Source organism: Trachypithecus francoisi, unplaced genomic scaffold, assembly GCF_009764315.1.
Source record: "Trachypithecus francoisi isolate TF-2019V2 unplaced genomic scaffold, Tfra_2.0 Lachesis_group11, whole genome shotgun sequence".
Taxonomy (NCBI): Eukaryota; Metazoa; Chordata; class Mammalia; order Primates; family Cercopithecidae; genus Trachypithecus; species Trachypithecus francoisi.
This window is the reverse complement of record NW_022681456.1, coordinates 104,086,087-104,158,175: the sequence shown is the minus strand read 5'-3', so window position 1 is coordinate 104,158,175 and position 72,089 is coordinate 104,086,087. Positions and strand designations below refer to the sequence as shown.

Here is a 72,089-nt window from a genome sequence, read left to right as displayed (position 1 = left end):
ATGTATTTAAACTTTTTTTGTGGTTTCTTGCCATTAGAATGTATGCACCATCAGAGCAACAACTTTTTACTTTTTTTCCTTTTCTATTTTCTTTCTTTTCTTTTTCTTCATTACTTTTCAAATTCAATTTAAAAAGAAAATTGAGTTACCAGCTTCATCATTTAGAATAGTGCCTGATATACAGTAGGTACTCAATAAATATTGTGTAATCAATGGGCGAATGAGAGAAGTGTCTGTGCACTTTCAGGAGGTTGTAGGATAAAGTAGGTTAGGGAAGGGGCTGGAAACATTTTCCGCAAAGAGCCAGATAGTAAATATTTTAGGCTTCGTGAGTTATAACTACTCAACTTTGCTGTTGTGGCATGAAAGCTACCATACGTAAACAAATGAATGTGACTGTGTTCCAAAGAAACTTTATAAAAACAGGCAGTGGACCAGATTTGACCATAGGTCATAGTTGGCCAACTCATGGGTTGAGGAATAATTTTTGGCCTTACTTTCCTCCTTCTCATTACTCCTCCCTTCAGCCAGCAATTAGTGCTACTCACTCAGAACTGAAATATAAATAACTTGAAAAGCATTACATTACCCCTTACCATTTGGCTCGGTATTCACTAATTGTACAAATTTTCCATATGTCTCTTAATATTGTAATTGGAAATAAGATTAAGATTATATTTTGAACTTTCCAGCTGTACAGTTTCAGGGCTCTGGTTTTCATTTCTCTTCTCCAGCAGCCTAAAACTGGTGATTCTGTCCAGGAGCACGTATACTATAAAGGAACAAGTAGCGTTGGCATTCCTCTTACTGTATGGCCGAGAGTGTAACTGACACCCGGTTGGAATAGAAACCAACAGAAATTACCTGCAAGACAAACTGTTTAATTTATAAGATTATTTATAAAAACTTATTCCTCCACAAAACTGTTTCCTAGCCCACAGTTTTTACCAGTCTTCCCAATCAATTTTATATGCTCACAAGTTTCTTCCAGCTTTTTAATACAGTGAGTTTTGGCCATGTGACAAACTGAAACTTTGACACAAAATATGTAGCTTTTATTGGTATAATTAAAGCAGATCAGGAATTATACTCATTTTGCTGATAAGATGCATTATAATTAGACGAATACGCCATCCAACTATGTGACTGCAACTGATGTAAATTTTATGCAAACATAAATGGTTTCTGTGTCACCTCTTCTGAATGTAGCAGTACATCCTTATTGTCAGTGCTAACAGTTTTCCACTTGCCGTTTAATTATCTTCATCATTTTATATGTGTGGAAAGAGAACAAACCTGGACCATACTCCCCATTTGTTGGGGTTTTCTTGCTCCCTGTGTTGCTCCTTTTTTTTTTTTTTTTTTTAAGTCGGAGTCTCCCTCTGTCGCCCAGGCTGGAGTGCAGTGGCGCGATCTCAGCTCACTCTAAGCTCCGCCTCCTGGGTTCACGCCATTCTCCTGCCTCAGCCTCCCGAGTAGCTGGGACTATAGGCGCCTGCCACCACGCCCGGCTAATTTTTTGTATTTTTTAAATAGAGACGAGGTTTCACTGTGTTAGCCAGGATGGTCTCAATCTCCTGACCTCGTGATCTGCCCGCTTCAGCCTCCCAAAGTGCTGGGATTATAGGCGTGAGCCACCACACCGGGCCGATCTTGGCTTATTGTATGAACCTTTTCATCAACTCTTTTCTGGTTATTCCTAAGCATTAATAGCAGAGAGCCAGAAGGCTCATTTCCTTTCACCTCATCCTATTTTCCCTTGCTGCTTCATTTATTTGGTTACTTACTGGCTTTGCCTCTTTGTATTTTGTGGCGTTTCATTTTAGTGAACAAGAGAAGTAACTTTTACTAATGTATTGTCATTAATACGCCCTCTTTTATGATCTGCCTTACAATCCTCTTTGAGCGGCTGTTTCATTTTCTGGATGTGCATGTGCATGTGTGTGTTTGTATTTGTGAGGGTGGTTAAAATAACAAGTATTGTATTATTTGGTTTATAAATATTTGGTGAGCCCTTAGTATGCTTGAGGTTATGATAGAGAAATAAAATATCTAAGACAATATATCATGGTTGAAGGTGTTTGAAAATTTTATGTTTTAAATATATGGATAAAAAATGGAAATGTTTTGTTATGGAAACCTTCAAATATATAAAAATATAAATAGAATACCCAGCTGGGTGCAGTGGCTCACACTTATATTCCCAGTATTTGGGAGGCTGAGGCAAGCATATTGCTTGAGCCCAGGAGTTCAAGACCAGCCTGGGCAACATGGCGAAACCCTGTCTCTACAAAAAATACAAAAATAAGCCAAGTGTGGTAGTCCCAGCTACTTGGGAGGCTGAGATGGGGGGATTTATTGAGCCTGGAGAGGTTGAGGCTGCAGTGAGCCATGTTTGCACCACTGCACTCCAGCCTGGGTGATAGAATGAGACTCTGTTTCAAAAAATATATGTATAGATAGATAGAATAGTGTAGTATACCCTCACATACCATCATCCATTTTCAACAATTGTCAACTTATGGCTAATCTTGTTTTATCAATATCTTTACCCTTATTTTCTTCTATTTTATTTTAAAGCAAATTCCAAATGTATCATTTCATCCATGAGTATTTTGCAACTTGGCTCTACAAAATAAGGACTCAAAAAAGATAAGTATAATAGCATTATTAATAACCTTAGAATGACAGTAATTCCTTAATATCAAATACACACTGTTCAAATTTCCAGTTATACTATCCATTCTAAACTTATTTTATAGTTTTTTTTTTTTTTGAGACAGAGTCTCGCTCTGTCGCCCGGGCTGGAGTGCAGTGGCCGGATCTCAGCTCACTGCAAGCTCCGCCTCCCAGGTTTACGCCATTCTCCTGCCTCAGCCTCCCGAGTAGCTGGGACTACAGGCGCCTGCCACCTCGCCCGGCTAGTTTTTTTTTGTATTTTTTTTTTAGTAGAGACGGGGTTTCACCGTGTTAGCCAGGATGGTCTCGATCTCCTGACCTCGTGATCCGCCTGTCTCGGCCTCCCAAAGTGCTGAGATTACAGGCTTGAGCCACCGCGCCCGGCCAATATAGTTTTTTTTTTTTCTTGCTCTGTTACCCAGGCTGGAGTGCAGTGGCACTATCTTGGCTCACTGCAATCTCTGCCTTCCGGTTCAAGTGATTCTCCTGCTTCAGCGTCCTAAGTAGCTGGGACTACAGGTGCATGCAACCACGCCCGGCTAATTTTTGTTTTTTTTTGCAGAGATGAGGTTTCACTATATTGACCAGGCTGATCTTGAACTCCTGACCTCAAATGATCCGCCTGCCTTGGCCTCCCAAAGTGCTGAGATTGCAGGGGTAAGCCACTGTGCCTGGCCATATTTTACAGTTTGAAGTCTCCTGAGGAGACTGAGTTGGGAGGATCACTTGAGCCCACGAGTCTGAGGCTAGCCTGGGCAATACAGCCAAACCCCAATAAAAAAAAAATGTGTGTTGTAACATTAGATATCACCCCTGCTGCCAACACCCCGACCTTTTCCGGTTTCATCACTTCCCCTGCCCTTGTTTTGCCCTTTCCAAGTGATTCTGAATAATTTTCTAGGGATGTTAGAGCAGATTGATGGTGAGAAGGGTTTGGGCTAATGGAGTGGGGAGGAAAAAAATACGCGATGACAGATACGTAGCAGGGAACCAGAAAACAAGGAGGACTGTGTTTAAGAATCTCTAAAATGTTGCAGACATATGGACCTTTAGTGGTTGAGGTTTAAAGGGAGAGATTTTTTTGAATTAAAACCCGAATGGCTTCTTCAGAGCTTTATTTTTGGATCAAAAGTAAGAAACTGAGGCATGGGGAGAGGAATTCTGCCCTTATTTGTTACTTTGGTAGCCAATTTCCACCTCATCTGGGCAGGGCTTGTTGTCCGAGGAGGAAAGGCCTCAGTGTGTGTGTCTAGTGATTAAGTGCGCCTTGGAGCCAGTGGGAGGGCTTGGAAAAACACTGATTGCTGGGCCTGCCCCTGAAGTTTCTGATTCAGCAGACCTAGGGTGGGGTCCAGAGATTTGCATTTCTTTCTCTCTTTTTGTTTTTTGAGTTGGAGTCTCGCAATGTCTCTCAGGCTGGAGTGCAGTGGTGAGTGGTGCAATCTTAGCTCACTGCAACCTCCACCTCCCAGGTTCAAGCAATTCTCCTGCCTCAACCTCCCAAGTAGCTGGGACTACAGGTGCACATCACCACACCTGGCCAATTTTTGTATTTTTAGTAAAGACAAGATTTCACCACGTTGGCCAGGATTGTGTCAAACTCCTGACCTCAAGTGATCCACCCATCTCAGCCTCCCAGAGTGCTGTGCTTACAGGCGTGAGCCACCATGCCTGGCGGGATTTGCATTTCTTACTAGCTCACAGGTGATGCTGCTGTTTCAAAACGCAGACCTACTAGTGCCTGCTTCTCCCTTTTGATCTGTTTTGTTTTTTATTTTAAATTAATTTTTTATGAGTACATAGTAGGTGTGTGTCTTTACGGGGTACATGAAATATTTTGATACAAGTATACATCACATAATAATCACATCAGGGTAAATGGCATATCTGTCACCTCAAGCATCTATCATTTCTTTGTGTTATGGACATTCCAATTATATTATTTTCGCTATTTATAAATGTACAGTAAGTTATTGTTGACAGTTTTCACCCTGTTGTGCTACCAAATATGATCTGTTTTTAAGATAGTTTCTCTTTGCCAAGATTGTATTGCTGCACACATTGGCAATCATTGTGTAATTGATTAACCTTCTGCAGCAGCTTCTTGCTGGAAAAAAATTAAAAACTAAACTGTTGAGAAAGGTATGAGTAATTTGTATGAAAACATATTCTATTTTCATAATGACCACAGAATACTGTGGCGTTCTACCAACCTAGTGGAATGTATGTGAACATTCTCCCTTTCTCTGAAGATTTCTTCTTTTAAGTGTCAGTTTCAGTGAATTGTCTCTATCTTGGGTAAGAAGTTCAGGGTTCTCTTTCAAACCCAAGCATTTTACCTAAAGAAAGCTGAGAAAGCTAGGACAGATGTAATTCTCACAAAAGTTTGAAAGAAACTTGCTAATTTTCTTATGGCCTTTCTTTTCTTCACAGAAATTCTGGGTAGCTAGTCTGACCTAAGACATCAGTCAGCAACCCTGCAAAAATTACAGTGTCCTGCCAATGCTTTAGCCACCACACCCATCACACCTATGCTGGAACTTTCCTTGATATTTCACCCCATTCAAATCTGCTCTAAATGGTTCCTGACCAAACCTGAAATATACCCTAAACATACTAACAAACTTCTTTTGGGTCTTTTTTTTTTTTTGGTCTTTTACTGTAATATTTGACTCTTATCTCCAAGAGCTTGCTTATCTAAAACTTTCCCAAATTTATTTTTATTAAGCCGTTGGAATAAGAAACCACTAGCCTGAGAACTCCTGCAAACAGAGCTCATTTCACTGTTTACATCACCCAACAAATAAGAGGCTTCTCCAGTTTGAACTATGACTTTGAACCCCCGCTTCACTCCTTTGTTGTGGTAGTGATTAATATATTTCCTGGTACCTTTTTCTTTAGCAAGTCATTCAAAGAAGCATATATTAGCCACTTAGAATCCGGAAATAAATGTGCTACTTTGTGAGAATTACTGGATGGTGAAATCTTTTGTTCTTTGGGATTTTTTTTTTCTTTTTATTGAGACAGGGTCTTTATCACCCAGGCTGGAGTGCAGTGGCACAATCACGGCTCACTGCAGCCTTGAGTTCCTGGGCTCAAGTGATCCACCCACTTCAGCCTCCTCAGCAGCTGGGACTACAGACACATGCCACCACACCCAGCTTAGTTTGTATTATTTTTTGTAGAGACAGGGTCTCACTATATGGGCTAGGCTGTTCTCAAACAGCAAATGCGGGGTCTTTTTTGGTTCCATATGAACTTTAAAGTAGTTTTTTCCAATTCTCTGTAGAAAGTCATTGGTAGCTTGATGGGGATGGCATTGAATCTATAAATTACCTTGGGCAGTATGGCCATTTTCATGATATTGATTCTTCCTATCCATGAGTATGGAATATTCTTCCATTTGCTTGTGTTCTCTTTTATTTCACTGAGCAGTGGTTTGTAGTTCTTCTTGAAGAGGTCCTTCACATTCCTTGTGAGTTGTATTCCTAGGTATTTTATTCTCTTTGTAGCAATTGTCAATGGGAGTTCACTCATGATTTGGCTGTTTATCTGTTATTGGTGTATAGGAATGCTTGTGATTTTTGCACATTGATTTCGTATCCTGAGAGTTTGCTGAAGTTGCTTATCAGCTTAAGGAGATTTTGGGCTGAGACGATGGGGTTTTCTAAATATACAATCATGTTATCTGCAAACAGGGACAATTTGACTTCTTCTTTTCCTAATTGAATATCCTTTATCTCTTTCTCTTGCCTGATTTCCCTGGCCAGAACTCCCAACACTATGTTGAATAGGAGTGGTGAGAGAGGGCATCCCTGTCTTGTGCCAGTTTTCAAAGGGAATGTTTCCAGTTTTTGCCCATTCAGTATGATATTGGCTGTGTGTTTGTCATAAATAGTCATTATTTTGAGATACGTTCCATCGATACCTAGTTTATTAAGAGGTTTAGCATGAAGCATTGTTCAATTTTATCAAAGGCCTTTTCTGCATCTATTGAAATAATCATGTGGTTTTTGTTGTTGGTTCTGTTTTTGTGATGGATTAGGTTTATTGATTTGCATATGTTGAACCAGCCTTGCATCCCAGGGATGAAGCCAACTTGATCATGGTGGATAAGCTTTTTGATGTGCTGCTGGATTCGGTTTGCCAGTATTTTATTGAGAATTTTCACATTGATGTTCATCAGATATATTGGTCTAAAATTCTCTTTCTTGTGTGTGCATCTCTGCCAGCCTTTGGTATCAGGATGATGCTGGCCTCATAAAATGAGTTAGGAAGGACTCCCTCTTTTTCTGTTGATTGGAATAGTTTCAGAAGGCATGGTACCATCTCTTCTGTGTACCTCTGGTAGAATTCAGCTGTGAATCCATCTGGTCCTGAATTTTTTGGTTGGTAGGCTCTTAATTATTGCCTCAGTTTCAGAGCCTGTTATTGGTCTATTCAGAGATTCAACTTCTTCCTGGTTTAGTCTTGGGAGGGTGAACATGTCTAGGAATTTATCTATTTGTTCTAGATTTTCTAGTTTATTTGGGTAAAGGTGTTTATAGTATTCTCTGATGGTAGTTTGTATTTCTGTGGGATCAGTGGTGATATCCCCTTTATCATTTTTTATTGCATCTATTTGATTCTTCTCTCTTTTCTTTTTTATTAGTTTTGCTAGCAGTCTATCAGTTTTGTTGATCTTTTCAAAAAACCAGCTCCTGGATTGATTGAGTTTTTGAAGGGTTTTTACGTCTTTATCTCCTTCAGTTCTGCTCTGATCTTAGTTATTTCTTGCCTTCTGCTAGCTTTTGAATGTGTTTGCTCTTTCTTCTCTAGTTCTTTTAATTCTGATGTTATGGTGTCAAGTTTAGATCTTTCCTGCTTTCTCTTGTGGGCATTTAGTGCTATAAATTTCCTTCCACACACTGCTTTAAATGTGTCTCAGAGATTCTGGTATGTTGTGTCTTTGTTCTCATTGGTTTCAAAGAATATCTTCATTTCTACCTTCATTTCATTATTTACCCAGTAGTCATTCAGGAGCCAGTTGTTCAGCTGCCTTGTAGTTGTGCAGTTTTGAGTGAGTTTCTTAATCCTGAGTTCTAATTTGATTGCATTATGGTCTGAGAGACAGTTTCTTGTGATTTCTGTTCTTTTACATTTGCTGAGCAGTACTTTACTTCCAATTATGTGATTAATTTTAGAATATGTGCAATGTGGTACTCAGAAGAATGTATATTCTGTTGATTTGGGGTGGAGAGTTCTGTAGATGTCTATTAGGTCTGCTTGGTGAAGAGCTGAGTTCAAGTCCTGGACATCCTTGTTAACCTTCTGTCTCCTTGATCTGTCTATTAAAGACAGTAGGGTGTTAAAGTCTTCCATTATTTTTGTGTGGGAGTCTAAGTCTCTTTGTAGGTCTCTAAGAACTTGCTTTATGAATCTGGGTGCTCCTGTGTTGGGTGCATATATATTTAGGATAGTTAGCTCTTCTTGTTGAGTTACTCTCTTTACCATTACATAATCACCTTCTGTGTCTCTTTTGATCTTTGATGGTTTAAAGTCTGTTTTATCAGAGACTAGGATTGCAACCCCTGCTTTTTCCATTTTCCATTTGCTTGGTATTTCTTCCACCATCCCTTTATTTTGAGTCTATGTGTGTCTGTGCACGTGAGATGGGTCTCCAGAATACAACACACTGATGGGTCTTGACTCTTCATCCAATTTGCCAGTCTATGTCTTTTAATTGGGGCATTTAGCCAATTTACATTTAAGGTTAATATTGTTATGTGTGAATTTGATCCTGTCATTATGATGTTAGCTGGTTATTTTGCCCATTAGTTGATGCAGTTTCCTCCTAGCATCGATGGTCTTTACAATTTGGCATGCTTTTGCAGTGGCTGGTACCAGTTGTTCCTTTCCATGTTTAGTGCTTCCTTCAGGAGCTCTTGTAAGGCAGGCCTGGTGGTGACAAAATCTCTCAGCATTGTCTTGTTTGTAAAGGATTTTCTTTCTCCTTCACTTATGAAGCTTAGTTTGGCTGGATATGAATTTCTGGGTTTAAAATTCTTTTCTTTTAGAATGTTGAATACTGGCCCCCACTCTCTTCTGGCTTGTAGGATTTCTGCTGAGAGATCCGCTGTTAGTCTGATGGGCTTCCCTTTGTGGGTAACCCAACCTTTCTCTCTGGCTGCCCTTAACATTTTTTCTTTCATTTCAACCTTGGTGATTCTGACAATTATGTGTCTTGGAGTTGCTCTTCTCGAGGAGTATTTTTGTGGTGTTCTCTGTATTTCCTGAACTTGAATGTTGGCCTACCTTGCTAGGTTGGGGAAGTTCTCCTGGTAATATCCTGAAGAGTGTTTTCCAACTTGGTTCCATTCTCCCCATCACTTTCAGTTACACCATTCAAATGTAGATTTGGTCTTTTTCACATAGTCCCATATTTCTTAGATGCTTTATTCATTTCATTTTACTCTTTTTTTCTCTAAACTTCTCTTCTCACTTTATTTCATTCATTTGATCTTCAATCACTGACACCCTTTCTTCCACTTGATCAGTCGGCTATTGAAGCTTGTGCATGCATCACTAAGTTCTTGTGCCATGGTTTTCAGCTGCATCATGTCTTTTAAGGTCTTCCCTACACTGTTTTTTCTAGTTAACCATTCGTCTAATCTTTTTTCAAGGTTTTTAGCTTCCTTTCAATGGGTTAGAACATGCTCCTTTAGCTCGGAGAAATATGTTATTACCGACCTTCTGAAGTCTACTTCTGTCAACTCGTCAAAGTCATTCTCCATCCAGCTCTGTTCCATTGCTGATGAGGAGCTGTGATCCTTTGGAGGAGAAAAGGCAATCCGGTTTTTAGAATTTTCAGCTTTTCTGCCCTGGTTTCTCCCCATCTTTGTGGTTTTATCTACCTTTGGTCTTTCATGTTGGTGACCTACAGATGGAGTTTGGTTTAGATGTCCTTTTTGTTGATGTTGATGCTATTCCTTTCTGTTTGTTAGTTTTCCTTCTAAGAGTCATGTCCCTCAGCTGCAGGTCTGTTGGAGTTTGCCAGAGGTCCACTCCAGACCTTGTTTGCCTGGGTATCACCAGCGGAGACTGCACAACAGTAAATGTTGCAGAACAGCAAATATTGCTGCCTGATCCTTCCTCTGGAAGCTTCATCCCAGAGGGGCATCACCTGTAAGAGGTGTCTGTCGGCCCCTGCTTGGAGGTGTCTCCCAGTTAGGCTACACAGGAGTCAGCGACCCACTTGAGGAGGCAGTCTGTCCATTCTCAGAGCTCAATCGCCATGCTGGAAGAACCCCTGCTCTCTTCAGAACTGTCAGATGGGAAGTTTAAGTCTGCAGAAGTTTCTGCTGCCTTTGTTCAGCTATGCCCTGCCCCTGGAGGTGGAGTCTATACAGGCAGTAGGCCTTGCTGTGCTGCAGTGGGCTCCACTGAGTCTGAGCTTCCTGGCCGCTTTGTTTACCTACTCAAGCCTCAGCAATGGCGGACACCCCTCCCCCAGTCAGGCTGCAGCCTTGCATGTCAATCTCAGACTGCTGCTAGCAGTGAGCAAGGCTCCGTGGGTGTGGGACCCACTAATCCAGGCACGGGAGAGAATCTCCTGGTCTGCCAGTTGCTAAGACCATGGGAAAAGCACAGTATTTGGGCAAGAGTGTCCCGTTTTTCCAGGTATAGTCTGCCACGGCTTCCCTTGACTAGGAAAAGGAAATCCCCCAACCCCTTGTGCTTTCTGGGTGAGACGATGCCCCATCCTGCTTCAGCTCACCCTCCGTGGGCTGCACCCACTGTCCAACTAGTCCTAATGAGATGAACCAGGTACCTCAGTTGGAAATGCAGAAATCACCCCTCTTCTGCATCGATCATGCTGGGAGCTGTAGACCAGAGCTGTTTCTATTTGGCCATCTTGGAATGGAGCTACAAAATACTTTTTAAATGAAAGAGAATGCAAGCCACTTAATTATGTAATTCAGCTTAAGCCCTTATGCTCTCAGTTTTCATGTTTTGAGTTTCCCATACTGGAGTGTGATTGTTAAATGTGTGTCCTATTTCTTTGCATGGTGCACTGGCTGAGTGTGTGAGTAAATTTTTTAGAATGACCTAGGTTCATAAACTAACTTGTTGATTCCTTGTTTTCTGAGTAACTGTAGATACATACCTTAAGGATTTTCATGCTGTAGTAGTTCCACAATAAATGGTGGTGATATTTTTCACCTTTGGAAGTGAGTAAAGTTCTAGAAAATCCTTAGGTGAAATGATTTTAAATCAAAATAATATTTTACAACAATTATATGGCATTATGTTAGAATGAATGTACAATTGGGAACTAGTCCAAGAAGCTTATACCAGAACTATACATATATTTGTGAAAATAAAGTGGTGAGTTTTGGCTGCTTGGAAACAGAGGGCAAAGGTTTCTGTGAAGCAGAATATGCCCTTTATTTCCCAGGTATTTGTTCTATCACAGTATATATAACATAGTAAGAGCTTTATTTAGGTGCTTAGTCTGGTACCTGAAATGCATTAGTGAATGTTGAAAATCACATTATCTTGACTTTTTTCTGTCAATGACCAAATGTTTTGCAAGCATTATCTCAATATAATTTTTAACTGGTAAACCAATGAGTAGATTGTGACACAATTTCAGCATCAGTTCATATTTACATAGGATCAGGTAAACAGAAATTATATATTATAGTGGAAGTCAGACCTAGGTTAGAAACTGAACTTGACTATATTTATTTTGCTGTGTTTCCATGCAAAAATCAAACATCTTTGATCCCCATTTATAAAGTGGAGATGAATTTACACATTTTATAGAGCTGTTGACTAAGGATTATGGATAATTTATGTAAATGTGTAGGAACCACTACAGGCACTTAGTATGTGATAGCCATGGCTCCATTACAAAAGGTTTAATATCAGGAGGGGTGTATGTGTGTGTTTGTGTGTGTGTGTATACATACTTTTAGTATATGTGTTAGTGAATCCTTTTCTTAGCCAAATCTTAAGCCCTTATACAGAAAGAAAAAAAAAATGAAATTAAGAGAACAGAGATTGGGTGAGGCTGGTAAAGGGAGAAAGGAGTGTTGTCTGGCCAGTGCTTGTCGTGGCCCTCAGCAAGCTTCCATGGCCATCCCTGTTGCCCTTTACAGAGGCCTAGAGTTCTAGAGAACAGAATGGAAACCATGCTAATGGATTTTAAACACCTAAAGTGCAAGAATGGAATCTTCTTTATTAACTGATACAGGTATCACATGTGGCCTTGCACTAAGTAGGTGATTGGCCACAGCTTACTGCTCCACTACTGAAGTTTTTGCTCCATGTTTGACTACATAACAGAGTTATCATTTGGAGGAGAATTAGGAAACCCACTAGCAAGCCTATGTCATTTAATGGATGTAATAATAACATCATATTTTTTTCCAGATCTAGGTTGGAATTTGCCCCTGACAAATAAGAAAATGAGGAGTAATGCAAGCGATATGTTGGCTGCAGCATTGGAGCAGATGGATGGTATCATAGCAGGTGATCTGCATCTTGTGAAAGACAGAATCACAACATTTACTCTGCTCACTTCACTTTTTTATTACAACTTTCATATTATCTTTTCACTTGATTTTCATTTTTTAGCCCTATGTCTTTTGCTTCCCTGTAATTTCGTTTTTGTTCCTCTTCTCCATTTTCTGCCAGCATTATTCTCAAACATTATTTTAAAATATCAAAAATTCCAGTTCCATCCTAGGTTTCTAATCAAGGATAAAGAATCTGCATCTCAGGTGGTTCTGGTGTAGGTGGTCTGTGGACCATATTTTGAGGGACACTGCTCTACCCAGTAACCATGAATGTTCTGATCTGTTTTCCTGAATTCAAAATTCACTTTCTGCCAGTGACTCTCATATCTATTTTTTTTTTTTTTAAGAGAGGGGAGGTCTTGCTCTGTTGCTCAAGCTGGAGTGCAGTGAATAACATGTGAATAACATGCATAGTGCAACCTTGAAATGCTGGGCTCAAGCAATCGTCCCACCTCAAGTACCTGCGATTACAGGCACGTGCCACTGCACCCAGCTTGGTCCATCTATTTACCTTCCCAATTCTTTGCTAAGCTTCCAGTCCCTGTCTCTAATTTCCAACCAGATATCTCTCTGGAAAAGTCCTATAGGCACATCAGCATAATCATTTAACACATTGAGCTCATTATCTTTCCTTGGAATTTACTCTAATAGCCTTTATCTGGGTTCATTTCATAACCCTTCATCCACAGTTTTTCTAAGCCAGAAATCATTTGGTCCAATATTGGTGCAGAATGAATTAGTTCTAATATTTGTATTTTCTGATCTTCCACTTTCTTATCCATGATCTCCACGATGCCAGCACATCTCACACCAAAGCCCACCAGGCTCTTTTTCTTTCTATACCCCTTGATTGGCCTCCTCGTTAGGAATTGGACCATGGATATTTACCATCAACTACATGGTTTTAATTTTTGCACCATGTAAATCTGACTTGGAGAGATTTATGTGATTGAATTCTCTTTTTTCTGTTTCTTTTGATTGTTCCTTACTGTGACTAGACTGGTTTACCACCTTCGGCTTTGGTATTTTTATCTAACATAAATCCCGTTGCTCTCTCTGTGATTTTGTTTAACTTAGGTTCTAAGGCCCTGGAATATTCCAATGGGATTTTCGATTGCCAATCTCCCACCTCTCCATTCATGGGAAGTTTGCGAGCTCTGCACCTTGTGGAAGACCTGCGTGGATTGTTAGAGATGATGGAAACAGATGAGAAAGAAGGTTTGAGATGCCAGATCCCAGATTCAACAGCAGAAACGCTTATTGAATGGCTTCAGAGTCAAATGGTAGGGTCTGCCTGTTATAAATTCTGTGTTATGAATCCTTTGTTGCTTATTCTAAAATTTAGAACATAGAATAGCTGATTAGAACAAAAAAAGTATAGGGCAACAGATGTGCTCTATTTTATTCCTTAAGATATCTTAATTTTCTTTTGACTCTAAGGATAACTTTTTAAAAAGTGCTATTAGTGTACATTTTATAAATACCAACAACAGGGCACCTGATTCTGCCCATAAAAACAGACTGGCTTTTAGATTGTGCTTGAATGACCTCCTGTGGCTTAAATCAAATAGTCCTATAAGGGAAAGAATCTTGCACGTAGTAGATGATTTCTTAGTTGTGTTGGGTTATTCATTATAAAGGACCCAATGGCAATGCTAAGTGGAAAGCATAATGAAAGACATTCAAAAAGCCACAGCGGTTTCTAGCAGTATTTGACCTGAAGTGCCATCTGGTGGTTTGTTTCAATCTTTTCAGTTCCAGTTCTCGAATTAAATTGTGGATTTGGGCCTTTAACCCATTTACGCATAGTGTTCCATTATCGGAACGCTAAGCTTGTGGGAGTTATTTATATCCTACTGCTCAAGGTCATTGCCAAGTTCTGATTTTTCACAGAAAAATTTGCAACCTTCAGCATAAATGGGTTAATAGTGTTACTCACTAAACAACAAGGCCTCTTTCTAGGCATCCTTCTCAAAAATTGATGATGTGGTAGAGCCACCCTTTGTCTGGGTACAGCGGTAAATACCAGGGTTTTAATCTGTGATGAACACATAAAATCAAAAGAGTGTCACAAAAGCAGATTCAGTGGAGGACAGAGGAAAGGAGATATTTTGTGCTTAAAGGATATTCAATTTTCAGTAAGATGCACTAATACACTTACGAGTGAACTGTGTTTATATAAAAACTAATGAGAATTGTATGAAAAATTGTGATCTACTTTTGGATCTGTGGTAGACATGAAAACTGCTTGCTTTGGGAACCTTAAGAGTACATCCTACAGCTAAAACATTTTCATATGATGTGACACAAATACTAGAGCTCCCAGCCAGTCCTGTGCTGAATACTCTGTGTTCCCACCTGGTTTACCTCTGCATTTCTGAGTGCAAATAGTAGAATCCATCCTTTAGCGGGTATGCAGCTATGCAAACTTGACCATTGGAGATATTTTACTCGTTAAAACACATAATGCCTTACTATTATACTTTATATTTCCTCTGCAAATTTTTCTTCCAGAGATTTAAAGGTCCAGGTTTGCTGATTTCTTTGGGGATTGCTTCATGCTCTGAAATTGGTGTTTCCTGGCATATTCCTTAGTCTGTTTCAATGTCGTATCTCACCCCTTCTTTACTCCATGTTCTTCCGACCATTTAGCATGCAGTAGAAAGGGACTTTACTATTGTTAGAAGTATCTATTTCTATCCCACACCCAGAGGCCACCAATGGCAATAGTAGCCTAAGCATACCTGTAGTTCAATTTTTGACATGTGTCTAAAACATTTCCATTAACATGTGCTTAATCTGTTCTGTGAAAGTATGTCCAGAAATGATAAAAAGTAATGATGATTACATCTGAATATAAGTTAGATCATGACACTCACTCCTTTTTTCAGAAACTGCCAATGGCATCACATCTTACTCAGAGTAAAAACCACAGTGCTTACTGTGGGCTGCAAGGCCTTGTAGGATTTGCTCCCCATGACTTTCTGACCTCATCTCTCATCACACATCTCCTTATTCACTCCACACCAAGCACATGGGCTGTTTCACTGATTCTTAAATATGCCAGGTACACTGGCCTCTGAGCCTTTCCACTGGCTTTTCCAGGCACTGGCTTTTCACTCTGCCTGGAAAGCTCTTTCCCCAGATATTTGTATGGCTAGCTCCGTCATATTCTTCTGGTATTTACTCAAAAGTCCTCCTCTCAGTGAGGCCTTGCATCACCACCCTAACTAAAATTATACCCATTTATTCTTTATCTTACATCTCCCTGCTTTATTTTGTTCTTAGCATTCACCACTTTCTTATGTGCAGTGTATTTGTGACGTTTATATGATTTATTTTCTGTCTTTTCAACTGGAATGTAAGCATCATGAATCTGATCTTTGCCCTTAGTTTTAAAAAGTTCCTGTATCCTTAGTGCTTAAAAGAATGCCTGGCTCAGTAGTTATATTTGTAATGAATGATGCTCCATGGATGATAAAGTGGAATGCACGTTTGAATGAATGGAAGTTGTTTTAAATGTATGCTTTGGATGGGTAATGTCTTGTTGACCAATGTTTTTAGTTGCTTTCTATCTTATTATTTGACATTTTAACCGTAAGAATCCATAAAATGACAAATATTTTATAGAACTAATGAAGATTCAGTTTTTATCCTAAAAGTAACAATAACAAAATAAACTAGATGTGGATCCAGAGAGATAAGGGACTTTTGTTGCTGTTGCTAAATTTATTTATATCCATCTAACTTATTTATAAGAATTCCTCACCTTGACCCCAACCTTTCAAATTACGTGTGTTTTCTCGCACACAGAGAATGACAGGATGAAAGAAGAAAGAGAGCAAAAGGCAAAAAGAGCAGGACTGGCTGTTTGGAACCATAAAAGCATAGGAGTGAAATTGAGTTGTCACCACACACCCACCAAAAAGCAAACTTGGGCCAGCATTGGGAATCCAACAAGTAGAAGATTATATGCTTATAATTAGTGATTGGCTGATAATATTAGATTTTTCCAATTTAATATTTCAGAAGTTAGGATGTGTTTTATGATCTTAAAATGGGGATATGTATACATTTTAGCTCAGATCCATCCTCCCTTTCTCTCTCCCTTCTTTCCTTTTTTTTTTTTATTGAGATACTTAGAATAGTCCATTTTAGAGACAGAAAGTACATTGGTGACTGCCAGGAGCTGAGGGGAGCAGGGAATGGGAAGATAATACTTATTGTACATAGAATTTCAGTTTTGCAAGATGAAAAGAGTTTATTTAGATGGATGATGGTGATGGCTGCAAAATAATGTAAATGTACTTACTACCACTGAACTATACACTTTAGAAGGGTTAAAATGCTAAATTTTCCATGTGTATTTTACAATAAAAAGTTAAAATTGATGGCATTCTAGAATTTAAGGAACACAGAATCCTAGCAAATTCCCCCTTCATATTTGAGTATGGGGAAACTGCCCAAATAAAAGAGATTGTGATGTTTAAAAAAAGGAAGCAGTGAATGATAAGGCAGGAGTGCATCTAGGCAGTTTCAAATGCAGGCTGCAGTAACAGCAGACCTGAATTTTAATGTTGGCCGTAACTCTTCAAAGCTTGTATGACCTTGTGAAAATGTCTGAAGTTCTGTGTCTTGGTTTTCTCATCTGTAAAATGGGGATGATGGTTACTGCCACTTAGGATTGTAAGGATCCTATGAACTAATGTATGCTGAGGGCTTATGAATACGCCTGGAAAAAGGCTAGTCAGAAAGGCAATACTGAAGAGTAGAGTGTGTGTAGAGAAGAGAATAGAGGGAGAATGTTTAACAGGAACCCTTTGCAGTGAGGGAAACAGTTGGGTCCAGTTGCAAGGGGATTTAGGTTACAAACCACACATACATAGTTCCCTTCTTGCGATAAAAGAGTGCAAACATTTCTCAGACTACAGAGAAGCTTCTGGAATATTTTAGAAAAACTTAAATTCAAAAATTTTTGGAAATAATTATGTATCTGTAAATAATAACAGATAAGGCCAGGCGCGGTGGCTCAAGCCTGTAATCCCAGCACTTTGGGAGGCCGAGACGGGCGGATCACGAGGTCAGGAGATCGAGACCATCCTGGCTAACACGGTGAAACCCCATCTCTACTAAAAATACAAAAACTAGCCGGGCGAGGTGGCGGGTGCCTGTAGTCCCAGCTACTCGGGAGGCTGAGGCAGGAGAATGGCGTAAACCCGGGAGGCGGAGCTTGCAGTGAGCTGAGATCTGGCCACTGCACTCCAGTCCGGGCGACAGAGTGAGACTCCGCCTCAAAAAAAAAAAAAAATAAAATAATAATAATAATAATAACAGATAAATAATTATGGTTCCTTTCATGTTTAATGATGGCCAACTTGAGAGGCCCTGTAGTTTAAGATGGATACTAACCTTTTCATTAGTGCAACTGGGCATTTGCAGTTCCAACTATCATTTTGCCTGGGCCAGGGAGATCCCTTGGTTTCTTGTAGGATGCATGTTATTTCTTTACTACTGATTGCTACTGCCTGTTTGTTTCATATGATCAGACACTGAATGTGATCAAATACCAACACTAGTAACCTGTTACAATGAAGGGACATTAAATCTGTAAGAATGAATTTACAAGTGTAGCTGTAGGCTTCTAGAAATGAACAAATTTCTTTTAAAACTCAGAAGTGTGTCTCCTTGGTTAAAAAAAACTATAGACTATGACGTATTTGTTTAGTTACTAAGGCTGAATTTTCTGTCTTGATTGTGAAATATTATAATGTGTTAACACAGATATTAATAATGGAGAATTACTTGCTTTATGAAGCTCCAGATTCAAGAAGGCAAATAGAAAAATATGTCTAATTGTTTGAGTCAAGCAAGTAGTTATTTACTTTAGGTCTAACTTGATGAGTTGCCCTGGAACATTCTTATAATTTTTTTTTTAACTGAGGATCATGACCTTGATCCATGTCAGCAGGGGATCAGGTAGTGAAATCCCAAAGATGTCTGACTATTTGGCAGTTTTAATTATGAGGCCATCTCAAAGTCAGCAGAAATTACAAAAATACAATTTTCAACAAAGAGTGAAATACTAATGGTGAATACTAATGGTAGTAACTACAAAGCAGGCATCATCACCCATGAGATAGAGTGTAAACAGGGGAAATGAGGTGTTCTGGACTGGCTTCAGACCTGTTAAATCATCATAATACACTTCTCTCTTATTTTTACATTAAAAGTTAGATAACATTAATCCCAAAGGCATATTTTTAAAAGTTGCTATAAAAATAAAAATACTCAGAACTTAAAAGAGTTCAACCACGGGACGTGCTCTCTGCAGGGATTCTGGCTGTTCTCCCTGAGTCCCTGACTCCCAGCCCCACGACACAGTCCCCTTCCTACAACCCTCTGATCCCTGCTGCTTTCTGACCGGCTTTGCTTTTCATCTGTGCCTCTAGGAAATGTTTTCTCAGGCCTCGGCAAACAAGATACATCTTAAGATTATATCCCGTAGGTGATCACAATTATCTGAGTCATGCGGTGCCTCACTGAGACATCCTAGCTAAAATTAAGGCAGTTTTCCCCGTAGTCTTCAAGTAAACTCCCATGGAAAGTGTTCACAGACACAGAAAAACAAATTGACCAAATCAGCAGAATTCTTAGTTTACAGAGGTAAAAGATGTACTTTTCATGGAATCCTAGGCCACTGGTATTTGTTAGGATTGAATGGAAAGAGGTTTCCCTGTTCCTTTAGGAAAGTGAGTTAAGAAAGAAAAAGTGACAAGAACAATAGGGACTTTTTCTTGGTCCCATGTTATCCTTCCCAAAATAGAAGACAGATTCCTTCTCTAGATCTCTGTATCCTGTCACACGTTGCTGGCTTTCAACAAATGTTGAATAAACGAGTGAATGAAGATATTGAATGAATGAAGTTGCTGCTGTACTAGGATGGGAGCCGGCGCTTTGCCTCTAGGGACACTGGGACCTTCTTTTTTCTCTGTCCTTCTCAAATTCAGGGGACTTAGGTGTATACCTATGACTAGGGTAATATTATTGTCTAAACGTGTGCCCCCCGCTTGCCCACTGTGAAGCTCATGCCCTTATTCCATCACACCCAGTGAGAGGACAGGGGAGTGGAGTACTGCCACTGCCTGGTTGCTTGGTTTCCAGCATCACTGATACCATGTTCTTTGACTCTATGGACAGTAGTGGTGTAAGATGCCTTATTATGCTATTGAACTCAAATGCTCTTCATGGCTGGAGGATTCAAGTCTTAATCTCTCCTCCTAGTTCAGAGTCTAGTGGAGAGCAAGCATGCAGTAAATGTTTGCATGCGTGGCAGAGGTATAATTCCAAGTAGACAATACTGTCATAGTAATTATTTATTTTGGTAACTAGAGATAACGTTTACTTAAAGGAGATTTCATGGACTGAGCCTTACTCTTCCTTTCTTGATACTGAATGTTTAAAAACAGAATTATGAAATCAAGACTCCATGACAGCTTTAATAACTAGTTTTAAAAATAAGTATAATGACTGGATGGAATGTGGTCTGTGCATGCATTTGTGTATATGTAGTATTACTAATCCAGCTGTGCTTTAACATCTGTTGACCTTAAAATGGGGGCTGTTTTCTTTTCCCCATTTTAATTTAGGTACTCACCATTCTGATTTAGGACTATTACACTCAAAATTGGTTTCTGTTTTGTAAAATAAATAAGCATAATAATGGCAAATCACTGCTTGTATGTTGATTTTGGATTTAGACAGGACAGCAGAGCTCAGGAAAGAACAAAGCAAAACAAAGGGGAAACAGGGAAGAAGACAACTGTAGACCAATGCAAACCAATAGAACCCAGAAAATCAAAGGAAAACACAGCATGATGTTACAAGTAAAAACAGCGGGTGAGACTCCTACCTTACATGAATTAATAACTGTTGAAATGGAGTGGCGAGTACATGGCGTTTCATCACGCTCATTTCTCAACTTTAAATCTATTTAAAATTTTCTGTAATAAAAAACATTTTTTAAACAGATGCAAAGGAAAGATGTTAACATTTCTTATGTCTTTATGCTTGATTGTAATACTTGATAATTTAAAGGAAGTTGATATAAAAAGAAGGCTTTCTAGCTGGGGAGGGTGACCACACCCACCTTTAAATATGGGGCCTATAACTCAGCTCACACCCAACCAATCAGGTAGTAAAGAGAGCTCATTAAAATACCAATTAGGCTAAAAGCAGGAGGGAAAGAAATAATCAAATCATCTATCACGTGAGAGCACAGGGGGAGGGACAATAATCAGGATATAAACCCAGGCATTTGAACCAGCACTGGCAACCCCCTTGGGGTCCCCTCCTGTTGTGTGGGAGCTCTGTTTTCACTCTATTAAATCTTGCAACTGCAAAAATAAATAAATAATAAATAAGTAAATAAATAAATAAAAGAAGGCTTTCCACTTATGATGGTGAAGGGAAAAGTAGATGGTGTTCTAATGTTATGTGTAGCACCTGCCATGTAGAGTCAGGGAATTCGTTTTCCAGGTGAGGTTCCTGGCTAGCTCTAAGATTCTTTAATTCTATGAGGGATAAAGCTTTTTAGATGTGTTTCTCCCCATCATGCCAGGAAAACCTGGCAGAAGCCATAAGTTCCTTAATTAAATCAAAGTACCAGTGTTACAGTTGAGTTAGATCTCTCTCCCTGACTCTCCACACACACTATTGGTTGGATACTGTACTGTTGAAATCCCCACGTTGATTCCAGTTTCGACTTAGCTGAATTGGATGTGGTCAATAAAAGGTTGCATCATGAGCTAAAGTAGAAAGGTAAAGTGATTTAGGCTGCTCTTCCGTGCTTTGAAAGTCAGATTGACTCAACAGGAGTTTATACTTAAATACATTTTAAATTAGGTGCTCAGGATTTTATAAGCACCGTGGAAGAATCAAAAGAAATGTAAGACACTTTTGCACTGAGAAACTTAGGCTGAGTGACCAACTCACATAAAATTATTAGTCATCCACCTGAGGCAGAATAGGATGAAACACTAAAGAGCACAGTTTAAGACAAGACCCCGAAGGTCAGCCAGTAGATGGGGAAAGGAGAATGGCACAATGTAATGAGGAGGAGGTAGAAATGGGTTATGAAAGATGGATTGACCTGAGAGGGAGGAGTGGGAGGTGAGTAGAGTGTTGGGTACAAAACCTTGGGATAGTTGTTGTAAAGGAAAATGGAAGAAAGCTCATTAAAAGGAAGAAATGGAAAATGGTAAATAGAAGTGGTGATTACAGGTCCCAGTGAAACAGGAAATCAAGGTTCCAAACTAGAAGTGCAATGATGAGCTTTCAGGAAGGAGTTAAGGATCAGTTCTCCCAAGCCTGCAGGAAGAAAGAAAGGAAAGAAATAAGAGGTAATATATATTATACTATTACACACCGAGGAAGAAAGTGTCTAGGGGAGCTCACACAAGATGGCCTTAACTATTGTCCATTACAAAGACTCTGAGATCACCTCCTAAACATAGTGGGAAGAGAGAGTACAGGCTTGGGGAGAAAGGAGCCAGTCTAGATAGAGGTCAACCATGGAGTGCATACCAGATTATAGAGGACACATAAATAAAGACTCACTGAGAAGCAAGAAGGCCAGATCAAAACCAAACCTGCAGTCATCTTTTATTCAACCCGTGTTTATTGAACACCTGTCGTCATTCTTCCATTCAACAGACATTTAGTTATCACCCACTGTATGTCACATGCCAAGGCAAATCTACTTGCAAAGAATGCAGAGTCTATTAGAAGAGAGAGACATGTATGCAGTCAAGTCTAACCTTAGTGCATTCAGAGAAACACCTGCTGTAATGAAGATTCATCTAGATACTGTTGCTGGCACATAGTAAACAGTGAATTCAAGGAAAACTTCACAGACCAAGCCCTAATAGAGGTGGACCTTAAGGAATGGGGAAAGAAGAAGAAAGGGTGGGAAAAGACGGTCCGTGCAGAAGGAGTAAAAGTAGTGTGTGAGAGAGCATGCCGTATATGGGGAGGTTTTGAGTGACCTGGTAGGTAGAAGAATATGGGAGTTGGAGGAAGAATAGAGACAATAGGGTATTTACCTAATGGATCTTACTGCCAACATTCTTAATGCAAAGAAACAAAATTGGCAGAAATATAAACACATGTGGACAGAACAGTCTTTACCTACTTAACACAAGGATATAACATTGATTGCTCTTAAATTCTGCTTTATGTTCCTATGGTGAGTTTTAATATACTAAACTACCCTTGAGCATTGAGTGCTTGTAAGTATCAATACCATATTGAGAAACATAAATATGCTCATTTTGAGTCAATTTTCAGTATCTGTTTCTATTTGGGGCTAATTTTGGAGAACTGGTTTTGGATCACCTCACTTCCATATCATACAAAGTAGCTTGGAAGGAAACACTGCTCTCCTCTTGCTATAATTTCCTCCAACCAGAAGAAAGATCAGTTTTGTTTTGTTTTTCTTAAGACAGGGTCTTGCTTTGTTGCCCAACCTGGAGTGCAGTGGTGCAAACACGGCTCACTGTAGCCTCCACCTCCCGGGCTCAAGTGATCCTCCTTCCTTAGTCTCCAGAGTAACTAGGACCACAGGTGCACACCACTAAGCTTGGCTAAGTACTTTTTGGTTTAGTTTTTTTTTGTTTTTGTTTTTTAAGAGATAGGGTCTTGCCATGTTGCCTAGGCTGGCCTCAAACTTCTGGACTCACACAATTCTCAGCCTCCCAAAGTGCTGGAATTACAGATATGTACCACTACCCTTGGCCAGTTTTACTTTTTGTCCTCACTAAACAGCAGATTTTTTCTACTTACTGAAATGTATCTGTTTCTGAAATATTGTTACTTGTGTGGGATTTTAAAAACAGATGCCTGTTAATGTCTATAATCAAAATAAGGAATTTAAACTTCTACAGGGCCTGTCTTGGCACTTTCTTAAGATTGAGAACATGGATTATGCATCCTGGCCGTTTTCCAAAAAACTACCCCCGAGAAGTTATGCACAATTTATTTTTATGTTAGTCCCTGGGAATAGAAGTTGTCTAGGCCACTCCATCACACTCTTCATAATACTTGTAATTTAATGCCGGGCACTTCAGTTAACAACATGAGCAGAATTATGCCGTGGTAATTGTGGAGGTGTGTGGTGAAGCAGCTGATTGTAAAATTTTAATCCACTCTAAATATGCATTGCACCCTTACTCAGTTAGCCTCTGATTCTTTGTGGCCTTTTGGAAAATGTATTCAGTATGTAAAGTTTTTAGAAAAAGCATTCTGAAATCTTCCTTTTCATTCAAGCCCTGTTTTTTTTTCCCCCTCTTCCCAGCACATGACTTTTGTTATTTCAAGAATTGATACTGGAAACCACATTTATTGGAAAGATAGAACAATGGTATCAGTTAATTCTGGAAAAACAGTAGATGTCATATCAGATATGCCCTGGGGAGCAAGGTTATACAGTTTGTATTTTTTCTGGTTCTAAATCTGAAGGTATTATTTTCTTTTTCAGTTGAACCCTGGGTGGCCCCATCTAACACTTTTGGATTTCAGCTGACTTTTATTTCTATTGTATTTGAATGAAGAATCAGGAAATTCTATTGGGATTACATTATCTTATGGTTATGTTGAGATTACGAGAGACACCACTTATGCTACTACATACATTTCGAAATGATGTTTTTAGGTTTTCTGTTCTTTGTGAGCCTCTTCGTGTGTCTCTTTCATGACTTGCATGTGAGACAGCTGAGGAAGAAACCATCTATACTTCGTTTCTCAGTCTATACTTCCTTTGGCATTTATACAACGCTTAAATATACTGAAACATGATGTTTTTTAAAAAGTGTCCGGGGACAGGAGGGAGGGGAAGAAATAGTAAGTAAGCATCAATATATGCCGAGCACTGAGCCAGATGCTGGGGAGGTTACAAAATGAATTATAGGCTCTGCCCTGGAATAGAAGGTAACGTTATACAAAGAAGCAAACTCACAAGTTAATAAGGTCAGAACAGAAAGTGTTAAAATGCAGATAAGTGAGGCTAGTCGGCACTACCAGGGGAAGTCACTGTGGCCTGAGTGTTTACACTTTCGGAGGAAGAGAGACAGACCCCAACAGCTAGGGGTGCCCCCTACACACTCACAAAGCTTTGCCTGCCCTTGGGTGTGTGCCTGCTCTCAGTGGAGATACCAGTATCCACTGTGCCTTGTGGGTCATTATTTTTTGCTTGTTAAGAAATGTTTAGTTTGGCAAAAACGTGCTTATACACTTAACATGCCTGTCTTACCTCTTTTGTGGTAAATGAACCAAATTGCATTCTCGTGTTTTCTGTTTGACAGTGACAGCTGTGCCAGATTCAATTCAGGCCCCTTGGACTAAGAACACTTGTGATTATCATGTATCTACAATATATCATTCTTAGAGAAGATCAGCCTTACCCATATTATCTCCTTTTTCAGACAAATGGACACCTACCTGGGAACGGAGATGTGTATCAAGAAAGGCTGGCACGTTTAGAAAATGATAAAGAATCCCTCATTCTTCAGGCAAGTGATTTTTAAATACTGTTCTTTCCTTGCAGCATGCTTACAAAGACTGTTTTAAATTGGTGGCAAATTCAGATTGCTTGCAACCTGACTGCTAATAGAAACCAGTTCTATTAGCAACCAGACTGCTAATAGAAAGAAGCATGGTAAGCCATCTGTATATAATAGGGAGTAGTGGACTGGGGCAAAATGATGGTTTGTACACCCAGTTTAGAAGGAGCTGCCATTAATCAACCTCAGCTCTTCCGGGACCAGTCTGAATACAGGTGCAATGTCATCTGATTTCATCTGTCATCTGATCTGATCGATTTTTTTTTTGGAGGCAGGGTCTTCTTACATTGCCCAGGCTAGTCTTGAACTCCTAGGCTCAAAGAATCTTCCTACCTCAGCCTCCTAAGTAGCTGGGATTACAGGTGTGCAGCACTACACTTGGCTAGATCTGACTTTAAAATATATTTTAATATATATCAGAAATTTGGATATATGAATAGAGCATAAAATCTGCATATATGTAAGTTTATATTTCTGAATCTGAAATCTGAATAAATATATTTAATTTTTCAATTTTAAAAATGATAACCTGTGTGCAGCCTGGGTGACAGAGCGAGACTCCGTCTCAAGAAAAAAAAAAAATGATACCCTGTGTGAGACAAAACACAACAGTGACTAGAATCCTCCTTGTGGGCTAATTTGAGTTTGTTTCTTCATAATGTTTCAAATGCTTGACAAACATTTTTCTTTGGTATATTAAGCAAAATGAAATGAAGTATGTTTTTCTTTGGTATACGGAGCAAAATGAATTGAAGTATATTTACTGGGTGATGATTATTGGGGAAAATCTCAGAGATCGGCTCTAAGCACTAGAGTTGAAGGACTAACCCAACAGCTCCTCATGGACCTTTGAGTATATTGAGCTGCCCCCTGGCTTTGAAGACATCTGTGATCAGTGTCATCTTCAAAGAGCTCATGGAATTTGAATTCCCTGGGTTCTTTTCCTTATTCTTCTTGCAGTATCGAATTTGAATAGCTCTTGATAATTTCTATTTGAAACATTAACTTCATTTCCTCTCCTCTAATCCTATCTCCACCCTGCCCGCAAAAAAAGATGTGCACACTCTCCCTCATAAATGGTTGAAGTGGCTTTAACCAAAAAATAGTGTACATTCCTAATCTACACAAATTTTCTCTGAAATTGTACAGGGCTCCTTAAATCAAAAAGCAACATATAAATAGGAATGCGAGGGATCACCGTCTTCTTGGTACTTCTCAGATTTTTTTTCTTTACAATCGTATGAGTAGTAGGATCATTCCTTTTTTTGTTCCATTTAGAGAAATAACGTATGCAGTTGGACCCAAATTCTTTTTCACTCATCGCAGTGTTTTATTCTAAATACAGCTAAGTGTGTTAACAGACCAGGTGGAGGATGAGGGAGAGAAGATTAGAGATTTGGAGTTTTGTCTTGAAGAGTTGAAGAGCACAGAGAGAAGTTGAATGCCACAAAAGAAATACTGCAGCGGGTATGTGCAGAGGCCAAAACCAAAATAGCATTTCCCTGCTGAACTATTTGAGATGCTACATTTCTATGTTGTGTTTGCTCTGATGCAGCAGTAAGTTTCTTGATTCACTTAGACCAGCACATTTAAAAAAAAAAATTGAGAGTAGCAGAGTCTCAAAACACATGCACACAATATAAAGTGTTTATGTAATTAGAATCTGCAACAAAATGTCAATAGGATTGTGGCTTATTTTAATTTTCTTTCTTTGCATTCAGTTGGTTTCCTAACTCTCGCCTATAAGCGTATGTTTTATGATTAAGAAAAAATAATAATAGTAAAAAATCTAAGAATCCAATTTAAAAGTGGGTGAAGATTTGAATAGACGTTTCTCAAAAGAAGACATACAAATGGCAAATAGATATATGAAAAGGTGCTCAACATCATTGATCATCAGAGAAATGCAAATCAAAACTGCACTCATTGTAGAGATACTATCTCACCCCAGCTAAAAGGGCTTTTATCCAAAAGACAGGCAGTAACAAATGCTGGCAAGGATGTGGAGAAAAGGGAACCCTAGTACACTGTTGGTGGGAATGTAAATTCATACAACGACTTTGGAGAACACAGTTTGGAGATTCCTCAAAAAACTAAAAATAGAGCTACCATATAATCCAGCAATGCCACCGCTGGATATATACCCAAGGAAAGGAAATCAGTATATCAAATAAGTATCTGTGTTCTTGTGTTCGCTGCAGCTCTGTTCACAGCCACCAAGATTTGGAAGCAACCTAAATGTCCATCAACAAATGGCTGGATAAAGAAAATATGGTACTTATACACAATGGAGTACGATTCAGCCATAAAAAAGAATGAGATTCAGTCATTTGCAACAACATGAATGGAACTGGAGGTCATTATGTGTAAAATAAGCCAAGCACAGAAAGATAAACATCTCATGTTCTCACTTATTTGTGGGATCTAAAAATAAAACAATTGAACCCATGGAGATAGAGTAGAGGGATGGTTACCAGAGGCTGGTTAGGGTAGTGAGGGATGAAGGGAGAGGTGGAGGATGGTGAAGGGGTACAAAATAATAGTTTCCATGAATAAGGCCTAGTAATTAGTAGCATGTCAGGGTTACTATAGTCAATAATTTAATTATATGTTTGAAATTAAGAATATAACTGGATTGTTTGTAACCCAAAGGATAAATGCTTGAGAAGATGGAGACCCCATCTTCCATGATGTGATTATTACCCATTGCAAGCACGAATCAAAACATGTACCCCATGAATGTATATACCTACTATGTACCCACAAAATTAGAAAAGAAAATATCTCTGTCAGGTCGTGGATGGAGTATGCACTTGAGCAAAACCTCCTAGGTTTCCATTCCTGCTGTGTCTTTATTTTTTCTTTTTCCCTGTATGACATTAGGCAAGTTCCTAACCTCTCTGTTACTATGTTTCCTCATGTTTTGATTAAGGATAATAAGAATTTCTACCTGATAAATTTTTTGTGAGGATTGTAACAGTATTTGTTACAACCGGTGCCTGGTGTATAGCAAACATAGTATCATCATAATCAATGTTATCATCAGACTGAAGTATATATGTGGTTTATGCATGTGTATCTACGTAACATATGTCTCCCTCAGTAAACTGACATGTGCTTATTTCTGCTCAAAGGAGGGTAATGAAAGTGGATGGTTTTTTATTTTATTTTATTTTATTTTGTCTTATTTCTGAGACGGAATCTTGTTGCCCGGGCTGGAGTGCAATGGCAGGATCTCGGCTCACTGTAACCTCCGCCTCCTGGGTTCAAGTAATTCTCCTGCGTCAGCCTCTTGAGAAGCTGGGATTACAGGCACCCATCACTATGCCCAGCAAATTTTTGTATTTTTAGTAGAGACAGGGTTTCACCATACTGTCCAGGCTTATCTCAAACTCCTGACCTCAAGCGATCTGCCTGCCTCGGCCTCCCAAAATGCTGGGATTACAGGCGTGAGCCACCGTGCCCAGTCTAAAGTGAATAATTTTTTAAAAGTGTGTATATTCAGTAATTATACTTTACTACATCCTCTACTTAATAGGTGCTGCTTTGCAATCATAAATGAGGTAAATTCACATGTGGCTGTTTATAATAAAAGAATTATTGAATGTATCTTTTAAATTCTAATAGGAGCTTCTAAGTAGGACATTCTTAGAAACTCAGAAGTTGGATCTGATGGCTGAAATATCTATCTTGAAGTTGAAACTGACGGCTGTAGAGAAGGACAGACTGGATTATGAAGATAAGTTCAGAGACACAGAGGTGAGTGATACAGTCTCCCCTCTCACTCTCTCTGTCAGTCTGTCTCTGTCTCATACACATGCATTCCTAGGGCAAAGTTGAGATTCTCTGGAGGTGTGCAAGGAAGGCAGTGAATTACTATGTGCCTCATCCTGCTTCATTTTAAGGATAATCTTTGATTACATTGACTTTTTATCACAAAATGCTAATGACAATTTTTAGTTTTAGACTTTTGATATGAAATATGAATCCTTTCATTAACCTTTAGAAATACTTTTGACTTTAGGATATTTGGAGCATCTGTCCATTCATACTAGTTTTCTTAATTTTGTAAATAATGGGCTTAAATGCATGGCTGTACTAGTAGTTATTATTTAGGCACACTGATTATTTACTATATAATTGGATTTAAAAAATCTGTATAGAAAACATACTAACATTATATAATCACAAAACCACAGAGCCTTTTTGAGGGATCGTATTGATGAATATCACTAAGGACTCATATTATGCAAGGATGATTGGTTAACCGGGAAAAGGTGATTTTTTTCTTTGAACTTGAATTCTGACCTGTTAGATGACAAATCACAAATATGTTATTGAATAATGTCAAACAGCTCTTAAACTAATTCATAAGAAGAAAATATATATAATCTAATTGAAATAGTGTATGATTATTAAGTGACTGCTAAGGAGTAATTGTATAATTATGATAGATAATATTTTGCCCATTTTATAAGAGACCACAATTTAAAAGCCTATAGGTTTATTGGGAAGTGTATTTCATTATAGCATCCCTTCTCTTAGCCTTTGTGAACTTGAATCATTATACTTAGGAGTTTAAAATAATCCCTATTCACAAAGTTTTATTTCCTTATAGCATTGTTCTACTTGTAATTTTTGGCATTCATAGACAATTTTGTCCTGTAGTCTATGAATTTGTGACCCAGGAATATATGCATGTCTTTGTAAAAAGAGAGAAGCTGGCCAGGCACAGTGGCTCACAGCTGTAATCCCAACACTTTGGGAGTCCAAGGAGGGTGGATCACTTGAGGTCAGGAGTTAAAGACCAGCTTGGTCAACATGGTGAAACCCTTGTCTCTACTAAAAATACAAAAACTAGCTGGGTGTGGTGGCAGGCACCCGTAATCCCAGCTACTCGGGAGGCTGATGCCACCCTGGAGGTGGAGGTTGCAGTGAGCAAGATGGCAGCATTGCACTCCAGCCTGGGTGACAGAGCAAGACTCTGTTTTTAAAAAAAAAAAAAAGAGAGAGGGGGAGAGAAGCAGAAATATAGTAACCATTGTAGGGATCTTTGTGGCTTGTAGTAAAAATAAGTCATCTCCCACGCAGAGTATTTGAGTGCCTCTTTTGGTGGTGTTAATATTGCTTAACACTCTAATTTTGTTTCCTGCTCTCTGGGCTCTGGACAAAAATACACCACTATTTATCAGAATACTTGGACAAGTTTTATGAGCAAATTGTTTCTTTAAAAAGTGACACTAAATAAAATAAAAAGTGGCAGTAGAAAAGGTGCAAAATTGTGTTGTGTTATGTAAACATTAAGATTGGTTTCTCTTTCATTTTCTAATTATAAAATTAGATGAATAGCAGGGCCCTCATCCACTTTCCAATTGAGAATTGTCATCAAACTTACAGTAAACTCAATCCCTGATAAGCTTCTAATAAAAATTCAACACTATTGCTAAAACGTATGCACATACCCAGAGATTAGAGAATAGTTGATAAACTTTGTGATGTTATATATGACAATAATTAAAATAGTCCACAAAATTAAAACTGATTTGACTATTCTCATGTTCCTGTTATCATCCACTTAATAAAAATAAAATATTTCCCTGCCTATTTCATAATCTTAAGGATTCATGGGCTTAAAGGATTTAATTTTCATTTCTTTCTCCCATATTGGGTTGATGAGAAATCCATATTTTTGTGGACAAAGGGAGAAATTACAAATTAAAAAAAATACCCATGTATCACTGAGAAGGTTCAAAAGGTAAATGGCTTTACTAAATAATGTGATATATTTAAAATATAAAATAGCATTCTATAAAATAGAATGGAAATAGCACTCTATGAAATAGCATTCATAGAGTCATTTTTAAGATAGAAATATCTGACAAATAATAGATATTAAGCTACATTTCTTAATCAAAATTATAGTCACCTTTTATTTTCATAAGCCCATCACTTTGGGCAGAGGCATTGGGGATTTAAATGAATGATTTTGTTTGTTTGTTTGTTTGTTTTTGACAGAGTCTTGCTCTTTTGTCAGGCTGGAGTGCAGTGGGGCAATCTCAGCTCACTGCAACCTCTGCCTCCCGGGTTCAAGCGATTCTCCTGCTTCAGCCTCCTGAGTAACTGGGATTATGGGCGTGCGCCACCACACCTGGCCAATTTTTTGTATTTTAGTAGAGACAGGTTTCACCATGTTGGCCAGGATGGTCTTGATCTCCTGACCTTGTGATTCACCCATCTTGGCCTCCCAAAGTGCTAGGATTACAGGCATGAGCCACCACTCCCAGCCAATGCTTTGTTTATTAAGGAGGTAGATTTATTTCTGTTTGTCTCATCTGATTCATTCAACTTTAACTCTAGGAGCTGGTGACTTCTTAAGATGTCCAAGCTGCTATTTTGTAGGTATAGGTAACTGTGTTACCACTTTCCTAATGCACTTTCTTGTTTCTTCTTGGACAGGAGCTGATTCAGAAGATCAATGATTTGAGGTTAAAAGTCAGCGAAATGGACAGCGAGAGACTTCAGTATGAAAAAAAGCATGAATCAACCAAAGTAAGTTTTTCTCACGGGTTAACATTTTCAAACAAATGGCTCCACTGTTCATCTATGCCCAATAATATAAATAACATGTTTTCTACTTAGTATATGATAAAGAAGGTACTTTAAAAGTAAACGAAGTTCCCCCCAAGCTGAAACCTTCTTGAATTTAAACACCACTGATCCGAATTTAAAAACAAGGCTTAATTCTTCCGACAGAACATAACCTGCCCTTTCTCTGAGTTGTATCTAACCTCCTTTACAAACTGGTACTATTTTCTCAGTTACTTAGCTTGTCTTTTTCTATCTGTAGTTTTCTTTCACTCCTCTGTCTCTCTACCAGTCTTTAATGGCCAAACTTTCTAGCATGAAAATCAAGGTGGGTCAGATGCAGTATGAAAAGCAGCGGATGGAACAAAAATGGGAGTCACTGAAGGTGTAGTAGACGTTGGGTGATGGGGTCCGTGGCCTGTTGCTTTCTGGCGTGTGTTGTTTTGCTGTGATGATGTTTTAGTGGCATTTGCATTCATTCTGTGTGTGTGTCACCTGTTGATTAAAATCACCTAGCTGATTGAAGGAACAATGGGATCCTTGATGTTGTTTTCAGAAATACATGAAATAATTAGTGAAATATAATAAACAGGTAAAATGAAAGAATTTATAAATTAAACTCTCTTAGACTGAGACCCAAGCCTAGTAAAATAATTGTAAACATTCACCTGTGAAAGAATTCTGTTTCGTATCCACAGTAGAGGTCACTTTCCTCTTTAGTGACTTTCTTGATGGTAAATGTACAGCAGTTGACATTATCATGGCTGCGAATAGAAATGACTGCTGAGAAGCAGCACGGTGAGAACAGGTTCACACTTCCTGCCAGCGCTACTGAAAATTTTTTGTACTTGTCCACTGTGCTCCTACCAGAAGTCAAAACTATAGGGCCAAGTGCCTTGCCTCATTGGAGAACTACGTCTTCTCATAATACTAAATGTAGTAAATATATCTTTAGAGATTCTGAAAGTAAAATGTGGCATTGAATATAAAGCTGTACGTCTTAGCATTGCATAGTTGTATTTTCTGTGTTAAATACAGCCAGCAAAATTTGTTTGCTAAAGCTAATTCTTTACTAAAAGAAAACTGAAAATTTAAACATTAGTGCATAGAATGATGAACTTGAAATCTTATGTACAGTTGTATGGTTAAAAATTAAAAGAGGGCTTAAGTATCTGTTTTCTAATTTATTTTTTCCCATTGTTACAGGAGATTGTGTCCTTTCATCTTAGTGATGAAGGTGAATTATTTAATTCCCTGATTTGGCTAAAGTTGTTCATGACTTGCTACCTTACCCATTAATGAAACTGTGCTTGTCAAGGAAACATGAGTGCCAACTTGAAATGCCAAATAAATGTCAAGCTAGTCTTTTCCAATTTGCATTTTATTTTGCTTTTATGACACTAAGTATCTAATTTGATTATCTTCCTTGACTAACTTGGTCATATTTTTAAAACTGATGTAAGATTTAAACCTTAGGGCTATCCTATCCCTAATTATACTTTAAAAGATCTCTTTTTAATTTGATTACAAAGAAACTTGAAATAATTATACAATAACTATTATAAATGGGACTTCTGCTAATAATCTTTTTTTTTTTTTTTTTTTTGAGACAGAATCTCACTCTGTCGCCCAAGCTGAAGTACAGTGATGCAACCTCGGCTCACTGCAACCTCCACCTCCTGGTTTCAAGCAATTCCCCTGCCTCTGCCTCCAGAGCAGGTGGGATTACAGGTGCACGTCACCACTTCCAGCTAATTTTTTGTATTTTTAGTAAAGTCGGAGTTTCACCATGTTGGCCAGGCTGGTCTTGAACTCTTGACCTCAAGTGATCTGCCCACCTTGGCCTCCCAAAGTGCTGGGATTACAGGTATGAGCCACCATGCCTGGTCTTCTGATAGTCTTGCTTCCTGCTTTTTATTGCCTTTGCCTGATTTCTGATGCTTGCGTGTAAATTTTGTGGGTTTTGTTTTGTTTTTGTTTTTGTTTTTGTTTTGAGACGGAGTCTTGCTCTGTTTCCCAGGTTGGAGTGCAATGGCACGATCTTGGCTTACTGCAACCTCTGCTTCCCAGTTCAATCAATTCTCCTGCCTCAGCCTCAGGAGTAGCTGGGATTACAGACGGGCACTACCACACCTGGATAGTTTTTTTGTATTTTTAGTAGAGATGGGGTTTCATCATGTTGGCTAGGCTGGTCTCAAACTCCTGACCTCAATTGATCCACCCGCCTCAGCCTCCCAAAATGCTAGAATTACAAGCATGAGCCACCATGCCAGCTGCTTCTAAATTCTTGTAGATTTGTTTCATTCATAAAACCTGATTATTGATTTAAAGAGCTAACATGCTCTCTGAATGTTCTTTTTTAGTCATGATCTGCTATTTTTAAATGAATTTGTAACTTGTAGGATGAACTGGCATCTTTAAAAGAACAACTAGAAGAAAAGGAATCTGAAGTAAAAAGGCTACAAGAAAAATTGGTTTGCAGGATGAAAGGAGAAGGGGTTGAAATTGTTGATAGAGGTAAGAAGATATATTTCACGTTTGTCATCTTGTTTTTTTAAGTCCTCCAAAATCTGTGGAAGAAACCGAGGATAGTCAATGTATAGTTTTAGCATCAAAGAAAGAGTAGCAGAATCCAGTCAGGCCCAGAACCACAGGGAATTCTCCAAGACTCTTTACTGTGACTGGGAATCCATTAACTTCCTCTTCAGCAGCAGGAAAAGGGGAATTCTGTACTTTATTTGGTGTTTAGGATTACTAGACTAAATTCTCATCACAAGCATGGACTTGTCTCAATTGCAATGCAAGGGAATGTATGCCGAAAGAGTTAAAAAGAACCATCCGTGTCCCAGGATTGCTGCCCTCAGAACTGAAATTACATAAAGTAAGGGACTTAGAAACTGTTCTGCCCTTTTGACAGAAGAGAAAAATGGCTCTGTATCTTTGTAAAAATTAGTAAAAAATGTATACCAGGGATTAAGCCCTCCACATTTTAGAAAGCAAAAATAGGCTACTTCTGTTTTTGGAAAAATGCATGAATTTATCCAAAATTTTTTTTTATAACTGAAGAAATTTGTTCTGAGTATTATATGGACCATCATTTCTAATAAAGTAGGTGTATATGATAGAAAATAGCCTGAATGAAATGTTTTTTAAAATTATATTTGGAAATATAATATGCATAACATCTGGCAGCACTAGGTTAAATTTAACCTTTCTTTGTAATTATGAATGATGACTGTGGCACTATGAGACACCAGCCGTGTTCTGAGCAAGAACATGTGAAGGATAGGCTAGCGTTCTGGAAAAGATGCTGTAATGTTGATGAAGGCAGAACTCATGCACTAGACAGCAGAACTTTATGATGATCAGTTTACTCTTTCTTCCCAACTTCTCTAGCAAAGATTGTCTTCAATCTGTTGACAGAACAATCAGGCTTTAAAATAAAGAAGTGCAATTCAATGAAGACAGGTAAGATAATAAGAGAGCATTTGGTTACATTTTAAAATGAAATCATTAATTAAAAAGGGTCATATATACCTATGGTAAGAATGTAAGCGAGAGCTGGCGGCATCTCTGTCCTACAGAGAAATCCTGCCCCTGGAGTAGGATTGAATGAAGCCAAGAAGCTGAAAAAATTGCAGATGGGGCAAAGAAAGAGTCCTGGAGACTCAAGTCCATAGATTGCAGCACCATTCGTGCCCTTTTAGATTTTTTTTTTCTTTTTTTTTTTTTTGCTTAACTGAGTTCCAGTTGAGTTTTTTCTTTTAGTAAAAATGCCTAAACTGAATCCAAGACGGCCAAATAGGCACAGCTCTAGGCTACAGCTCCCAGTGTGAGCGACACAGAAGACAGGTGATTTCTGTATTTCCAACTGAGGTACTGGGTTCATCTCACTGGGTGTGTCAGAAAGTGGGTGCAGGACAGTGGGTACAGCCAACCCAGCGAGAGCCGAAGCAGGGCGAGGCATCACCTCACCTGGGACGTGCAAAGGGAAAGAGAATTCTGTTTCCTAGCCTAGGGAACCCATGACACACACACAGCACCTGGAAAATCGGGTCACTCTGACCGTAATACTGCACTTTTCCAAGGGTCTTAGCAAACGGCACACCAGGAGATTATATCCTGTGCCTGGCTTGGAGGGTCCAATGACCACAGGGCCTCCCTCATTGCTAGCACAGCAGTCTGAGATCTAACTGCAAGGTGGCAGCAAGGCTGGGGGGTGGGTGCCTGCCATTGCTGAGGCTTGAGTAGGTAAACAAAATGGCTGGGAAGCTTGAACTGGGTGGAGCCCACCAAAGCTCAAGGAGGCCTGCCTGCCTCTGTAGACTCCATCTCTGGGGACAGGGCATAGCCAAACAAAAGGCAGCAGAAACTTCTGCAGATTTAAATGTCCCTGTCTGACAGCTTTGAAGAGAGTAGTGGTTCTCCCAGCAGAGTTTGAGATTTGAGAATGGACAGACTGCCTCCTCAAGTGGGTCCCTGATCCCTGAGTAGCCTAACCAGGAGGCAACCCCCAGTAGGGGCAGACTGACACCTCACATGGCCGGGTACCCCCTGAGACAAAGCTTGCAGAGGAACCATCAGGCAGCAACATTTTCTGTTCAGCAATATTCACTCTTCTGCAGCCTCTGCTGCTGATACCCAGGCAAACAGGGTCTGGAGTGGACTTCCAGCAAACTCCCACAGACCTGCAGCTGAGGGTCCTGACTGTTAGAAGGAAAACTAACAAACAGAAAGGACTTCCACACCAAAACCCCATCTGTACGTCACCATTGTCAAAGACCAAAGATAGATAAAACCACAAAGATGGTGAAAAAACAGAGCAGGAAAGCTGAAAATTCTAAAAATCAGAGCACCTCTCCCCCTCCAAAGGAACACAGCTCCTCGCCAGCAATGGAACAAAGCTGGACAGAGAATGACTTTGACCAGTTGAGAGAAGAAGGCTTGAGACAATCAAACTTCTCCGAGCTAAAGGAGGAAGTTCGAACCCATCACAAAGAAGCTAAAAACCTTGAAAAAAGATTAGACAAATGGCTAACTAGAATAACCAATGTAGAGAAGTCCTTAAATGACCTGACAGAGCTGAAAACCATGGCATGAGAGCTACATGACAAATGCACAAGCTTCAGTAACCGATTCGATCAACTGGAAGAAAGGGTATCAGTGATTGAAGATCAAATGAATGAAATGAAGCGAGAAGAGAAGTTTAGAGAAAAAAAGAGTAAAAAGAAATGAACAAAGCCTCTAAGAAATATGGGACTATGTGAAAAGACCAAATCTACTTCTCATTGGTGTACCTGAAAGTGACAGGGAGAATGGAACCAAGCTGGAAAACACTCTGCAGGATATGATCCAGGAGAACTTCCCCAATCTAGCAAGGCAGGCCAACATTCAAATTCAGGAAATACAGAGAATGCCACAAAGATACTCCTTGAGAAGAGCAACTCCAAGACACACAATTGTCAGATTCACCAAAGTTGAAATGAAGGAAAAAATGTTAAGGGCAGCCAGAGAGAAAGGTCGGGTTACCCACAAAGGGAAGCCCATCAGACTAACAGCAGATCTCTCGGCAGAAACTCTACAAGCCAGAAGAGAGTGGGGGCCAATATTCAATATTCTTAAAGAAAAGAATTTTAAATCCAGAAATTCATATCCAGCCAAACTAAGCTTCATAAGTGAAGGAGAAAGAAAATCCTTTACAAACAAGACAATGCTGAGAGATTTTGTCACAACCAGGCCTGCCTTACAAGAGCTCCTGAAGGAAGCACTAAACATGGAAAGGGACAACTGGTACCAGCCACTGCAAAAGCATGCCAAATTGTAAAGACCATCGATGCTAGGAAGAAACTGCATCAACTAATGGACAAAATAACCAGCTAACATCATAATGACAGGATCAAATTAACACATAACAATATTAACCATAAATGTAAATGGGCTAAATGCTCCAATTAAAAGACATAGACTGGAGAATTGGATAAAGAGTCAAGACCCATCAGTGTGCTGTAATCAGGAGACCCATCTCACGTGCACAGACACACATAGGCTCAAAATAAAGGGATGGAGGAAGATCTGTCAAGCAAATGGAAAACAAAAAAAAGCAGGGGTTGCAATCCTAGTCTCTGATAAAACAGACATTAAAACATCAAAGATCAAAAGACACAAAGAAGGCCATTACATAATGGTAAAGGGATCAATTCAACAGGAAGAGCTAACTATCCTAAATATATATGCAGCCAATACAGGAGCACCCAGATTCATAAACCAAGTCCTTAGAGACTTACAAAGAGACTTAGACTCCCACACAATAATAATGGGAGACTTTAACACCCCACTGTCAACGTTAGACAGATCAATGAAAGAGAGTTAACAAGGATATCCTGGAACTGAACTCAGCTTGCACCAAGTGGACCTAGTAGACATCTACAGAACTCTCCACCCCAAATCAACAGAATATACATTCTTCTCAGCACTTACTCCAAAATTGACCACATATTTGGAAGTAAAGCACTCCTCAGCAAATGTGAAAGAACAGAAACTGTAACAAACTACCTCTCAGACCACAGTGCAATCAAACTAGAACTCAGGATTAAGAAACCTACTCAAAACCACTCAACTACATGGAGACTGAACAACCTGCTTCTGAATGACTACTGGGTACATAACGAAATGAAGGCAGAAATAAAGATGTTCTTTGAAACCAATGATAACAAAGACACAACATACCAGAATCTCTGAGACACATTTAAAGCAGTGTATAGAAGGAAATTTATAGCACTAAATGCCCACAAGAAAAAGCAGGAAAGATCTAAAACTGACACCCTAACATCACAATTAAAAGAACTAGAGAAGCAAGAGCAAACACATTCAAAAGCTAGCAGAAGGCAAGAAATCACTAAGATCAGAGCAGAACTGAAGGAGATAGACAAAAAACCCTTCAAAAAATCAAGGAATGCAGGAGCTGGTTTTTTGAAAAGATCAACAAAATTTATAGACTGCTAGCAAGACTAATAAAGAAGAAAAGAGAGAAGAATCAAATAGATGCAATAAAAAATGATAAAGGGGATATCATTACCGACCCCACAGAAATATAAACTACCATCAGAGAATAATATAAACACCTCTATGCAAATAAACTAGAAAACCCAGAAGAAAGGGATAAATTCCTGGACTCATACACTCTCCCAAGACTAAACCATGAAGAAGTTGAATCCCTGAATAGACCAATAACAGGCTCTGAAATAGAGACAATAATTAATAGCCTACCAACCAAAAAAAAAGTCCAGGACCAGACACATTCACAGCCGAATTCTACCAGAGGTACAAGGAGGAGCTGGTACCATTCCTTCTGAAACTATTCCAATCAACAGAAAAAGAGGGAATCCTCCCTAACTCATTTTATGAGGCCAACATCATCCTGATACCAAAGCCTGGCAGAGACACAACAAAAAAAGAGAATTTTAGACCAATATCCCTGATGAATATCACTGCAATAATCCTCAATAAAATTCTGGCAAACTGAATCCAGCAGCACATCAAAAAGCTTATCCACCATGATCAAGTGGGCTTCATCCCTGGGATGCAAGGCTGGTTCAACATACACGGATCAATAATCCAGCAAACCGAACCAAAGACAAAAACCACATGATTATCTCAATTGATGCAGACAAGGCCTTTGATAAATTCAACAGCCCTTCATGCTAAAAACTCTCAATAAATTCGGTGTTGATGGAACATATCTCAAAATAATAAGAGCTATTTATGACAAACCCACAGCCAATATCATACTGAATGGGCAAAAACTGGAAGCATTCCCTTTGAAAACTGGCACAAGACAGGGATGCCCTCTCTCACCACTCCTATTCAACATAGTGTTGGAAGTTCTGGCCAGGGCAATCAGGCAGGAGAAAGAAATAAAGGATATTCAATTAGGAAAAGAAGAAGTCAAATTGTCCCTGTTTGCAGATAACATGATTGTATATTTAGAAAACCCCATCATCTCAGCCCAAAATCTCCTTAAGCTGATAAGCAACTTCAGCAAAGTCTCAGGATACAAAATCAATGTGCAAATGTCACAAGCATTCCTATACACCAATAACAGATAAACAGCCAAATCATGAGTGAACTCCCATTCACAATTGCTTCAAAGAGAATAAAATACCTAGGAATCCAACTTACAAAGGATGTGAAGGACCTCTTCAAGGAGAACTACAAACCACTGCTCAGTGAAATCAAAGAGGACACAAACAAATGGAAGAACATACCATGCTCATGGATAGGAAGAATCAATATCATGAAAATGGCCATACTGCCCAAGGTAATTTATAGATTCAATGCCATCCCCAATAAGCTACCAATGACTTTCTTCACAGAATTGGAAAAAAACTACTTTAAACTTCATATGGAACCAAAAAAGGGCCCGTATAGCCAAGACAATCCTAAGCCAAAAGAACAAAGCTGGGGACTTCATGCTACCTGACCTCAAACTGTACTACAAGGCTACAGTAACCAAAACAGTGTGGTACTGATACCAAAACAGAGATATAGACCAATGGAACAGAACAGAGCCCTCAGAAATAATACCACACATCTACAACCATCTGATCTTTGACAAACCTGACAAAAACAAGAAATGGGGAAAGAATTCCCTATTTAATAAATGGTGCTGAGAAAATTGGCTAGCCATAAGTAGAAAGCTGAAACTGGATCCCTTCCTTACTCCTTATACGAAAATTAATTCAAGATGGATTAGAGACTTAAATGTTGGACCTAAAACCATAAAAACCCTAGAAGAAAACCTAGGTAATACCATTCAGGGCATAGGCATGGGCAAGGACTTCATGTCTAAAACACCAAAAGCAATGACAACAAAAGCCAAAATTGACAAATGGGATCTCATTAAACTAAAGAGCTTCTGCACAGCAAAAGAAACTACCATCAGAGTAAACAGGCAACCTACAGAATGGGAGAAAATTTTTGCAATCTTCTCATCTGACAAAGGGCGAATATCCAGAACCTACAAAGAACTCAAACAAATTTACAAGAAAAAAAACAACCTCATCAAAAAGTGGGCAAAGGATATGAACAGACACTTCTCAAAAGAAGACATTTATGCATCCCACAGACACATGAAAAAATGCTCATCATCACTGACCATCAGAGAAATGCAAATCAAAACCACAATGAGATACCATCTCGCACCAGTTAGAATGGCGATCATTAACAAGTCAGGAAATAACAGGTGCTGGAGAGGATGTGGAGAAATAGGAACACTTTTACACTGTTGGTGGGACTGTAAAATAGTTCAACCATTGTGGAAGACAATGTGGCAATTCCTCAAGGATCTAGAATTAGGAATACCATTTGACCCAGCCATCCCATTACTGGGTATATGCTCAAAGGATTATAAATCATGCTGCTTTAAAGACACATGCACACATATGTTTACTGAGGCACTATTCACAATTGCAAAGACTTCGAACCAACCCAAATGTCCATCAATGACAGACTGGATTAAGAAAAGGTGGTACATATACACTATGGAATACTATGCAGCCATAAAAAAGGATGAGTTCATATCCTTTGTAGGGACATGGATGCAGCTGGAAACCATCATTCTTAGCACACTATCACAAGAACAGAAAACCAAACACCTCATGTTCTCACTCATAGATGGGAATTGAGCAATGAGAACACTTGGACACAGGAAGGGGAACATCAGACACTGGGGCCTGTTGTGGGATGGGGGGAGGGGTGAGGGATAGCATTAGGAGATATACCTAATGTAAATAATGAGTTAATGGGTGCAGCACACCAACATGGCACATGTATACATATGTAACAAACATGCACGTGGTGCACATGTACCCTAGAACTTAATTATAATAAAAAATTTAAAAAATAAATAAAAATGCCTGAAATAATAGTAAATTTATAGATAAGAATTCTGATGCTCAGAGGGGTAAAGCAACAAACCCAGGTTACAGGCAGATGCAGCAGAGCCAGCTTTCTAACTGAGGTTTCTCTGAGCCACAAACCTGTTTCTCTTTCCATTTTTCCTCTGTGGATCAATAGTTTTCTATGAATCTGTTGTCTAATGAAAAGTACCTAGGTCCTCTAGGAGAATCCTCCTACTGTTATTGTTTCTAATTATCTGTTCATCTTTCAGTTAGAAGAACATCCATTTTTATATTGATGTCTTGTGGCAGAATGTGAATTTCTGCCTGCAGTGCCCACAATGGCATCAAACCTATTATTATGTTCAAGTCAACATTCAAACTCACAAAACTAATGTAGACCTCTTTGGCACCAGATTCATTCAGAAAAACATGGGACAGGGCTGGGCATGGTGGCTCATGCCTGCAATCCCAGCATTTTGGGAGGTCGTCAAGGGCAGATCACTTAAAGTTAGGAGTTCAAGACTAGCCTAGCCAACACTGCGAAACGCTGTCTCTACTAAAAATAAAAAATTAGCTGTGCTTTGTGGCAGGTGCCTGTAATTCCAGCTATCGGGGGCTGAGGTGAGAGGATCGTTTGAATCCGGGGGAGGTTGCACTGAGCTGAGATCGCGCCACTGCACTCCAGCCTTGGCAACTGAGCGAGGCTCTGTCTCAAGACAGAAAGAAAGAAGAAAGAAGGAAGGAAGGAAGGAAGGAAGGAGGAAGGAAGGAAGGAGGGAGGGAGGGAAGGAAGGAAGGAGGAAGGAAAGACAGAGGGAGGGAGGGAGGGAAGGAAGGAAGAGAAGGAAGGAAAGAGATAGAAAGGAAGGAAGGAAGGGAAAGAAAGAAGAAGAAAGAAAAAGAAAAAAGAAAGAAGAAAGAAAGAAGAAAGAAAAGAAAGAAAGAAAGACGAAAACATGAGACAGGAATCACAATGAACTACAGGTGGTGTCAGGTGTCACTCCAAATTATGCAGCTGCCCAGAGACAGCTCAAATGCATGAAGGTGTGATCCATATGAGGCAAGTGCTGGAATCACCCTGACTTAGGGTCTCATTCCCTTCAGCAGCCAATATCTCCTGTAACAAACTTCAGAGGTGTCATTTCTGGCATCACCACACATGCCCAATTAAAACAGTCAGCACATTCAAGGATGCTAGAAGCTACAATCTCCATCAAGTATTTATAGTGCATTTATGGTTCCTTCCAGTCCAGATGCAATTTCCAATCAGAGATCATTTTTATTATAAGCAATGTTGCTGAGTAATACTGTTAACATAGTACTCTAATCTGGTTATGGGGAACAGAGCTAGAATGTTAACTAAATGTCAAATTCATATGCAGCAGAGAAAAGATTTTGTTAACTATTAACCCAAAATGCCCCACTGATAGCAGGTTTGGCTATATGGCTTGCTTTAACCAATGGAATGCAAGACGAGGTGACTTACATCACCTCGAAGCAGAAGGCTTGTGAGCCATTGCATGATTCCACTCTTATTCCCTTCCCTCTGCCATGCGACAAGGGTAGGGGCAATACCTTCAGCTTAGGTCCCCAATGAAATGAAAAAGATATTTGGAGAAGAGCCATGGAACAAAGGTGCAATGGATCCTCAGTTGCTATAAAACCTCCAAGAGAGAGAAACATGTATTGCTGTAAGCCATCACTAGTCAGAGGACTGGTGTTTACTGCAGAATAACCTATTTCTGATGAGTACATCCCCTTTGGAAAGATATAGGCTGGTTTTATCATTCTCCTACCAGGAGTCCAACTAAGCCAGCTAGCCCTTCAGTATGTGACAGCCTTAATTCTGGCAAGATTCCCCAACTCGAGTCTGATGGAAAGCTGTTTCCTCTTATCGAGCAGTTTTGATGTTAGAACAGTCCAAGTAATGCCTGAAGAAAAATAATATATGTAGATTATGGTGGTTTATTGCTCTAATTTATCTTCTCCTTTGTACTACTCAGGGTTCAGTCAAGAAACAGGAACTATACAGAGTTACCTGAATAAATATAATTTTTATTTTTTGTATTTACTTATTGAGACAGAGTCTCACTTACTCTGTGGCCCAGGCCGGAGTGCAGTGGTGTGATCTTGGCTCACTACAATCTCTGCCTCTGGGGTTCAAGCAATTCTCCTGCCTCACCCTCCAGAGTAGTTGGTACTATAGGCTCCCGTGACCAAACCCAGCCAATTTTTTGTATTTTTAGTAGAGATGGAGTTTCACCATGTTGGCCAGGCTGGTCTGGAACTCCTGACCTCAAGTGATCTGCCCACCTTGGCCTCCTAAAGTGCTGGGATTACAGGCGTGAGCCACTGCGCCCCACCAATAAATATAATTTAATATAAAGAATTGTCAATGGGCCAGGCACTTGAATCTGGGGTGGGGAGGGCGGAGGTTGCAGTGAGCTGAGATTGAGCCACTGCACTCCATGCATTCCAGCCTGGGTGACCAAATGAGACTGTCTCAAAAAAAAAAAAAAAAAAAAAAAGAATTGTCAACAAAGTATGAAATTGTCAACCTGGTGACCAAAAAGGTGAAAAGAAAAATCTAAGAGATTACAGAGGTAGCAACTGCAGGGAACTCTTAATCACTTCTAGGTCTGAGGGAACAAAAGTAAGAGGCTGGAATTCTTAAAATGTAGAAACTTAGAGGAGTGGTGGCGTGAAGCTGAAACTCAGACATATGAGAAAGGTGCTGCTCAGTTGCTGGTGGTGTCTGAGTTTGGAGGCAGTGTCTCTTGGAGCTGGGATCTGTCTCGGAGGAGGGGTTTGGTGCTGGTGTCTCTTGGTGGCGAGGTGGGGTGCAATCCAGTTAGTTCTGCAGGTAGTAGGGAAACTGAAAACTGGATCCAACTGCTGCTATGATGAAGCAGAGTTAACAGGGTGCCAGTAGCAAGAACCCCAAGCAAACAGGAAGCTCACAGGATGAAATGTATCCCTTCTTCCTCCTCCCACCTTTCAGTCTCTCTCTAGTGCCCTTATCATCAGAACTTAACAGAGAGCCAGCTAGCAAAGCTGAAACGGGGTGTGGAGAGACCTAGCAAACCTCACTGATCAGTGCACAGGGGCACCTGGCTAAGGTGTGAATGAGGACTGGTTCAACCTGTGCTCTCCTTGTCAAGGGCTTTCTTGTGTGGGCTATGTCAGCCAGGAGGAGGAGGTATCTTTTTCAAATTCGCAGAGAGATGTCATGTAAGCTAGCAAATGCACTGATGCAAAGATCATTAATAGTCTTCCTTCCATCTTCTAAATGGCTCTGAAGAGCATGTATCTTTTTTTTTTTTTTAATCCAGGGTCTCACTTCATCACCCAGGCTGGAGTGCAGTGGTGCAATCATAGCTCACTGTAGCCTTGGCCTCTTGGGCTCAAGCCATCCTCCCACCTCAGCCTCCTGTATTCGGGAGCTAGGACCTCAGGCATGCACCACCATGCCCAGCTAGTTTTTGTATTCTTTGTAGAGATGATGTCTCACTATGTTGCCCAGGCTGGTCTCAAACTCCTGGGCTCAAGCCATCTGCCTGCCTCGACATCCTAAAGTTCTGGAATTGCAGGCGTGAGCTACCAAGCCTGGCTGAAAAGCATGTATTTTTATTGTAATATTCCAGACAAACTTACATGCCACCTTTTGCAATTTCATATATAGCACTTCCTTATGTACCATCAAATATTTGTATGGATTTGTTTGAATTGGTTTCTGCATTCTTCCACCGATTCTCACTGTGAGTGCCATTTTTTACATGCAGTGTAGGTTTAGTTCTCTCCTTTCTCATATGCTGGACTTCCAATTATGCAACCATAATAAGTCTTTACTGCTTCCATTGGCCTCTTTCTTAGTTTTCCTTTTGTTGTCTTCACTAGAGTTGTGCTAGGGAGCCACTTTGCTCCTGGTCTTTGTCCCTTAGGCAGCCTTAACTTATTCTACAAAATGCTCAACATTTTCACTAATGATCTATATGAAGACTTTGAAGAGATTATTTTCAAATTTGTTGATGACACAAAAATAGGAGGGTTAGCTAAAATGAGATTTCTAATGATCTCTACAGACTGCAATGCTGTGTTGATAGCAAAAATATGAAATTTATGAGATAAGGCAAAAAACCAGTAGAATTTAAAATAAAGATAAAAAAATTAGAGTAAAATAACTGAAATAAGACAAACCTCTATTTTTTAAACCTGGTAGCAATATTATTCATGTGATAGTTTTAGAAAAGAATCATGCCATTTTTGTAATAGCTACACGATAACTACTCAAGGTTTACAGAATTTGATATTTGACAAAAATTTGGATTAAATAATAATCCAGAAATAGGTCAGGGGCAGTGGCTCATGCCTGTAATCCCAGCACTTTAGGAGGCTGAGGCCAGAAGATCACTTGAGGTCAGGAGTTCAAGACTAGTCTGGTGAACACAGCAAAACCTCGTCTCTACTAAAAATACAAAAATTAGCTGGGCGTGGTGGCACGCACCTGTAATCCCAGCTATTCAGGAGGCTGAGACAAGAGAACTGCTTGAACCCAGGAGGTGGAGGTTGCAGTGAGCCAAGATCACGCCATTGCACTCCAGCCTGAGTGATAGAGCAAGACTCCATCTCAAACAAACAAACAAACAAAATCCATAAATAGATCATTATAACCAAGAAAAAAAGTGCTGTCATTTTTGCTTACTCAACTACCTCATGAAAATCCTGAGAAAACACAGCAAATTATATAAAAGTAAAGTTATATGTAGGCGTACAACAAAATATTAATGGTGGTTATCTCTGGTTCAGGATTGGTAAGTTTTATTGTGTTTTACTACTAAAAATCTTATTTTCTCTATAGGACATGTATTTGCTTTGTAATAAGAATAAGCTTTAAAAACATAAAAAGAGGCTAGGCACAGTGTCTCACGCCTATAATCTCAGCACTTTGGGAGGCCAAGGCTGGAGGATTGCTTGAGGCCAAGGGTTCAAGACCAGCCTTAGGGACAAAACGAGACCCCCCATCTATACAAAAAATGTAAAAATTAGCTGGGCATGGAGCATGCCATGGAGTAGTTCCAGGTATTCAGAAGGCTGAGGTGGGAGGATTGCTTGAGCCCAGAAGCTGAAGGCTGCAGTGAGCTATGATTTGCGCCACTGCACTCCAACCTGAACGACAGAGTGAGACCCTGTTTCAAAATAAATTAAAAATAAAAAAAACAGATAAAAGTAACCAGGTAAAAAGGGATCAAATATATTTGGAGTTTCAGAGAAAGTCTGATGTAAAAGTATCTTCCGGCTGGGCATGTGGCTAACACCCATAAGGCCAGCACCCTGGGAGGCCGAGGCAGGCAGATCGCTTGAGCTTAGGAGTTCAAGACCAGCCTGGGCAACATGGCGAAATCCCGTCTCTACAAAAAATACAAAAAAATTAGCCGGGCATAGTGGTGCGTGACTGTGGATCCAGCTACTTGGGAGGCTGAGGTGGGATGATCGCCTGAGCCTGGGAGGTGGAGGCTGTAGTGAGCTGAGATCACACCACTGCACTCCAGCCTGGGTGACAGAATGAGACCCTGTCTCAAACAGTAAATTAAAATAAAAGTATCTTCTTCACAAGGATTTAAAATAGTAATAAAGCAACAAGTAGAAATAAAAATTATCTAAGTTGTTCCACTTAATGAAACATAAGGGAGTAGTAATTTGATATATAGTTACAGGTTTCCAAAGAGGGTGAGAAAGAATACATTGAAATCTGTAATAGCAATATTGTGGAATAGATTTGCAAATAAGAAACCATGAAACATCTTTTTTTTAATATAGAAAATATTTCAAAAAGATAATTTATTTGATAGAGAAACAAAATGGTGGAAAAAATGCTGAGAATTTTTTTCACTCTTTTTCTTACTTAGATACATGGAAACAGACTGGGAACAAAAAACTACTGTGTATAGTGTTCTGATGAGATATGCTAAGCATTTCCTATGAGAAAAGAAGAAATACTTTTGGTCAGAAAATGGGTTCAGATGAAATTTTGTTCTGCTCACCTTTAGAATTAATAGTCTGGTTGGCTTCCTGCAATGTTTTTATGAAAAGAGATTAAATCTTAGGCTTAGCCTCATTTTGGTTTGATGCCTTGTTTTGTTTCCCCAGGGAAGCTCTCTCTGTCTCCTACTCTAAGTGAGGGTCCACTTTCTGAGACATGGTTCTTTTTTTCAGAACATGAACCTCAGCTCATAATTCTGCCTCCACTAACTAGTGTGATCATTTGATTCATACCTGAATACCTCATTTGCCTATCACCTCCATAAGTGTGTGAGCTGTGCCTGTTCATGCTCACCATGCATGGTATCCCTAGAGCCTAACCCGGTCACTGAAACATCGTGGGCACTCCTTAAGTATTTGTGAATCAATAAATAAATGGATGAATTAAAAATGTTAAAGTAAGTAATTGGAATGGATTCCTGGATGGAGACAGTAAAAAAAACTTAGTTAACTTTTTAGGTACTGTAAGAGAACATCTTTAAAATGCCTCTTGTGGATTTAGCAGAAGAGAAAAGGGCAATAAATTTAAGGGGAACTGCATATGAGAAAGAATATGAAAAACTACCAATCTTACAGAAAAAAACTGGTAATTTCCTTACATAGAGTAAAAGAGTTTAGTACTTTCTATTCTGAGTTCTATTTGAATATTTTTCCCTTTTTATATGGTATAAGAAGGCTGTTTTCTTGAGTAAAATATTTTATTAACCTAATATCGCTGGTTAATCAAATGTCTTTATAGTGTAAGATTTGAAATAGAAAGTCACATTGAGTTTTTCAATACATAGAGAAGCTAGATTACAAGAGAAAGAGGCTTTGCCTCACTTTTTTATTTTTTTTAACCTCCTTGTAGTTTTCTGGGCTGTCTGCACAGATTTTTGGTTCGTAGATTTTCTAAGTGAGATTTTTGACATTTTATATCTTTTATTCAATATCTCTAATAAGAAGAAAAAAATACCCTTTCCTCACCATCTTACAACTTTGAAAAAAATACTGTAAGATTTCCACTATGGTGAAAAAAGTTTTATTCACTCTAGAAAACTGGGTCATCTTCTTTTCAGAACCTTTTTTTCTAAACCTGAGAACAGATTTAAGGGAAGCAAGGCAGAAAGTTTTCAATAATCCAGTGGGAATTCCTCTTAGGAACAAAGAAGCAAGATAGCTAGAGAAGATGATTGCACAGACTTAGCAAGGTTAAAACGGATATTTCTAATACTTAAAAAATGTGCGAGTTAGAAGGTTAACAGTTGATTTAACAAGAGGCAGAAATGGGTTTTTTTTTTCAGTTCTGTTGGGGAACAAAAATCAGTTGACATTTCTCAAATCTATACATTTTAAATATATCAAATTATTAGTTTCCTGGTATACTGTATTTTGGCTTTTAGATTTATGATTCTTAGTATGAGAGAGGAAGGATAATCTTCAACATAGTAAAACAAAAAAAAAAAAAAAAGGAGGAACACGCAACAATTTTACTTAAGCCTGACATGAGATTGGAAGAAACCAACAAGTCCGTTTGAGAATAAACAAAGTCACACTTGAAGAAGGGCAAAAATCAGAAGTGACCTAATAAAATCTCCCTAATAACAGTAATGGTAAGATGGTATTATATATAACTTTTCTCTCTGACTCCTGGAAAATTTATCCAATTTAAGTAGTTATCTATCTTGCCTTACAAATAATCCCTTAAAACTTTTTATTTCTGTTACTTGCTAGATTGAAAAAACATAATTAAAAATTATTTTATCTGTAAAATATCTACCTCAATTCTCAAATTTAGTGTAATGAGTTGTTTTAAAAGTCAGATTACATAAGACAAACCAACACTACACTACTTCTCCACAACTAATGTATGATAAAAATGAGAACAAATGATTAAAATATACAAGCTGATAAATGCAAAATTGTTTAAAATACCTTTTATATCTTATGATATGTAAGGCAATGGGTTAAAATAACTCTTCCTTGATAACTCTGAGGTTCATGAAAATTGTGATTATATTTAATTAGAGGAATTCAGTATATTTTTTCATTTTCCTTAAGAGATTTCCATGGAGAGAAAATAAATTTCCACAATCATAAATCTATATTTTTATTAAAATTCTTAATTTCTTTTTATTTATAAATCACGAATGTTTTTGGAGACAATTTAGAAGATCTAGATTAAAAAAAAGAAAAAAGAAGGAGAAAATAAGAACCACACATCATTTAATCACCCAAAATAATCATTCTGGTATCTAACTGTTTAGACTTTTCTTTTGACTTCTTCTGTAATACATATTTTTTAATAAAAATTGAATCATAATGTACATTATTTTATGTAACCTGCTTTTTCCACTTAAACACATATTGAAAATAAATTTATATTTTACTTTTTAAAATTAAATATCTTAATATTTAACAATTTGTTTATTGTTAGACATCTAGATTGTTTATAATCTATAACAGAGATACTTATTATTATTATTTTATTTATTTATTTTTTTGGAGACAGAGTTTTACTCTGTCGCCCAGGCTGGAGTGCAGTGGCACGATCTTGGCTCATTGCAACCTGCATATCTTGGGTTCGAGCAATTCTTCTGCCTCAGCCTTCCTAGTTGCTGGGACTACAGGTGCACACTAACATGTCTGGCTGATTTTTGTATTTTTAGTAGAGATGGGGTTTCACCATGTTGGCCAGACTGGTCTCAAACTCCTGGCCTCAAGTAATGCGCCCATCTCAGCCTCTCAAAGTGCTGGGATTACAGGTGTGAGCCACCACACCCAGCCTGAAGATACTTATTACATGTGTTATTTATATAAACAGCATCAAAAATTACCAACAATTTTTTCCACTAAATTTATGGGATATAAATCCTTCTGATTTTGGAGAGAAAAAGCAAGTCAGGATTAGACTTAGGTAAAATTTAATTTAGCAACATTTATGTAGTAATTCCTGCCAAGCACTATTCTAACCCCTTTAGAAATATTAACTCATTTAATCCTGATAACTCTCTGAGGTATGTATTGTTCCTATTCCCATTTTACCATGGGAAAATGAGGCACAGAGTTTAGGCAACTTGCTCATTGTCCTATAGGTAGTAAGGGGTAGAGCTAGTCTCACATCAGGCTCATGTTCTTAACCATTCCCTTACAAGGCCTCTTTCTGTTATTTTGGGTAATCTGTGAAGTGGGGTTTGTGAAGTTAACTAGGAAGCCTGGGGGGTATCTCAGAAAGATAACTTGATAGGCATTGGGAAGGATTTTGATATTAAAAGAACCTAGAACTTCTCTATAGATCAGGAACAGAACACCTGGCATTATTTTATTAGAATCAAAAACAGAAAATCATACCTGAGGATTGGTATCTTTCTCTTTTCAAATCTTTTGTGATTTTCAAATGCAGCATTCCAAAATATAATGATTGTGCAGAATGTAATTTTTAAACTTTCTTCTAACATTTTCCTGTAAAGAAAATCTGCTGAATATAATTCATTTAATGAGAAAAACAATTATAAACTGCATTTACAGTGATGTACTTTCTTAAATGTTTGCCCAAAAGTTTGCTATTTAGGTTTGAATAGAGTTAATCCTAAGAAATCCTGTGCTCATATAGAAGCAACAACATAATACTGTTTGTTTTCCATCAAAGTCAGTGAATGTAAAGATTAACTTAAAAGCAGCTGTCCTAAAAGCAGCCTCAAAATAGGCGGTTCAAACCAGCGGAAGACCTAGCCCACTGTTACAATGAAACATGCTCGGAGGAACTAAAGAAAGCTCCAAGGACAAAACTCTTTAGAAGTCTCCGGGGTTGGATGGCAGGCCTATTTACAAGACAGATTAGTTGTTTTTAGGAAGAACAAAGGCCCCTTCTCATGCTCACTGAGGCTGCTCTTCTGTGGAAAATTTTGCTGTTAGTTACAGGGACTGGAATTCTCAACAGTGTTTAAAACAAGCAGCACTATCGAAGGAACATACCTCAAAATAATAAGAGCCATCCATGACAGACCTACAGCCAATATCATTCTGAGTGTGCAAAAGCCAGAACATTCCTCTTAAGAACTAGAACAGGCTGGGCGCGGTGGCTCAGGCCTGTAATCCCAGCACTTTGGGAGGCCGAGATGGGCGGATCACGAGGTCAGGAGATCGAGACCATCCTGGCTAACATGGTGAAACCCCATCTCTACTAAAAAATACAAAAAACTAGCCGGGTGAGGTGGCGGGCGCCTGTAGTCCCAGCTACTAGGGAGGCTGAGGCAGGAGAATGGCGTGAACCCGGGAGACGGAGCTTGCAGTGAGCCAGGATCCGGCCACTACACTCCAGCTTGGGCGACAGAGCGAGACTCCGTCTCAAAAAAAAAAAAAAAAAGAACTAGAACAAGACAAAAATGCCCCCTGTCACCACTCCTATTCAACATAGTACTGGAAGTCCTAGCTGGAGCAATCAAGCAAGAGAAAGAAATAAAAGGCATCCAAACAGGAAAAGAAGTTAAACTATCTCTCTTCTCTGACGATGTGATTCTATACCTAGAAAACCCTGAAGACTCTGCCAGAAGGCTCCTAAAACTGATAAACAACTTCAGTAAAGGTTCTGGATACAAAACCAATGTACAAAAATCAGTAGTATTTTTATACACCAATAATGTTCAAGCCAAATCAAAAATGCAATCCCATTTACAATAGCCGCAAAAAATAAAATACCTAAGAATACAGCTTTAACCAAGGAGGTGAAAGATCTCTATAAGGAGACCTACAAAACACTGCTGAAAGAAATCAGAGATGACACAAACAAATGGAAAAACCTTTCTTGCTCATGAATTGGTAGAATCGATATTGTTAAAGTGGCCATATTGCCCAAATCAATCTACAGAGTCAACACTATTCCTATCAGACTACCAATGTCATTTTTCAAAGAATTAGAAAAAACTATCCTAAAATTCACATGGAATCAAAAAAGATCCTGAATTGCCAAAGCAATCCTAAGCAAAAAGAACAAAGCCAGAGGCATCACATTACCTGACTGCAAATTATTCTATAAGGCTACAGTAACCAAAACAGCATGGTACTGGTACAAACAGACACACAGACCAATGGAACAGAATAGAGAACCCAGAAATAAAATCATACACCTATAACCAATTGATCTTTGACAAAGTTGACAAAAATAAGCAATGGGAAAAGGACTCCCTTTTCAATAAATGATGCTAGAAAATAAAACTAGATCCCTACCTGTCACCATGTATAAAAATGAACTCAAGACTGGTCAAATATTTAAATATTAGAACTCAAACTATAAAAATCCCAGAAAAAATCTAGGAAATACCATTCTGGACATCAGCCTTGGCTAATAATTTATGGCTAAGACCTCAAAAGCAATCACAAAACCAAAAATCAACGAGTGGGACCTAATTAAACTAAAGAGCTTCTGCCCAGCAAAAGAAACTATCAACAGAATAAACAGACAATCTACAGAAATGGGAGAAAATTTTCACAAACTATGCATCCAATAAAGGTCTAATATCCAGAATCTATAATGAACTTAAACATGTCAACAAGCAAAAAAACAACTCCATTAAAAAATGAGCAAATGACATAAACAGACACTTCTCAAAAGAAGACATACAAGTAGCCAACAAACGTTAAAAAATGCTCATCATGACTAATCATCAAAGAAATGCAAGTCAAAAACCACAATAAATACCATCTCACACTAGTTGGAATGGCTATTATAAAAAGCAAAAAAGTAATGGATGCTGACAAGGCTTCAGAGAAAAAGGAACACTGACACATTACTGGTAGGAATGTATTAATAAATTAGTTCAGCCACTATGAGAAGCAGTTTGGAGATTTCTCAAAGGACTTAAAACACAGCTACCATTCAACCCAGAAATCCCATTCCTGAGTATATACCCAAAGGAAAAGAAATCATTCTACCAAAAAGACACATGCACTTGTATGTCCATCACAGCACTATTCACAATAGCAAAGACTTGAAATGAACCTAGGTGCCCATCCATGGTGGATTGGATAAAGAAAATGTGGTACTTATACACCATGGAATACTATACAGCCACGAAAAGAACAAAATTATATCCTTTGTAGCAACAAGGATGCAGCTGGAGGCCATTATTCTAAGAGAATTAACGCAGGAACAGAAAACCAAATACCACATGCTCTTACTTATAAGTGGGAGCTAAATATTGGGTACACATGGATACAGACATAAGAACAATAGATACTGGAAACTCCAAGAATGGGGAAGAATGGAGAGGGGCAAGGGCTGGAAAACTACCTATTGGGTACTATCCTCACTACCTGGGTGAAGGGGTCAATCGTACCCCACACCTCAGCATCACGCAATAGATCAGTGTAACAAGCCTGCACATGTACCCCATACGTCTGAAGTCAAAGTTGAAATTTTTAAAAAGAAATAAAAACAGTTTTGTGTTAAAGAAAAAAAAAAAAAACTAGCAGCACAGCACGTAAAGTTTATTTCTGACAAGCTAATGAGCCAAGTCACTGGTGAACTAAGAGAAAGTGAGGGATTCAACCCAGCAGTGGAACAGGGGTAGGACACAAACAGAATAAATGATCCATATTAGCAAGGCATATTGCATTTTATCGCATCACATCGTATTTTAGAGCTAGTTGCCTAACTCAGAGGCAGCTATAGAAAAATTAAATTTGTTAAACTGAAAAGATCATTTTGCTAGATTCTATTTCTAGTTTTGTTCAGGGGAAGACAGTTTGGATGATACCTCGGATGCATCCCCTCTTTATCACTGAAGAGGACCATTCTGGAACCTCCCTATGCTGCTAATGGAGTTATGGTGTGGTTTGAGTCTCCACTGCACATTGGAAGATGAGGAAGAGTCTGGGTGGGACCATGAGAGGGCTCTTCTACCACTTATCTTGACGGACAGTTTCTTCCAGTCCTGTTTGCTGTCCTTGGCAATCACAGAGTTCAGTAAGCGTAATTTAAAGAGCCGGACTCATTCAGTAATCTAAAAGAAAGGAAGAGACAACAAGCATCAGCCGAAAGACTAAAGAAATCAGACTTAAGTTTGATCAATATAACATAATGGGTGGTTTAGTTCCACTTCTGTGGGGCTGAAAGTTTAATTACATGGCAAACACAACAAAGAACAAGCTTGGAGAATCTCTGGAGTTGTTATTGCTTGGTTTCGTTATTGGAGTATTCTGTTTCTAAATGTAAAACAGTGAAGTAACTTACTCTGAACACAGACCTAAATTTACCCTGTAAGTGGCCTCAAAACGAGAAAACTCAGTCTGAGAACTGGCCAACTGAAAACCAACGTAGGAGAAGAAGGTGTTCAAGAACACATCCAAGGCCGGGCGCGGTGGCTCAAGCCTGTAATCCCAGCACTTTGGGAGGCCGAGATGGGTGGATCATGAGGTCAGGAGATCGAGACCATCCTGGCTAACACGGTGAAACCCCGTCTCTACTAAAAATAGAAAAGCTAGCCGGGCGAGGTGGCGGGCGCCTGTAGTCCCAGCTACTCGGGAGGCTGAGGCAGGAGAATGGCGTAAACCCGGGAGGCGGAGCTTGCAGTGCGCTGAGATCCGGCCACTGCACTCCAGCCCGGGCGACAGAGCCAGACTCCGTCTCAAAAAAAAAAAAAAAAAAAAAGAACACATCCAAGATAGTATTTTCAAAGATGCTTTTATTACTGTTACTTTTTCAAAAACAAAAAGGAAGAGGATCCTTCTATTTACTCAATCACTCAACAAAAGTTTATTGTCTGCTAACTGCCCGGAACATCAGAGGTGAGTAAGACAGGTCCCTGCCCTTATGTCCTTTAGAGTCCCTGGGGAAGCAGACTCTGTCAGAGACCTGCCCTTCCTGTTGTGGCCGTCTCTATAACACAGGGTTGGGTCCTGACTTCTATTTGCAGTGTAGGTTTTCAGTAACTGACAGAATACAATAGCAGCTACCATTGATAGCTCCTTACTAAGTGCTTTATAAATGTGATGTCTCTTAAATCCTTAGAACAACTAGGCAAGAGGTAACTTATAGAGGCCTTGTGCAAACTAGAAACAGAATTTCTGCAAGGTAGATGCTGCCCAGTGATCTGAGTCCAGGTGAGATGCTAGTCCCTTCTCATCTTTTCTGCTAGGTTCCTTTGTTCACAGGCTGTACAACTGTACTTGGCATGGCCGTAAAGAACCTAGTTAAAGTCTCATCAGTCTCATTTTACAAAGGAGGAAAGTGAGGTCCAGAGAGGTTAAATAACTTTTCCAAACTCAATTCTCAGGAAGTGACAGAACTTGACTCAAAGCTGCGTTTGTTTGTTTCTGAAATGTTGTTGTCTTTCTCCTATTTCAATTTTCCTTCTTGTTTTGCCAAGATTTGCCAAATCTCCTCTTGCTGAGGCAATAATAGTAGAATTCTCTAAGAGCCTATTATTTCTTATGCATGATTTCCGTATGGTCTTAGAAGTCTTCTTCTATTCTCTCCTACTAACATTGTTTTTGTTTGTTTGTTTGTTTGTTTGTTTTTTGAGACAAGGTCTCACTCTGTTGCCCAGGCTGGAGTGCAGGGGTGTGATTATGGCCCACTGTAGCCTTAACCTCCCTAGCTGAAGCAATCCTCCCACCTCAGCCTCCCAAGTGGCTGGGACTACAGGCATGCACCATCACACCTGGCTAATTTTTTAATTTTTTTTGTACAGACTAGGTCTAGCTATGCTGCCTAGGCTGGTCTCAAACTCCTGGGCTCAAGAGATCCTCCCAACTTCCCAGCTTCCCAAAGTGCTGGGATTACAGATGTAAGCCACTACACTCAGCCAACATTGTTAATAATAACATCAAAATGCCTATTTTTTTAAACTGATGATGTGATTTAAATCCAGATCACTTAAACAGTACTCAGTAAAAATATATATAAGCCCCATATAAATCTGTAAGTAGAGGTAATACACATAAGAAGGTTAATACATAAATATATACAAAGGCAATTTAATATTTTTTTTAAAAAATGGCTTTTCCATTGAGAGAATTTGCCTCACTGCTGTCTTTGCCCACAGCATTATCTTTCAAAGTTACTTGTGAATGGGAGTGTTGTGGGCGTTAGTCCATTATCAACCCCTACCAACTTCACCAAGCTGACCTGTCTATGAATCAAGCTTGAGTTCCTCTCCTCTGTTACCTAGACATAGAAAAACCACCATGAGGTCATGGGTGAGAGCCAAGGAAGAGATGTCAGTCAGTGACACAGCAGGGGGATTGGGGGGGCCTGGCTACCTTTCCTGCAGCTTATCTGTGTCTCGTGTGCCTGTTCAAGTACACTCTCCCATGTACTCTCTTACAGTAGATTCCGGCTGAGCCCACCTATCCTTATAACTTGGGGCTTTGAGATCATCTGGCTCATGATGAGCTGTTCCGGCCACACGGCCACTTGGTGTCCCATGGTGAGGTACTCAGCCTATAGGGGCCCAGTGGCCTGCCAGGAGCTGCATTCCACCAGTGTGGAATGTTCTGCAAGCAAAACCAAAGGAGCCTAACAAGTGGTATGCTTCTTTCTTACAAGTGGGCAGTGAAAGATGCAGCAAACTACTTTTTACTTTGAAGAGGCCATCAGTATATGTCCTGTCCTAATCTGGCAGGCCTCTGGATCTTCATAGGGTTAATGTTGTGCCCTCTGGATTATACATATCTATTAAGGCATCTACAGTACATGGCACATCTGGCTCATTATCATGTATCCTCAAAATAGTAGACCAATGTAATTTTTGTGAAATGACCAAATAGTATAGATCCCTATGACAGAAAATAAGAGAAGAACTAATATAGTCCTGGAGCAATCCTGTGAATTTATACCATTGTCATTTCCTGCTAATGCAAACTGTATTTATCCTCTTTTTTGATTGCTATGAAAAGACTATTTTCATCAGATCAATGATGGCATACTACATACTTGAGGCTGTGTTAATCTTCTCTAGTAAAGATATCACACCCAGTGCAGTAGCTGCAATTGGGACTACTCCTTTGTTCATTTACCATCCGGTTTTTATAGATGCCAGAATGGTAACTCAATGGGAACCACTACCCTTGCATCCTTTAAATCTTTGAGGGTGGCTGTAATCTCTTTTATGTCCCTTGGAGATGTGATATGGTTTTTATTTACAATCTTGGCTGGATGGGGGTTTGGCAGTTTCAGGGGCTTCCATTTGGCCTTTTCTGTTACAATTGCTCTTACTCATGGGTCTTATAACATTTAATTAACAAGAAAGTCACAGCTGGAAAAACTAGATATTTCCATCTCTAATGTTACACAACAGTATATTATATAAGGTGCATGTATGCTCACCTTCTCACCTCCTCCTTTTCACTTCAGTTACATTCCAGCAGCTCACTCCAGCTGCTCTGTCAAGCTCTTGTTTTCTGCCCTGAGGCTTCTCTGCTGTAGTCAGTGGGACACCTGCAGCAGCCTTCTTAGCCCTTCTGTCAAATGTGCAAACCTGGAAATAGGGGGAACTGAACACCCTTGACCAGTGGGGAGGGAAGCCGTGGATAAATCCTTCCATCTTGTCTCCCTCAGGCAGACAATGATGAGGTTCATTCTACATGGCTCTTTGGAAGGATTTCTAGAAAGAACACCTCAGTTACCCATAGTGGTGGTCAGCTTTATAACCCACCCTTGATTTGGCTTTCCTTCCAGTCCAGTGTCACTCTTCCACCTCCCTTCTCCTATTCCTTGAGACCACTTACCAAATAAAGCAGCTGTTATGAGATCTAGTTTCCATATCTACACTGTGAGTTTGGTGTGGCACTTTTATGTATAGAATTTATCCATGTTGTTGTACCAAATCAGAAAACACATGTAGGCACTTCAGAGAAAGAATCAAGCAAGATCCTACTATCTAGACATATCTTTCTGGACTATTGTTTATGCATCTACTTTTTGAAAAATGGGAAGTACAGTAAGTAAAGTATTTTTTGCTTTAAGAAAAAGTATTTTTTGTATTGTAAACATTTTATGTATTGTAAACATTTTTCATTCATGGTGAGAACATTAAAAATCCTCTTTTTTAAAGCTATTTTGAAATAGATAATAAAGTATTACTAACTATGGTCACCAGGCTATGCAATAATGGATTACTAGAACTTACTATTCCTAACTGAAACTTCGTACCCCTTGACCAACCCCTCCCCTTTCCCCACCGCCTCCACCCCCACTTGGCCTCTAGTGAGATCTTGGCTCACTGCAACCTCTGTCTCCTGGGTTCAAGTGATTCTTGTGCCTTAGCCTCCTGAGTAGCTGGGATTCCTGGCATTGAACTCCCAGCCTCAAGTGATCCGCCTGCCTCAGCCTCCCAAAGTGTTGGGATTACGGGTGTGAGTCACCGCCCCTGGCCTTACCCTCTACTTCTATGAGTTTGATTTTTTTTAGACTCCACAAATAGGTGAGATCATATGGTATTTGTCTTTCTGTGCCTGGCTTATTTCACTTAGCATAATGTCCTCTAGTTCGTCCACATTGTTGCAAATGACAGAATTTCCTTTTTTTTTTTTTTAGGGTGAACAGTATTCTATTGTGTATATATACCACATTTTAAAACTCACTCATCTGTTGATGGATATTCTGGATGTTTCCGTATTGTGGCTATTTTTTGTTTGTTTTCTTTTGGTTTTTATTATACTTTAAGTTCTGGGATACATGTGCAGAATATGCAGGTTTGTTACATAGGTATACATATGCCACGGTGGTTTGCTGTACCCATCAGCCTGTCATCTGCATTAGGTATTTCTCCTAATGCTATCCCTCCCCTATTCCCCCACCCCCTGACAGGCCCCAGTGTGTGATGTTTCCTTCCCTGTGTCCATGTGCTTATTGTTCAACACCCACTTATGAGTGAGAATATGTGGTGTTTGGTTTTCTGTTTCTGTGTTAGTTTGCTGAGAATGATGGTTTCCAGCATCATCCATGTCCTTGCAAAGGACATGAACTCATCCATTTTTATGGCTGCATAGTATTCCATGGTGTATATGTGCCACATTTTCTTTATCCAGTCTATCATTGATGGGCATTTGGGTTAGTGCCGAGTCTTTGCTATTGTGAACAGTGCTACAATAAACATACGTGTGCATGTGTCTCTATAGTAGAATGATTTATAATCCTTTGGGTATATACCCAGTAGTGGGATTGCTGGGTCAAATGGTATTCCTGTTTCTAGATCCTTGAGGAATTGCCACATTGTCTTCCACAATGGTTGAACTAGTTTACAGTCCCACCAACAGTGTAAAAGTATTCCTATTTCTTCACATCCTCTCCAGCATCTGTTGTTTCCTGACTTGTTAATGATTGCCATTCTAACTGGTGTGAGATGGTATCTCCTTGTGGTTTTTATTTGCATTTCTCTAATGACCAGTGATGATGAGCTTTGTTTCATATGTTTGTTGGCCACATAAATGTCTTCTTTTGAGAAGTATCTGTTTATATACTTCACCTACTTTTTGATGGAATTGTTTGTTTTTTTCTTGTAAATTTGTTTAAGTTCCTTGTAGAGTCTGGATATTAGCCCTTTGTCAGATGGGTAGAGTGCAAAAATTTTCTTCCATTCTGTAGGTTGCCTGTATACTCTGATGATGGTTGCTTTTGCTGTGCAGAAACTCTTTAGTTTAATTAGATCCCATTTGACGATTTTGGCTTTTGTTGCCATTGCTTTTGGTGTTTTAGTCATAGTCTTTGCCCATACCTATGTCCTGAATGGTATTGCCTAGGTTTTCTTCTAGAGTTTTTATGGTTTTAGGTCTTATGTTTAAGTCTTTAATCCATCTTGAATTAATTTTTATATAAGGTGTAAGGAAGGGGTCCATTTTCAGTTTTCTGCATATGGCTAACCAGTTTTCCCAACGCCATTTGTTAAATAGGGAACCCCATTGCTTGTTTTTGTCAGGTTTGTCAAGGATCAGATGGTTGTAGATGTGTGGTGCTATTTCTGAGGCCTCTGTTCTGTTTCATTGGTCTATATATACCAGTACCATGCTGTTTTGGTTAATGGAGCCTTGTAATATAGTTTGAAGTCAAGTAGTGTGATGCCTCCAGCTTTGTTCTTTTTACTTAGGATTGTCTTGGCTATACAGGCTCTTTTGTGGTTCCATATGAAGTTTAAGATAGCTTTTTTTCTAATTCTGTGAAGAAAGTCGATGGTAGTTTGATGGGGATATCACTGAATCTATAAATTACTTTGGGCAGTATGGCCATTTTCACAATATTGATTCTTCCTATCCATGAGCATGGTATGTTCTTCCATTCGTTTGTGTGCTCTCTTATTTCCTTGAGCAGTGGTTTGTAGCTCTCCTTGAAGAGGTCCTTCACAATCCTTGTAAGTTGTATTCCTAGGTATTTAATTCTCTTTTTAGCAATTGTAAATGGGAGTGTGCTCATGATTTGGCTCTCTGTTTGTCTATTAATGGTATATAGGAATGCTTGTGATTTTTGCACAATGATTTTGTATCCTGAGACTTTGCTGAAGTTGCTTATCAGCTTAAGAAGATTTTGGGCTGAGACAATGGGGTTTTCTAAATATGCAATCATGTCATCTGCAAACAGAGACAATTTGACTTCCTCTCTTCCTATTTGAATACCCTTTATTTCTTTCTCTTGCCTGATTGCCCTGGCCAGAACTTCCAACACTGTGTTGAGTAAGAGTGGTGTGAGAGAGAATCTTTGTCTTGTGCCAGTTTTCAAAGAGAATGCTTCCAACTTTTGCCCATTCAGTATGATATTGTCTGTGGGTTTGTCATAAATAACTCTTATTATTTTGAGATATGTTCCATGGATACCTAGTTTATTATTTTTAGCATGAAGGGGTGTTGAATTTTATCAAAGGCCTTTTCTGCATCTGTCAAGATAATCATGTGGTTTTTCTCATTGGTTCTGTTTATGTGATGGATTGTTTATTGATTTGCATATGTTAAACTAGCCTTGCATCCTAGGGATGAAGTCCACTTGATCATGGTGGATAAGCCTTTTGATGTGCTTCTGGATTCAGTTTGCCAGTATTTTATTGAGGATTTTTGCACCAATGTTCATCAGGGATATTGGCCTGAAATTTTCTTTTTTTGTCATGTCCCTGACAGGTTTTGGAATCAGGATGATGCCGGCCTCATAAAATGAGTTAGGGAGGATTCCCTCTTTTTCTGTTGTTTGGAATAGTTTCAGAAGGAATGTTACCATCTCTTTGATGGTAGGATTGCAACCTAGACTAGGATTGCAACCTCTGCTTTTTTTTTCTTTCCATTTGCTTGGTAAATCTTCCTCCATCCCTTTGTTTTGAGCCTATGTGTGTCTTTGCATGTGACATGATTCTCCTGGATACAGCACACTAATAGGGCTTGACTCTTTATCCAATTTGCCAGTTTGTGTTTTTTAATTGGGACATTTAGCCCATTTACGTTTAAGGTTAATATTGTTATATGTGAATTTGATCCTGTCATTATGATGCTAACTGGTTATTTGCCCGTTAGTTGATGCAGTTTCTTCATAGTGTCAATGGTCTTTACAATTTGGCATGTTTTTGCAGTGACTGGTAATGGTTTTTCCTTTCCATATTTAGTGCTTCCTTCAGGAGCTCTTGTAAGACAGGCCTGGTGGTGACAAAATCCACATTTGCTTGTTTGTACCTCTGGTAGAATTCGGCTATGAATCTGTGTGGTCCTGGGCTTTTTTTTTTTGGTTGATAGGCTATTAGTTACTGCCTAAATTTCAGAACTTGTTATTGGTCTATTCAGGGATTCAAATTTTTCCTGGTTTAGTCTTGAGGGGGTGTAAGTGTCCAGGAATTTATCCATTTCTTCTAGATTTTCTGGTTTATTTGCCTAGAAGTGTTTATAGTATTCTCTGATGGTAGTTTGTATTTCTTTGGGATCAGTGGTGATATACCCTTTATCATTTTTTATTGTGTCTATTTGATTCTTCTCTTGTTTCTTCTTTATTAGTCTGGCTAGCAGTCTATTTTGTTAATCTTTTCAAAAAAGCAGCTCCTGGATTCATTGACTTTCTGAAAGGTTTTTTGTGTCTCTATCTCCTTCAGTTCTGCTCTGATCTTAGTTATTTCTTGTCTTCTGCTAGCTTTTGAATTTGTTTGCTCTTGCTTCTCTAGTTCTTTTAATTGTGTTGTTAGGGTATCAATTTTAGATCTTTCCCATTTTCTTCTGTGGGCATTTAGTGTTATAAATTTCCTTCTAAATACTGCTGTAGCTGTGTTCCAGAGATTCTGGTACATTGTGTCCTTGTTCTCATTGGTTTCAAATAACTTATTTATTTTTGTCTTAATTTCGTTATTTACCTAATAGTCATTCAGGAGCAGGTTGTTCAGTTTCCATGTAATTGTGCAGTTTTGAGTGAGTTTCTTAATCCTGAGTTCTAATTTGATTGCACTGTGGTCTGAGAGACTGTTATGATTTCTGTTCTTTTGCATTTGCTGAGGAGTGTTTTACTCACAATTATATGGTCAATTTTAGAATAAGTGTGATGTGGTGCTGAGAAGAATGTACATTCTATTGATTTGGGTGGAGAGTTCTGTAGATGTCTATTGGGTCCGTTTGGTCCAGAACTGAGTTCAAGTCATGGATATCCTTGTTAGTTTTCTGTCTCATTTATCTATCTAGTATTGACAGTGGGGTGTTATAGTCTCCCACTACTGTTGTGTAGGAGTCTAAATCTCTTTGTAGGTCTCAAGAACTTGCTTTATGAATCTGGGTGCTCCTGTATTGGGTGCATGTAGGATAATTAGCTATTCTTGTTGCATTGATCCCTTTACCATTATGTAATGGCCTTCTTTGTCTCTTTTGATCTTCATTGGTTTAAAGTCTGTTTTATCAGAGACTAGGATTGCAACCTCTGCTTTTTTTTTCTTTCCATTTGCTTGGTAAATCTTCCTCCATCCCTTTGTTTTGAGCCTATGTGTGTCTTTGCATGTGACATGAGTCTCCTGGATACAGCACACTAATAGGGCTTGACTCTTTATCCAATTTGCCAGTTTGTGTTTTTTAATTGGGACATTTAGCCCATTTACATTTAAGGTTAATATTGTTATATGTGAATTTGATCCTGTCATTATGATGCTAACTGGTTATTTGCCCGTTAGTTGATGCAGTTTCTTCATAGTGTCAATGGTCTTTACAATTTGGCATGTTTTTGCAGTGACTGGTAATGGTTTTTCCTTTCCATATTTAGTGCTTCCTTCAGGAGCTCTTGTAAGACAGGCCTGGTGGTGACAAAATCCACATTTGCTTGTCTGTAAAGGATTTTATTTCTGCTTCGCTTATGAAGCTTAGTTTGACTGGATATAAAATTCTAGGTTGAAAATTCTTTTCTTTAAGAATGTTGAATATTGGCCCCCACTCTCTTCTGGCTTGTAGAGTTTCTGCAGACATACCTGCTATTAGTCTGATGGGCTTCTTTTTGTGGGTAACCCCACGTTTCTCTTTGGCTGCCCTTAACAATTTTTCCTTCATTTCAACCTTGGTGAATCTGATGATTATGTGTCTTGCGGCTGCCCTTCTCAAGGAGTATCTTTGTGGTGTTCTCTGTATTTTCTGAATTTGAATGTTGGTCTGCCTTGCTAGGTTAGGGAAGTTCTCCTGGATAATATCCCGAAGAGTGTTTTCCAACTTGATTCCATCCTCCCCATCACTTTCAGGTACATCAATCAAACGTAGGTTTGGTCTTTTCACATAGCCCCATATTTTTGAAGGCTTTGTTCATTCCTTTGGATTCTTTTTTCTCTGATTTTGTCTTCACACTTTATTTCATTAAGTTGATCTTCAATCTCTGATAGCCTTTCTTCCGCTTGATTGATTCAGTTGTTGATACTTGTGTGTGCTTCACAAAGTTCTTGTGCTGTATTTTTCAGCTCCATCAGGTCATTTATGTTCTTCTCTAAACTGGTTATTCTAGTTAGCAATTCCTCTAACCTTTTTACAAGGTTCTTAGCTTCCTTGCTTTGGGCTAGAACATGCTCTGTTAGCTTGAGGAGTCTGTTATTATCCACCTTCTGAAGCCTACTTCTGTCAATTTGTCAAACTCATTCTCCATCCAGCTTTGTTCCCCAGCTGGTGAGGTGTTGTGATCCTTTGGAGGAGAAGAGGCATTGTGGCTTTTGGAATTTTCAGTTTTCATGCTGGTTTTCCCTCATCTTCATGGATTTATCTACCTTTGGTCTTTGATGTTGGTGATCTTCGGATGGGGTTTTTGTGTGGATATCCTTTTAGTTGATGTTGATGCTATTCCTTTCTGTTTGTTAATTTTCCTTCTAATGGTCTGGCCCCTCTGCTGCAAGTCTGCTAGTTTGTTGGAGGTCCACTCCAGACCATGTTTGCCTGGGTATCACCAGTGGAGGCTGTGGTACAGCAAAGATTGCTGCTTGTTCCTTCCTCTGGAAGCTTTGTCCCAGTGGGGGACCTGCCAGATGCCAGCTGGAGCTCTCCTGTATGAGGTGTCTGTCAACCCCTGCTGGGAAGTGTCTCCCAGTCAGGAGGCAGGGGGGTCAGGGACCTACCTGAGGAGGCAGTCTGTCCCTTAGCACAGCTTGAGTGCTGTGCTGGGAGATCCACTACTCTCTTCAGAGCCAGCAGGCAGGAATGTTTAAGTCTGCTGAATCTGTGGACATAGCGGCCCCAGCAGCCCCTTCCCCTAGGTGCTCTGTCTCAGGGAGATAGGAGTTTTATCTATAAGCCCCTGACTGGGGCTGCTGCCTTTCTTTCAGAGATGCCCTGCCCAGAGAGGTGGGATCTAAAGAGGCAGTCTGGCTACAGTGACTTTGCTGAGCTGCAGTGGGCTCCACCCATTTTGAACTTCCCAGTGGCTTTATTTACATTGTGAGGGGAAAACTGCCTGCTCATGCCTCACTAATGGTGGACGCCCCTGCCCGTACCAAGCTCAAGCATCCCAGGTCAACTTCAGACTGTGATGCTGGCAGCGAGAATTTCAAGCCAGTGGATCTTAGCTTGCTGGGCTCCATGGAGATGGGATCCACTGAGCTAGACCCCTTGGCTCCCTGGCTTCAGCCCTCTTTCCAGAGTAGTGAATGGTTCTATCTTGCTGGTGTTCCAGGCACCCCTGGGGTATGAAAAAAAATTCCTGCAGCTAGGTTGTTGTCTGTTCAAATGGCCACCCAGTTTTGTCCAGGGCCCTGGTGGTGTAGGCACCTATGGAAATCTCCTCGTCTGCTGGTTGTGAAGACCATGGGAAAAGCATAGTATCTGGGCCAGAATGCACCATTCCTCACAGCACAGTCCCTCACAGCTTCCCTTGGCTTGGGGAGGGAATTCTTCAACCCTTTATGCTTCCCAGGTGATGTGACGCCCCACCCTGCTTTGGCTCACCCTCCGTGGGCTGCACCCACTGTTTAACCAGCCCCAGTGAAATGAGCCAGGTACCTCAGTTGGAAATGCAGAAATCACCCACCTTCTGCATTGATCTTGCTGATCTCTACTAAAAATACAAAAATTAGCTTGGCATGGTGGCAGGCACCTGTAATCCCAGCTACTCAGAGGCTGAGGCAGGAGAATTGCTTGAACCCAGGTGACAGAGATTGCAGTGAGCCAAGATCGCACCACTGCACTCTATCCTGGGCAACAAGGGCAAAACTCCATCTCAAAAAAAAAAAAAAAAGGAGTAGCAGTAAATTATATCATAGTGGTTGAAAGCTTGGGCTGTGGAGTCAAGCTGATAGATAAAAATTCCAAATACTCTACCTGATAGTTACATAATTTTTATAAATTTCTTAACATCTCTAAGCCTCAGTCTTATTGTATAAAAGTGTAATACAAATAGGTAATAATAATAGGTTATGTGTGATAGGATTGCTATAAACATTCTAAGTTAATTTATACAAAGCACTTAGAATAGTACCTGGGGTATAACAACGTTTCAATAAAATTTCATCATTATTGTTGTCTATTTCACTAGAATTAATTTTTAGGAGTAGAATTGCTTGGTCAAAAGGTGTGTTTTGTTTCTTTGTTTTGTTTTGTTTTGAGACAGAGTCTTGCTGTGTTGCCCAGGCTGGAGTGCAGTGGTGGAATCTCGGCTCACTGTAAACTCCACCTCCCAGGTTCAAGTAATTCCCCTGCCTCAGCCTCCCAAGTAGCTAGAATTACAGGTGTGCCCCACCATGCCTGACTAATTTTTGTATTTTTAGTTGAGATGGGGTTCCACCATGTTGGCCAGGTTGGTCTTATGACCTCAGGTGATCTGCCTGCCTCGACCTCCCAAAGTGCTGGGATTACAGGTATGAGCCACCACACCCGGCCAAAGGTGTGTATTTTTGAAGCTCTGATATAAGTTGCTAAATTTAGACTTGGTATTAATATTCATAAATTCACATTCGTATCGTGATTACAATCAATAATGTTTATGTGGATGGAAATATGTGTATTATTTTTAATACAAGAGGCTAAATAGAAATATTCTTAAAGACCTTGTAGTTTGGATTTGGAAATAATGTCAGGAGTCATCTATTCAATCCTGTATCAGTGAGGATAGGCTAGCGTATACGATAGTAACAAACAATCCCATAAACTCAGTTATTTAAAGCAACAATGGTTATTTCTCACTCTTACTACATGTTCATTGTAGTGAAGTGGTTGTAGAAGGGTGGGTGTGTGCTCCTTATAAACCGTAGACCCTGGTTAACAGGAACTCCATCTAGATAGATGCTTCCACACTTCCTGAGGCAGGAGAACGGGAAAATGACAATAAATGCACTGGCTTTTAAGGCTTCTGCCTGAATGGGACCTATGTTAGTTAGTTCTGCTCATATTTCATTTGTCAAATAAGACATTGGCCAACACCTAACTTCAACAGGGTTAGAGAACTATAATCCTACTCTGTGTTCAGGAGAGAAGAATCGGTGTATTCTTCTCTTCTTCAGGAGAGAAGAATCAGTGTAGCCTTAATGACTGCCACAGAATCACTTGGGTTTTGTTTTATTTTCATTTTTTAAATTTAAATGCTATTTATTTTTTGAAATAGGTAATGTATTCACATGGTTCAAAATTGAAAAGCCACAAAATGTTGTACAGTGAAAAACCTATGTTCTTCTATCTTCTTCCTTCCCTGAAGCCAACCAGTGTTAATAATTTTCTTGTGTTTCTTCTAGAGATATTCTATACATATACTTTATTGGCAAAAACTCTCTCTCTTTCTGTCTCTCTCTCTCTCTCTGTGTGTGTGTGTGTGTGTGCTGACTCGTCTCTGTTTGCCCTCAGATCCATTATCCACCCCTTATGGATCTGTTCTGTGCCCTAGGGAGCTGACATTTATAAATGCATCTCTCAAGTTCCCTTGCCCTCTCGCTTATAGTTGGTTTGGCCAATGGGAGACATCAATAGGAGATTGAAGAGCAGGAGAGGAGAATGTTTGGGCTACCCCTCCAACTCCTTCTGCTTTAGAGCTACAGTTGGGGCAGTGACTAAGTCTCTCTTTAAACACAGCTCTTGCTGGGTAGCCCTTCCTCTGGGTCTTCATCTCTCACAGATCTCTGATAACACTGTTCCTCTTCTAGCACCATAAGCCACGTGAATGAAAATGGCTCCCTGCCATTGCTAGGTAGTCCCTGGAGGACTTACCTTCTCTTTCTCTCTTATTAAAACAGCTTGATGGAGATATAATTCACATGTCATACAACTTACCCACTTAAAGTATACAATTTAATATCTGAATATCCTCTCATATATTCACAGATGTGTCAGCATCTCTTTGTGTTTCCTTAACCTGGTTTACACCTTTGTAAATAGTCCCTTCATTGAATTTTCCTTCTGTTTCTTAAGGAAACAGAAAGCATACAGAGTGCTTTCTGTTTTCTGCTGGGACCCTGTTCCAAGAGGGCAGCAACCATTCTGCATTGTAGATGCTAAATGAAAATTTGTTTCTTAAATAAATAAATGCATTGAATTTGTTAATTTGAATTTAAATTAATTATACACACAGTGGTATGCTGGCTCTGACTCATACCAACTCAGGAGAGCCAATTGTTTAATTTATAGGAATTTTGTGAGCTGATTATTAAACACAGCCATTATTTTAAAATAAATTAACTTACTTTATTACTTTAATAAGTTAAATAAGTTATAAAAAGCTAATAACTACTAAAAATCACTTCCAAATCATTTTACATTTCACTATTATCTGTGCTCTTGAGATTATTTGCATCTGCTATATCCATATGGTAGAAATACTATATAATGATGCACATAGAGGTATGTGTGTCTCTCCCCAACTCTGCATTCCATGGTGACATGTTGATATCTTGAGAAAGATCATTTTGGGAATATTTCCACCACAGAAATCAACAAATGATACAAATCAGGACTTAGCTTTTTGTTTTGTTGATAATCTATTTTTTGTTTGGTTGATTATCTATTGATTTTTTGTTGATTATCTAGACTTAAGAAAATGATGATAAAAATGTTAATAATACAAATTAAACTTCAAAGTTTATCATTGTGAATAATAGAACAAAAAATTGAGGAGATATCCTTCCAGTATTTGAAATGAATATCTGATTCAGCAAAGAGATCATGCATATCATTGCTGTACCAGTGAAGCTCCAAAGTATGTGTTTCACTTTCATCCTTTTTGTCTACCAACATTTATGAATGTACACTTGTGGGGCTGGTTGTTGAATATTTACCAGCATGGTACTGTATATAAACAGCCACACACATCCACCCACACACATCCCCACACACAGAGTTTAGATATCATTCTGTATTACCCATAGAGCTTTCTCAATCTTTTTTAGGTTTGCATTTAGGTACCTTATGAATGGATATTTAGACTGAAATCTTTTCCTGTTACAAAATAATGCTACAGTGAATCACTTATGAGTCATCTGTGAGTGCATTTGTAATGTTAATAGCTATTGCTAAATTGCTGTCTATGAAAAGTTTTACCAATTGATTGACACTCCTACAAGCAATATATGATATCTGTTTTCCCACACCCTCAGATGGATTATTGTTAAAAATACGTCTAAGATTTTTAGTGGAATTTGTTAGTAGAAGGCATTAATTTTTGCATTTAATAGTTATTGCAATTCTCTTTTAAATGATAGCCTCTAAGTAATTTGAGAGACAGTAACATTTACTCTTGGAGACACAATGTAGGAAGCCACCTTTCTCAGGAGCAGACTGATCATGCCACAATAATAATAACTGGCAGCTGTAAAGAAATATTTGCAAGTAGCCTATCTTGGAAGTAGAAAGGCACAGCACTGTTTTCAAGACTTCTGCTAAGAATAGGTTAGGTTAATAAGTCATTAATGTTTTGGCTCATTCTCTTCAAAAGCAATATGGAGGCATTTTTCTGGTAGACACTGGAAAAAAAGAGAAGGAGAAATGTCAGCTTACAAAGGAAATATCTGTGTAAATACAATAATTGCATGGCAGTGCTTGATAATTCTGTACTCAAGCCCCCTGGGCTCCATGTTATAGAGCTCCTCTGGGAAGGCAGAGGGAAGAGCCAGAAAAAGGAGACTTATTTCTGCTACGATGCAGCCAGACCCTCTGTGAAGGACCTATAGAACTTTGAGCACAGCTTCCACTTATCCGCATGTAGCTACCAACCCAAGTTTGAGCAGAAAACTGTGCATTCATATAATTTGACTTGCTTTGCATTTCTCCCTTTCCCTTTTCCTTTTACACTTCAAAAAGAGATAAAAGTCTTCTGTAGATAAAACTGACAAAGCATCAGTCCTTAAGGATTTAAGAATCTTAAGACAGCTGAAAAAAATGCATAAGCAAAGAGTAAGACCTGCTGGCCACATTTCCTTAGCCACATTGCTTATGGATTGTCAGACTTTGACTCATAGCTCACAGCTTAGTAGCTCTGTGATACTAGGGAGTTACTTGACCTTCAGTTGCCTCATCTATAAAATGGGAATAATAATAGTTCCAACCTCATGGGATTATTGTGGGGAAATGAGATAATCCGTATAAGGCATTGAGCCAGTGCTTAACATATACATGCTATTGCTCAATGTATGCTATCAATTATTTCAATAGAAATATATATTATAAGTTGTATGCACCCTTATTAAACAGTAGAGATTTCATCATTCACAATAGATTTTTTTTCTGTTGCCTTTATGATGTCCTGAGTTTTAAAAAACCCCACTAAATACTCCAATACAGAGATCATTGGTGAAGTAGTTCTTGGCTAAATAGAGTGACTGAAAGGAGAAAAACAGTGCACTTCACAACCCTAGAATAAGGCTTTTTTTTCTGTCTGGCTTAGTTACATGATACAATTGAGTCTATCCAGGCTTAGTTTTAAGTAACCATTTATTTTGCTGAACAAAATTAGAGCTTGTGTGCACGTATTATAACATATATCCAGGCCCTATTTAATCTTCTAGGAGAAGAAATGTCCTAAATGATACACTGGTGTCGTGGAAGAGCTTATCCAACTTAATTAAGTAGACCCTTTATTCCCATATAGTAGGTTAGACATTATGATTCTTTCTGATGATTCTGCGTTGAAATTTAGCTGACCATGGAGTTGATTATACATAGCATGGAACACCTTTCTTTTGCCCACAGTTTAATTATGTATAGACAGTAGAAAAGAGCTTTGGTATGAAAACCTAAATACAGCTAAGATACAATGAACTGATGACAGATATTCTCTTTGTCTCTCTCTCTCTCTCTCTCTCTGTCTCTCTCTCTCTCTCTCGTTTTAAGTAGCAGTGCAACTGCACCTCATTAGAAGACTGATCTCTGAAAAATAAGTTCAATTCAAATCAAGAAATGTTTCTTGAGGACACAATTATCTTCAAGGTACTGTGATGAGTAGTATGAATAATAATAAGACAAAGAAGGTCATGTCACTTCTCTCAAGAAATCACCATTTAAGGGAACAAACAAATAAGCCCAGACCAGACAGTAATAAAATGTGGGAAATGCTACACTAGTAAAAAAAAAAAATCATATGGGAACTGTGACGAAGGCACTAATTCCATCAGGGGAGCAGAGAGGAAGGTGCTAAGGGAATTTTTGCAGAAGTGACATTTGAATTGAATCTTGGAGGATTTCCAAGATTTTTGTAGAAAACAGAAAGGAGAGAGATAAATAAACAGCGTGTGCAGGAGCAGAGAACCTCAGTGGTCAGGATGAAGTTCAAAAGATTTGCTAAGACCCAGTTATAAAGCATTTAATGGTCTTCTAAGATTGCCTGGGCTTTATTGTGAAAATAATGGAGAAAATTGAAAGTTCTTAGTTGGGGCAGGTTCAGTGACCTGAACAGGTTAAGTTAGGGGGAAGGTGCCTAAGAGTGGGGACACAGGACGATGTGCTGGCAGGGAGAGCCTGTGAACAAGGAAAAGGTCTTGAATTGTAACTCTGGAGAACATCTCGTGGTGGGTTGTGGAAGAGAAACATATGAAGGAGGCGCCTAAGAACTGACTTTTGAAATTAAAGGAATCCTGAGACAAGCATGAGAAAGCAAAGAAAAAGGGTGATAAGGGAAAGGAATCGATCAGCAGGTGTCAACCATCGTACACAGGTGCGGAGGAAAAAAGAAAGAAAGCTATCGGGTTGAACAACTAGACCACTTTCAGTGGCTCCTTTGAGACCACTTTCAATAGAATGAGTAAGGTAGAAACCAAATACCATGTCAGACAAGGAAAAATAACACTTACAATGCACAGGAAATTTAAAGATAGGCAGGAGTTGATGTTGCATCTCTCGAGGAGGGTAGTATT

General features: G+C 39.1%; 1 protein-coding gene across 1 annotated transcript; it reads left to right on the top strand.

Annotated features, from left to right (window-relative positions):
• Nucleotides 1-11,881: 11,881 nt before the first annotated feature.
• Nucleotides 11,882-34,014, top strand: LOC117090359 (liprin-beta-1-like). Its single transcript, XM_033222599.1, is given in 8 exon segments — nucleotides 11,882-12,195; nucleotides 13,320-13,525; nucleotides 24,719-24,805; nucleotides 26,202-26,273; nucleotides 26,276-26,323; nucleotides 28,484-28,615; nucleotides 31,313-31,405; nucleotides 33,844-34,014. Coding segments are annotated over 8 exon segments (999 nt in total). The 5' UTR covers nucleotides 11,882-11,990; the 3' UTR covers nucleotides 34,000-34,014.
• Nucleotides 34,015-72,089: the final 38,075 nt, after the last annotated feature.